At 43.4% G+C, this 72,089-nt stretch overlaps 1 protein-coding gene across 2 annotated transcripts; it reads left to right on the plus strand.

The window, feature by feature from the left end:
• The first annotated feature begins 4,978 nt into the window (after positions 1-4,978).
• Positions 4,979-26,183, plus strand: LETM2 (leucine zipper and EF-hand containing transmembrane protein 2). 2 transcript variants are annotated; one of them, XM_075207037.1, is made up of 11 exons: positions 4,979-5,188; positions 6,751-6,819; positions 9,421-9,790; positions 10,841-10,984; positions 11,201-11,341; positions 11,425-11,628; positions 14,085-14,204; positions 14,283-14,399; positions 23,205-23,291; positions 23,806-23,865; positions 25,301-26,183. In XM_075207037.1, the coding sequence occupies exons 2-11, from the start codon at positions 6,773-6,775 to the stop codon at positions 25,325-25,327; spliced, it is 1,317 nt and encodes a 438-aa protein (XP_075063138.1). In that variant the 5' UTR covers positions 4,979-5,188; positions 6,751-6,772; the 3' UTR covers positions 25,328-26,183. The 2 variants fall into 2 exon arrangements, with proteins under 2 accessions (XP_075063138.1, XP_075063139.1); XM_075207038.1 differs by having other exon boundaries at positions 4,979-5,132.
• The last annotated feature ends 45,906 nt before the right edge of the window (positions 26,184-72,089 follow it).

The raw sequence follows: 72,089 nt of genomic DNA on the forward strand, positions 1-72,089 counted from the left end.
ACCAGCCTCACATTGGAATCACAAGAAAATAAACTGATGTCCAGAAGTCTACTCTAAAGAAATCAGGTGTCTGAAATGAAAGGGGACAACGGGTCTCCCTGACTGATCACTGTTTGTAGCTATTTAATCACTTAATGGTTGTTTGTTTTTATTGTTAATAAGTTTCTGATAGCCACTTAATAAATCACTGGTATTATTTGAACATACGTTCCATTGGGAACAACTGCTCCTAGCCCACATCTCGAGGCATAGGTCTGCACTATGGACCTTCATTGAAAATCAGGGGGGGCAATACTGGGGTTTGCACTAAGGCAAGCTTCAGCCAGTAGAAGGATTGCTTGCATTGAGGAGACCAAGTCATCTATGAAGTGTGGAAATAATAATTCACAATAATCCATATTATCACAATATGTATTCATTATATATATTAACATATTAACAGGCACAGAAATTATGTTTTAATACTTGCACTTTAAGAAATAATTTACTTATCTTAGCAAGGTCTACGTGACCTGGTCTGATAGAAAACAAAACAATAAATTATGTGGTTAATGTCATAAAATGAATAGCAGGATGAGGGCCAAAGTTCAGGAATAAGGAGTATAGACAGGATAGGGAGGGGGGGTAGGAATAGAAAAATGTCAGCTTAATAAGTCTGATAAAGCCAGATAAAGAAATAGCGTGACACCTGGTCAATGTCTAAATAAAACGTGGAATTTTACCACAAATGCTGAAATAAACATTATACATAATTAAGAAGGATCTTGATTGGTTTAAAGAGATCATTATATCATTTTGGGTATAAAAGATATGTATACTAAAAATAGACCCTGTACCTTATAAAATGCCAGCTGATTCTGACAGCTTTATGACATTTATGCTGTAACCTGTACCGAATAAACATCTATATCGCAATGAAGACTGTTCATCGCCTTTAATCAATATCGTTCAAATACAACAGACGTCGACTCTTGGTTTGTGATAGTCTGTACTGGGGCATGAACTTCAGATAATAGCTAACTGTCACACGGAAAGATTACACCTGTTTTTGTTGGAAGGCTGAGGCCAAATTAGGATGACCTTGACTTTAACTGGCTCAGGACTACAAGTACAACACCTCCCTATCACCAAAAATGGCTATATCATTATAGATACTTCTGGGCAAAGTCCTGGCACTCATCCATAAGGCAATTGACCATCTGCTACAAGGGCTTGACAGTAAATTCAAATAGCCCAAATATAATGTTCAAGATAAATCACTTCTGACCTCCATGGTAAGAAGTATCTGCCATTGCCCAGGCTCAGGGTGGTACATAGGGAATCCCCCCCAGCAATAACTTATCTTTGGGATCTTTGGGGCACGGGATAAGTGTGGGTTACAATTAGCTTGATCAGTACCAGAAATATTATTTTGGTCCTTCTTGTGAACTAACATGTCAGATGCTGTGGGGAGGAACAATCACCCCCTAATACTAGCAGTGCATCAACCTCTCTTTTTTTTATCATGCTGTGAACCAGGGGCTCACGCCATTTGTAGGATACCCAATGGGCCAGGCATTCTTAGTGCCAACATGATGGGCCACTAGATGAGTCTGTCCCGATCTGCTGGTAAATTGGATTTCTCCAGCAGCTTTTGTGAACCAGTCAGCTTGGTACAATTTGAATTGCTTCTAACTGTAGATCATGCTTGGCTTCCGTAAGCAAATCTTGGAGAGGAACAAGTCCTCATTCATCCATGAGCAGGTAGAAGAACCCCATTACTCCTCACTCCTGCTCCAGGTACTCTCTTTCACAGGTAATGTGGTATTTCCTGAGCTACTTCTAACGCTACCATGTAATCTGCTGCCCCATACCTTGTGCCACCGTGTATGGGCTGGCCCATACAATGGCTTGCAACTTTTTTTCATGCTGGGACTAGTAACAGCACTGATGAACCTGAAATTCTCTATTCCGTGTCAGTCGTACTCCCACTTCTACCAAAACAGTGCAATCTGAAGTTTGGAGCAGGTGAGTGCCATCAAGTTCTGCAACTGTTCCTGTGGGTGCTTGATGTTCTCAAGGATGGGCACAGAGTTTGGCTGGGTAGCTTTACTCCTGTTTGTGGGATACAGTGGTGCAAATTACACATGGCAACAATTAAGAATAGCAGATGCGGTACAGTTAAATATGGTACCGCTTAGTTGCACCATGCCGGGGCTGCTCTGGGAGCCCCGGCGAAGTGACCCCTATACTGCAAACTTTTTTCCTGCTTACTGGCAACTTAGCACTGCTATGATAAAAGGTAGCCTGGTAAGCGTTTTCTTGGTGCAGGAGCCATTGTTCGATTATGCAGGTACATTCTCCACTGGTTGTTTTGGCAAATAGCTGCTAGGTGCCCTGGTATAATGACAGCAATATTTATAGGTAACATTAGTCAGTTGTGTATTACAGTGATATTTTCCTCATCACTGTTATCTGTTATTTATTTATATATTTAAATATTAATATATTTTAAATCATATACAATTAATAAATTCCTGTTTTCAAGTACATGCAGGGAGGTCTATAATTACATTATAAATATTTTATTTTCTACATTATTCAAAGTAAATTTGTTATTACCTACTGGATATTGTAAAACTCGCCGTCTGTTTTCAACCTTGCCAGCACTCTTTACCATATTTATACTATCCGTGCTACAGCTGTGTTGTTATTAAATGGGCAGAGGAATGATATGGCAGACACTGGTGGATCAATAAGCAGGTAGTGAGCTCTGGATCAATGAGGAGACACCTAGATGACCATGTGACCCCAAGCAGGGCGCCCAGCGCCATCTGCTGTCTACAGACTGTCTGCCACTGCAAAGAGGGACATGTTAATTTTCATTTAAAAAAATAAATAAAAAAATAGGATGTTAGTCAAAGTGCATGCCTCTCACTGGTCATGGTGAAACACCTCCAAAAACGAAAAGTGCACCTTTGTATGTGAAGAGGTGAACAAAAATCTGAAGAGGCACACAAAGTAAAATTGTCAAAGTCACACTTATGTCCGACCTCTTACCACTTTACAGTCAAGTAAAAAAACAAACAAAAACTTTTCTGTTTTTCTTCAAAAATACCATGTGGTACAGTCTCATTTATGGCTTAAATTAATCAAGAAGGATCATGGGGCTTTTATTACATGTGGAATTTGTATGTGTTTGAGTGTGTTTGTTAGAATTCTCAGTGCGCCTACAAATATACTTCCATACCTTCCAATATTAGAGTAGGCAGCATCGGGATTGGACGTGGCCACACCCCAATGGTGTGTTTAGTGCTTTTGAAGCGATAAGCTGCACTGTTCTCTTCTACCCTCCCAAGCCCTTAATAGCCATGCACGCACCCGTTCATGCCATCAGGGCCGGTGCTAGGGTCCATTGCGCCCTAGGCATTTTTACAAAATCGGCGCCGCCCCCCCCCCCCCCCCCCCCCTGCAAAAATCGTCGCCCTCCTCCCTCCTCCCCCCGTCTTTCCTTACCTTGTCTCACCACCTCCGCCTCTCTGCTCCGTCTCCTCCCCTCCACTCACTGACACTAGTGAGTGGAGGGGAGGAGACGGAGCAGAGAGGCGGCGGTGGTGATCAATAGTCTCTTCCCCCCTCCCCGTGCATCTGAATGCTGTGCGGCGGCCGTGACAGGTATGGTCAGCGGTCGCCGTACAGTTTTTAAGTAATTTACCATTCTGTGGCGCCCTCCAGAGCCCGGCGCCCTAGGCAAGTGCCTAACCTTGCCTAATGGGAGCGCCGGGCCTGCATGCCATGCAGAGCAGCAGTGAACAGTAATACCTCACAACTTTCCCACTGACTGGGACAAAGCTGTGCTGGTCAGGATGTAGGGACAGAGCGCTCAAATCAGGATGGTTGGGTGGTATGAACTTCTCAGCCAAAGTGCAATCGGGAGACGCAAAATGACAGCAAGGAACTTACCTAAAAATGCGGCCTCCGCAATCCTATGTCTCAATTCAATGATCTGTACTCGTTAAAAGCTTCTGTCTGCACAGCTCTATAAAACAAAGTGAGGCAGTGCACCTAGGCTGTAATTAGCTTAGAATGCCTTCACTTCACTCAACACCTCCCCTTCGCCTGTGCAAATTTCACATCTTGTTCCATAAACACTTCACCTCAGTGGAAACCTAGGGGCACTTGCTCAAGCAAAACGAGGCACAACACTGCAGGTCTAACGGTGGTTTTGCACTGCGCAGTAGATGCATTGTGCTTCGTGAATTACACTACTTTTTTTTTTTTATGCATTCAGAAATGTGCATGTACCTCGTCAAGCTTTTAGATACATATTATCAAAAAACAAGACGAATCAGGCAATTATTATTTCCTGGGCTTCATAACTTCAATGAAAACGTTGGTAAGTATTGTATTAATAATAAATATTTAGAAAAAGTACTGATATTCACAATGATACCTAGAACGGGGGAGCACAGCAGAAATTGCATTGTGCAGCTAGAAAATATTAAAACAAACGAAAAATCCTACAAACAAGAGAATACTACTTATAAAATGTCTATGAAAATTAGGGACATTTGACAACCATGAATTCTGTTGCAAGTAAGCCAACAATTATGCGACAACAAAAATAGTCATTAATTATTCTAAAATAAATTTCAGTTAAGGCTTTAATAACATAAAACATGAGATTGAGTCAGATATCAATACAATCAATTAAGGTAAATACCCAGTTGTTAATAATATTAATTTGAGCACACTAATAATTTATTAACCATATTGCCACATAATAAAACGAACAGATACGATATAGAAGTAAGAATACAAAAAAACACCCTCAATATATAAAGCCCAGAGTGGTCGGAGCATGCGCAGATAAAGCACTGAAGCACCAGCAATTGAGGGCAAGCCAAGTACTGACGTCATTGGAGAACGTCCCCGAATTACTCAATCTATAGCGTTCTACCCATGCCAGCGAGTGATTGGTCTACGAGGAGGTTGTGGAGCTTATGCGTCCCTTGTGATTGGCTGAGCCGTGTCTGCCGGTGGCCCGGTTGTTGATGCTTTTGGCCCAGTGGAAAAGGAGGCGATAGTCAGAGGTGAAGTAAGGAAGTAGATGTGACACCGAGGGCTCTAAGGAAAGTTGTAGCTGGGTAAAGGTGCGTCAGACGAACTAACCAAGACTAACACCGAAATGGACTTCAGATCTAGTGAGGTATATACAATCCTGCAGATCATATGGGCACAGTTCATTAGTAGGTTCCACACCAATATAAAGTCCACTGTCTATCAAACACTGTTACCTGCAGTCACTGATATCCAGACCCAGGGTGTGTGGATACTTGTGTCACTCACAATGTTCCTGGTGTATCATAATGCCAGCTGCACAATGGTTTTGGTCGTTGAGAGCAGTAGAAGTTGATACATTTTTTTAATAAAATGTAATATTTCATATGTAAACGTACAATATTATTGTATTTTAATCATGTACAGTGGTTAGGTTATGTTGGGTAGGTGTATTGTCCAGTGTCTGTGTTGAGTATATTAGAATAGCTTTATGATCATGTCCAGTGGCTTCTTCTGTGTAAAAGAGATTCACAACCATTGTGTCAGAACACATTAACCTGTCACCATAATAGTCTACGTGTCTAACAAGAATATAGTATTGCAAGAGCTATGTCCCAGAATTATGCGTACTATATTTTCATAGCAAATAATTAAGCAAATAAATATTTGTCTTTTTGTCTTAACTTTTTGAATTTGCACATCTGCCCATGATTATATTTGGTCTATTACAATATAATATAACAGAAATGCTAAGGTAATATTTGTACAAATGTTGTTGTGTTATGTCTACTGTAGATTGTGATCTTGGATTTCCATTGTCTGCATGTATGGTTGGTAGATCTCCTTCATGACATTTGTCATATATTTTAATAATCACGTGTTCCAAAAATATTGTCACATGGAAGACTTGTCACAAGGTGTCACTCTTAAAAATGCTGGGTATAGAATTGAATAGCTGTATATTATGTTTATGTCCAGTGGGCAGGTCATGTTTGGTACGTGTATTGTTCAATGTTTGTAAAGAGTGAAATATAATTGTATTTTGGTCAGGTCATATTAGGGGGATGTAGTGCCCTATGTTTGTATAGAGTATTAAAGAATTGTAATATGATCATGGCGGGTGTTCAGGTCATGTTGGGAGGTATCATATCCAATGTTTGTATAGAGTAAAAAAAAGAATTGTAAAATGACTATATCTAGTAGTGTAGAGTATCTGTGTAGACTGTAATAGAATTGTAATATGATCAGGCATACCGCTCAGGTCATGTGGGGGGGAGGGAGCTGTAGTGTCTTCTTTATGTATAGGGTGCAATAGAATTGTAATATGATAATGTCCCGTGGTCAGGTTGCAGTGGGACATGTAATGAACCTATGTCTGATCAGATCTAACGTTCAGGTTATCAGGTAGGTGTGGTGTCCTATGTCTGTATAGAGTGTTTCTGTTACACAAATGCACATGACCATCAGCAAAGTGTCCCAGGAAAATAATTTTCAATTATTGGCTAGTACAGATTGTTCATTACCAGTATAATACTGCTGCCTTGAATGGAAAAAAAAATATGAAGTTATATATGTATTGCACATCCAGTGCTTTGACAGTGTCACAGTTTTAATTGCCTGCCTGGCAATACTCTGCAAACCAATGTTGTTTATTAAAGTGGCATTGCTGAAATTCACATTAAGATGGTCTTCTCTGTGTCTCCTTGGCAGGCTTGAAGAATTTTAAGAAGAAATGGCAGCTTACACCTTCAATGTTGTACTGGCTTCTCTTCGATCCCGGTAAGATTTGTGACATTCTTTTTCGAACATAACAAAGTAGTTGTGTGGATAATGTCGGTGATGTCTCCTTCTCCCTGTATAATGGGTGGAGCTTCAGATTCACAAATCAAACGGATGCCTTAAAGGAGAATACCCTTAACAAAGTATTCCGCTCGAAGGCAGGATCCCTCACTAGTGTACAGTCTAGGAAGATGAGGGCTTCCGTAGGGACAAAACTTTTTCTTGCGTGGCGTTTTTCCTTAATTAAAAATGTTATAATGTCAAGCTGATGTTCACTGACCCCCGTGTTTTGGGTTTGGATCTGGATTAACTTTGCGTTTTGGTAAAACCACCCTTGCGTGTTTTGGTTTTGGATTTTTTTTTTTTTTTTTTTTCTAAAAACCCTATTTTTTTTATTTGCTGAAATCACATAATGTGGCTCTTTTTTATCCCTACATTATTATTAACCTCAATAACATTAATTTCCAATCATTCCCAACACTGCTACCCCTCCTGTTTCTGTATGAGCAATGGCAATGAGCAATATCACTGGAGCCAGATCTCCTGTGCAGGGAGGTAGTTATGGAATCCAAAATCCCTGAGATTCGACAACACAATAATGACGTTTTGCCTCGATTCAGATCCGAGGACGCGCGAAAGTTACGAGTCGGCTCATGAGCCTCCTTGGATCCGATGGGCTCGGTTTTCAGAAAACCGTGCCTGAGCATCTCTACTTACAACCGATTACCAAAAATGATAGGCTACCAATATTTTAAGACCTAAAGTCAGGAGATCATTCAAAGTGTGATATTAAATTCTACTAGGAGACTTGATTGAATGAAATATAAATTCATTATTCCTTCGTAGTTCATTGTTTAAAGGCTTAAAAACATATGCAATTGTAGTAGCTCAATTCATTCATCAGATCACATATCATTTGCAGAACAAAATGCTGACAGTGTCCATTGATTCTATATATGATGTTTACATGCCTGGTTATCTTAAATTTATTTAACTGTCCACTTTTAGCATGCACAATAAATATAAACTATTAAATTATTATATATATTTACTTGTGAGGCACTACAAAACTCCACAGCGCAGGGCAGCCAGAGTTACAAATCCTACAAAATACAGTCACATATAAGAAGAGAACAAGTACAGAACAGATTGATGAAGGAGGTGTAGATGTGAGACAAAGGGTAGAGCAGGCCCTGTTAGTGAGAGCTTACAGTCTATAGGGAGAGGGCCCTGCTCGGGAGAGCTTCCAGTCTATAGGGAGAGAGCCCTGCTCACGAGAGCTTACAGTCTATAGGGAGAGGGCCCTGCTCGTGAGAGCTTACAGTCTATAAGGAGAGGGCCCTGTTAGTGAGAGCTTACAGTCTATAGGGAGAGGGCCCTGCTGGTGGGAGCTTACAGTCTATAGTGAGAGGGCCCTGCTGGTGAGAGCTTACAGTCTATAGTGAGAGGGCCCTGCTGGTGGGAGCTTACAGTCTATAGGGAGAGGGCCCTGCTCACGAGAGCTTACAGTCTATAGGGAGAGGGCCCTGCTCACGAGAGCTTACAGTCTATAGGGAGAGGGCCCTGCTCACGAGAGCTTACAGTCTATAGGGAGAGGGCCCTGCTGGTGAGAGCTTACAGTCTATAGGGAGAGGGCCCTGCTGGTGGGAGCTTACAGTCTATAGGGAGAGGGCCCTGCTGGTGGGAGCTTACAGTCTATAGGGAGAGGGCCCTGTTAGTGAGAGCTTACAGTCTATAGCAGGGGTAGGCAACCTGTGGCTCTCCAGGTGTTGTGAAACTACAAGTCCCAGCATGCTTTGCCAGTAGATAACCAGCAGATAGGTGGCAAGGCACGCTGGTATTTGTAGTTTCACAACACCTGGAGAGCCGCAGGTTGCCTACCCCTGGTCTATAGTGAGAGGGCCCTGCTGGTGGGAGCTTACAGTCTATAGGGAGAGGGCCCTGCTGGTGAGAGCTTACAGTCAATAGGGAGAGGGCCCTGCTCGGGAGAGCTTACAGTCTATAGGGAGAGGGCCCTGCTCGAGAGAGCTTACAGTCTATAGTGAGAGAGCCCTGCTCGTGAGAGCTTACAGTCTATAGGGAGAGGGCCATGCTGAGACAATAGGAGTTGGTTGGACCCAGAGTGGGCATGGGACTGGAGCTGGTATAACATGCAGAGGGAGTAGTATCAGCTTCTGCTGAGACCAAAGCTGTATCCTTTGTCACCTTTTTCCTAATATTCTAGTACTTGTCCCCGTGGCCTCTGAATGCAGCAATAGGTGTTGGAAACTGAAGATATTGGGCAGAAAATTCATTATACTTGTTAAATTCTCTGGAATCTGTACTGAAGGCATAATGGTTAATTTATGCATTTTGCATTTCCTAACATCTATTCACGTTCCAATTTTATAGATATTTTACCTTCAAAAACTGTTGGACAGGTCCAGGTGTTGTTTAACCCATTTTCTTTAGTAAACATGTCTGAATTAAATATACTACATAGGACTGGCTTTTGTTACTATGGTTACAGTATAAGCCAAACAAAACAAATTTTACAAAAGTGCAATCTGATTCTGCAGTGTTGAAAGGAGCAATCTAATTGGTATATTTATACATTTACAGGAGTTGTCGTCTTGTCCTACAGAAGAATGGTTGCCCTTTCTACACCTCCACATCCTATACCCAAAACAGATGGCTATCTCCCAAATCAAGCTGCTGGGCCTCCACAACCTTCCTCTACCCTCCCATCAGGACATGTAACTACCACACCTCTGTTTTACGGCTTCAGGACTTGCCCCCACCAACTCCTCCTACACAAGAACCAGAGGTGTCGCCACAAGTTGTGCGCAAGACACTGCGGCAAAAAGTGGTGGACGAGATTAAACACTTTTACCATGGTTTCCGACTGCTCTGGATCGACACCACAGTGGCGGCTCGGATGGTTTGGAGGCTGTTACATGGTCAGGTGCTGAGTAGGAGAGAGAGGAGGAGGGTACGTCAAATTTGCTTCAGTGTAACTATATATTGTTCTGGTTCCTTATGCCAGATTTGCAGTAATAACTTTTTTATTAGAGGCTTTGAACCTTAGAAGAACTAAGCCCGCCCTCAGTTAACTCAATGTTATACATGGTAGCAGCTGTACAAGAATATAATTGCTCTATATGTATACAAAACTAAACGCAACAACAGTTGTTGTCAGCGCTTATCCTTAACACTAAATATCTGTGTGTGTCTGGCAAAATAAAACAGGAAGTATTGGTCCATGATTTGATGAAAACATTTAAGCCTGCGTCCCAACGTAAGGGTGCCTCATTGTATACAGGTCCTACACTGAGCTATATGCTTTAAACACCATTAAAAAGCAGTTAAAATCAGATGCACTCACCTCCCAGGTATAGGGGTTTACATCTAGAAAGGGCTGACTTGTACGCCACACCCAAATGTGCCTTAAATAGGCTTTATGGAGAGCTGCTAAGGCAACATAAAGCAATATTTTGAAATATTTAGACAGCAACATGCAAAATGATTTCCAATCAGAGATGGCATATCGGCTTACATGTGTCCTTCAGCAATTTTGTTTTTACTAAATGCATTGCTTTATGTCTCTGGCTTACTCATCCACTTTGCAACTATGTCTGAATATAATCAGGCATGATGGCTTATATATAGACATATGGATCAAATTGCACAGGAGAAAGCAATGGTATTTCATAGAAGTTGCAGGAGCATGAACAAGACAATTAATGTAACACATCTGAAGGTGGATAGACTCTTCTTAACTTACTAGTGCATAATTATTTTTTAAGAACTACTTTGATAATAATTACCCATAAAGCAAACGAGAAAAACAAAACGCCCAGTTGATAAGATGTGTTTAAAAAACAACAAAGAAAGAGCATATTTAGCCAGGAAAGGCATGCAAACACTTTATTTTAATTTATTCTCTTAAATCCCTAAACTGTCACTTTTCTAAATTCTTAATTTAACCATTTATCTGAATATCTATGTTATAATGGTGACGGGTGTTTCTTGTTGGCTTTAGTTGATGAGGACGTGTGCGGATCTGTTCCGGCTGCTTCCATTTATGGTTTTCGTCATTGTCCCCTTCATGGAGTTTCTGCTGCCCGTCTTTCTGAAACTTTTCCCTGAAATGTTACCTTCCACCTTTGAGACAGAATCCAAAAAGGTTGGTTATATAAAGAATGGATAAGAATGAATTGCAAATAACCCTCACAGAAAACCTAAGTACTGAAAAAACTGTGTGTGTATGTTTTTATAAATACCCCATGGTCTATATTGGTGGTCTGCTTAGATCAAGGCTGTTTTCTGCACAGGTGTATTTGAAGTGGCTGAATTATGATTTTATTGTGACGTTTCTGGGTGTTTGTACAATACTTTGTAGGAGGAAAAGATGAAGAAGAAACTGGGTGCCAAACTGGAGATGGCAAAGTTTCTCCAGGAGACTATCTCCGAAATGGCTCGAAGGAACAAGGCAGAGACCGGAGGAGACAGACAGCAGCAGTTTTCATCCTATGTCCAGCAGGTTTGTCTATAACTGAGATTACGTAATAGCTCATACACATTTATAGCTCTTATAAATATAAACACTATATCATATTGTCCCAGGTGCGGGTCACAGGGGAACAGCCAACCACACAGGAGATTGTGCGCTTTTCTAAGCTGTTTGAAGATGAGCTGACTCTGGAGCATCTAGAAAGGTCCCAGCTTGGGGCTCTCTGCCGGCTGCTAGAGCTGCCACCAATTGGCACTAATAACCTCTTGCGGTTCCAGCTACTTATGAAACTCCGTTCTATACGGGCTGATGATGAGGTGAGAGATTGAGCAATGAAGCTTACCATCAATACTGTCACTTAACCATATAAACTGCTTCCTGTCTCCATAGCACTTATATTGCATATAAGTAGCACAGATGAGTGTGAGTAATGCTATGGGGACTCACACAGAGTGCAGCAAAAGACATGACAGGACGAACGAGGGAGTCAGACAGTAGACAGACGTGGGACAATAGGTAGAGAGGACCCTGCCTGCAAGAGCTTACGTTCTAGAGGGAGGAAAGGTGAGAGACAGTAGGACGAACTGGGAAGAGATGGCAGGCGAGGAAGAGGAGGTGATGGATAGAATGGTTAGGAGGTGGCAGGATAGGCGAGCTTGAAAAGGTGAGTTTTGAGTGTGCGTTTGAAGGACTTAAGGTTGGTGGAGAGTCAAGTGAGGCGGGATAGGGAGTTTCAAAGATTAGGGGCAGCACGGCAGAAGTCTTGGAGGCGAGCATGGGAAAGTTAGGGAAAGGAGCCTGAACTGAATTCTGAAACAGATAGGAAGCCAATGAAGTGATTTACTCTGAGAAGCGGAAGTGGTGCGATGAGAGATGAAGATGAGCCTAGATGCATTTCAGTATGGTTTGAAGATCAAAAATGTGAGCGTCAGGAAGACTAGTGAGAAAGAGGTTGCAATAGTCAAGACGAGAAATGATGAATGAATGGACCAGGATTTTGGTTGCTTCGTTAGAGAGCAAAGGACATATTTTCGTGATGTTACGGAGGAGGAAGTGGCAGGATTTGATGAGGCACTGGACATGAGGGTTAAAGCTGAGGGCTGAGTCAAGGGCAACTCCAAAAAGCAACAGGCTTGGGTGACAGAGTGATGTTGTCAACCAGGAGGTAGATATTGGGAGGGATAGCAACACTGGCAGAAGGAAAGATCTCAAAATTGGGGATGTTGAGTTTCAGGAAGCACTGTGACATCCAGGTAGTTACAGCAGAGGGACGGCTAGATACCTGGGTTAGGAGGAAAGATGGATTTGCGTGTCATCAGCATAGAGGTGGTATTGGAGGCCAAATGATTAATTGAGTTCACCGAGAGAGGTGGTGTAGAGAGAGAAGAACAGAGGGCCAAGGACAGAGCCTTGTGGGACTCCAATAGAAAGGAGAAGATGGGGGGAGGAAGAGTCAGAAGCACACACGCTAAAAGAGCGGCCAGAGAGGTAGGAGGCAAACCAGGAAAGAGCTGATTCGCAAAGTCCTAGGGAGTGAAGGGTGGTGAGGAGAATAGATGGTGTCAAAAGCAGCAAAGAGGTCGAGAAGTATGAGAAGGGTGAAGTGACGTTTTGGACTTAGCTGAGAGTAAGTCATTTGTTACTTTAGTGAAGGCGGTTTGAGTTGAGTGAAGGGAATGGAAGCCAGACTGGAGAGGGTCAAAAGAGATTGGGAAGCGAGAAAATAGGTCAGACGATTATTGACAAATCATTTGAGAATTTTGGGAGCAAAGGGATGCAGAGATATGGGGCGATAGTTGGAGAGAGAGGATGGGTTGAGAGAAGGTTTCTTAAGAATAGGGGAGATGAGTGCATGCTTTAAGGCCGAAGGGAAGATACCAGTGGAGAAAGAGGTTAAAGAGGCGAGCAAGGTGACAAAAGGCATTGGACGAGAGGGAGCGGAGGAACTTGGAGGGGACAGGATCGAGAGGAAAGGTTGTAGAAAAAGAAGAGGAGGAAAGAAGAGCGAGGATCTCGGGGACAGTTACAGGAGGGTAGGAGCCAAGAGTGGCAGAGTGAGTGATAGAGAGGACAGGTGGGGGCAGAACAGATATTGTCGATAGAGTCAATTTTGTTTTTGATCTCATTGTATAACCTGATACCTGTCACATGGGCACTACATAATATTGACACTTCACTGTAGACAAATGTGCATCGTATACATGCTTTTCTAAAACATTTACTTAATATATTGTTTTATAATTATGGTTTCTTTATGTTTATAGTATTGGACAAGGTGGGTGTTCTAGGTAGTTTGGTAATATGACACATGGCTGCTTTCTCAGTACAGTTCTGTGTATTGCAAAGGGCAGAGTCAATGTGTGTCACATTTAAGGACATCAAGAGTAAACCGCTCTGCCCAATTTTCTAAAACAAAAGTACCAAAGGAAGCCAGAATGATAAGTGTCCTTTATGCTACACTGTACAGTAAGGAAGAGTAAATTATTTGTGTTTTCATTTTACGCTGCTTCTAATTAGTAACATTGTGTTAATTATCCTCAGTCTCCTATCAAGTGGTTAGAGTGGGAAAAAGCCAAATCCAGTGTAGCAACGTTATCATTAGCAATGGGTTGTTTTTTTAAACCTGTTTTTGATTTTGTGTTCCAGGGACCTGCACATTCCCTGATATACTGATGTTTCATGAATTCAGTTCAGAATGATAAATACTGACATAGATTTCATTAGATGATATAAATGGCTGCCGCTTCACATTCTCCTTTATCTTGGTCTACAGATGATCTCAAAGGAAGGGGTGGACAACCTCACTGTTGCAGAGCTGCAGGCTGCCAGCAGGACTCGAGGTATGAGATCCCTGGGTCTCACTGAGGAACAGCTTAAAGATCAAATCAGACAGGTATAATGCTATTCACTATGTTTATGATTATAGTACAATCCAGCAGTACCATTCATATTCCATCTTCTCTTTTCTCAGTGGCTGGATTTACACCTGAAGGAGAATGTCCCTCCATCTCTCCTGCTACTCTCCCGAGCCCTGTTTCTGACTGATGTCAAACCCAAGCCCAGCCTAGCCGTGATACAAACTGTGGAGGTAAGAGAAGCACCTGTATGCTGTGAGCCTCCAGCGTTGGCCTGTGTGAGCTTTAGCTGGAGATCGTCCTTTACAGTGACCGGCTGTGACAGGATGGGCCGCCTATACCACCCTGTCTGTTGTTGCTGGGAACCGGCTGGGCTTACTTTGCCATCGTTCCCTTTCGTTATCCCAAAAGTGCACTCTTGCCGCAGGAGGGGCTTACACGAGCTGCCACCACTGGGCTCCTATACCGGCATCCAGAACCGGGTTTCTTCTGGGTAACTGGAAAGCTTGGGTCCAAACCTCAGAACAGCCGGAGAACGGATTAGTTTTAAGTTCTAATCTGCAGGTCACAGGAATACAGCAATATTGAAGATGTTTCCAGGCAGGTTTTTGAAGCAAGATGTTTATTATATGGAAGGTACCAGTGATCAGGTCAAATGTTGAAATCAGAAGAACATACTTCAAATACAAGCTAGTGCCTTTTATACCTTTCAGACACAGGCTATTTTTAAAATCAGGATGTACCCTATTTACACAAACATGGATTTACATGCATCGCAAAGCTAACAAATTTTGCGCTTATCTATGAAATTCACTCTGGACAAAAGGCCACACAGTAATGACCCCCTGCTGGACCTTTGGCCAGAGCAGGCATCCTGACACTTCATCACAAAACTTTGTTAGCACTTTCTGCTATCAGACTCCCTTCCACATATGTCTAATTGGAGGTTTCCACTAGCAACCTTACAAATCCCAAACAATGACATTTCCATACAAAACACATCCCAATACACACCAGAACTCCATCCACAAAGGCCTATTGTATCAGATATATGCATCAGAAATAAGGCATATCCTTTAGTAAGGTGAAAACAGGAAAAACGACACTGCTTACCATGGGGTTGTGGAGGGGAGCTTGGGAGTTGGCACCTAACTTTAGTACTGCTGGCAGACCCCTCCCCTCTACAATCCCCCTGCCTCTTCCTGTCCAGTTTTTTTTAGGTGCCCTGGAGTTGGGGCAGGTTTTAGTACTTAGTGTAAATTTTAATGAATTTACTTTATTTTATTTTGTGTTTTAATTTTTTTCTTTCAGCAGTGGCAACGCTGGAGTGTGTTCTACTATAGAGAACACACTCACAGCAGGACAGCGCAGGCATTCCCGTGCCAGATGAGTGCCAGCGGCGCTCACTGGCAGAGACTGAACAGACGGAAAATGTGTGCCTGATTGAAGAGTGACAAGCGGTCTCACGGACCGCTGTCACTCCTCCAGCCTCCCCGATAACCGGCACTTCCATTACAGGCAGAGAGTGCTGGTTATCGGCAACTGACAGACGCCGGCGGCCATTTTATTTTTTTACAGCCAGCGCTAAACGGAGAAGGAGGAAAGGGGGCTATACCACGATTCCCCCCCACATACATAGGAGGGGGGTGTCGGGTATCTTTCGCTGCGGAGACCTCTGTCCTAGAGGTCTCCACTACTCTGCCACGCTTTAAGCCTTTAAAGGCAGGACATGTTCTTTTTATTTTTGGTAATAGCTGCAGAGACAGCAGTTACTGAAGGGGGGGGGGGAGCTACAGCATAGAGTTCCCCCCTCCTTCCAGAGAGAGATGGTCTTTCCCAGCCTTCTGGCGCCAAGAGAAGCCCGGGAAGAGTGAACAGAACTGAGGGAGCTCCCCTTTTGTGGCCTATGGGCTAAGTATCACCTTTATGACAGGTATAAGAATGACAGATAAGGGAAAGGGCCCCATGGCAAAATACTTCACATGCTCAAAGTGTCATGTAAAATTACCTTGTGGCCAGAAGGACTCTTTGGCGCTCTGCTCTGCATGCGAAGCAGGGGTTCCCACTGCGCATACCCAGCAGTTTCAGCCCCACCGACGGAGGAACCGGCCTGGGTGGCCTCCCTGACACAGTCGGTTTCCTCCTTAGCTCAGATGGTTTTTCAGTCAAATCAGTTGCTAACTACTGTAGCAACTTCGGTGGCTAATAATGCTAACCCACAATCAGACCTCCCAGCTTCCTCAGGTTCGAGTGGATCGGGTTTGCCGGGACCTTCCTCATTACAGCCTGACCCAGCCCCTGTTCTTACAGAACCGGCATGGTCTACAGCTTTTTTAAAGGGTTTGAACAAGCTTAACCAGTTGCTTGATTCCTCTAATACCCCACCTGCTAAAAGAAAGAGACCTAGATCAGTAAATCCCCTTATGGTCCTATCAGACTCTGAAGAAGGCTCTGAGGAAGAGGGGGAAATTTATTCGGATCTTGACCAATTACTCCTATTGGAACAGGAAGACAATCCCAAAAGCCAATTTGTTAATGATTTGGTTTTAGCGGTTAGACAGGCGTTGGACCTCCCAGAGCCGGAGGATCTTACCCCCAGAGACAGAAGTCTCTTTAAGAAGGATAAAAGAAAGGCCAGCCATTTTCCCCCTTCTGCTAAAGCTTAGGGTTATTGCTGAAGGGGCATGGAAGCAGCCTGAAAGAAGGTTTTCTATTCCTAGGAGATTCTCCTCCCTGTATCCATTACAGGAGGAAGAGGTGGTTCGCTGGGTGACTATTCCCAAGGTAGATATCCCTATTGCCCGCTTGGCAAAGCATACCTTACTCCCAGCTCCTGGTTCAGCGTCCCTTCCGGACGCCAATGACCGCAAGGTTGAATCCCAGCTTAAATCCATATTTGCGGCTGTGGGTTTTTCTTTCAGACCTACATTTGCCTCAGCTTGGGTGGCTAGAGCCATGGAAGCATGGGCAGACCAGCTGGCAGAGGCCTTACAGGACTCCGAACTTCTTCCCCTAGCCCTGCATTTGAAGGAGGCTTCGGGGTACCTTTATGAGGCAGCCCAGAACTCAGCGGCGGTTTCCTCTTCCATTCAGGCGGCCTCTATTTCAACAAGAAGGACGCTATGGCTGAAATCCTGGGAAGGTGATGCGGAATCAAAAAGGTCCGTTGAAACTATTCCGTTTTCTGCAGCAGGTTTGTTTGGCCCGGAATTAGATACCCTTATTTCACAGGCAACGGGGGGCAAAAGCACTTCCTTGCCAGTATATTCTTACAGGAGCCGCAACCCACGGGGCAGCTCTTTCCGTCAGCCCTTTCGGGGGACCTCCTCTCATAGGGGACAGTCCTTTAGAGGCAGACAATCTAATTCTTGTGGCTCTTCCACTAGGGGGAGATCCTCGTTTGCATGTAAGCGCCAGGCCTCCAAGACCCAGGAGAAACCTGCGTCCTGACGACCACCCTGTACCACAGGGGGCCCCAGTGGGGGGACGTCTGTCTCTGTTTTGGGAACAGTGGGCAGCGTCTTCCCAAGATCCTTGGATCCGGGGAATTATTTCAGAAGGGTACAGGATAGACCTGTTGGGCCCGGCTCTGCAGCGTTACTTCCAGACCCCGCTACCCCGGGATCCATTAAGAAGACAGGCTATACAGGATTGTGTCGCTTCTCTTCTGCTTCAGAAGGTCATCTGCAGAGTTCCAGATTACCAGAAAGGTCGGGGTTTCTATTCCAACCTGTTCCTAGTCAAGAAGCCGGACAGCTCCTTTCGTCCCATCCTAAACTTAAAGGGCCTCAATGTTCACTTAAGGGTGGACGGATTTCGGATGGAATCTCTGAGGTCAGTGATAAACGGCCTAGAAAAGGACCAGTATATGGCGTCCATAGATATAAAGGACGCATACCTCCACTTTCCCATTTGGATCCACCATCAGTCTCTTCTCAGATTCTCAGTGGGATCATTCCACTACCAGTTTCGGGCCCTCCCCTTCGGCCTCTCAACTGCGCCAAGGGTCTTCACGAAAATTATGTCAATAATGGCAGCATGTCTTCACCTGCAGGGAGTTCAGGTTCAGGGAGTTCAGGTCGTTCCTTATTTGGACGACCTACTCATCAAGGCTTCCTCAGAGAATTGCCTACTTCATCATTTATCCCTCACCCGAGCGGTTCTCGAGAGCCACGGCTGGCTGATAAATTCAAAGAAATCCCAGATGGTTCCGTGTCAGCGCATGGTTTTCCTGGGACTCATCATGGACACCAGCAAACAAAGAGTGTTTCTCCCAGTAGAGAAGATCAGCTCTATTCAGACTGTAACTACACAGGTTTTGTCTTCCCCAAGCCCCTCAATGCATTTATGCATGAGGCTACTCGGAAAAATGGTGGCCTCCTTCGGTCAAGCCCATTCTTGATGTTTCCAGTGGGATCTGTTGTCGAAGTGGTCAGGATCACACCTACACCTTGAACTTCAGAAGATCTCCCTATCTCCGAGGGCGACAGAATCTCTTCAGTGGTGGCTGGTTCAGTATCACCTGAAAGTGGGCAAATCCTTCGGTACATGGTCGTGGATCATAGCCACGACGGATGCCAGCCTGACAGGTTGGGGGCGGTAATATTGCACCTCCGACTCCAGGGTCGTTGGTCGGTTCAGGAATCAGCTCTGTCAATAAATGTTTTAGAATTGAAGGCCATTCTCTTGGCCCTCAGGGGAGCACAGTCCCTTCTTCTGGGCCACCCGGTCAGAATTCAGTCCGACAATGCCACGGCCGTGGCATATGTCAACAGGCAGGGAGGAACCAGGAGTGCAGCTGCCATGGATATTGCAGCTCAAATATTGGTTTGGGCAGAGCTATATGTTCCGGCAATATCAGCAGTTTTCATTCCAGGAATAGAAAACTGGGAGGCGAACTATCTAAGTCGAATCCAAATGACACCGGGGGAGTGGTCACTCCACCCAGAGGTCTTCCAGTCTCTGGTTCGGAAGTGGGGTCTTCCGGACATAGATCTCATGGCCTCCAGACACAACAGGAAAGTTCCAAGGTTTTGCGCAAGGGCAAGAGATCCCCTAGCGGTGGCAGTGGATGTCATGACTATGTCATGGGAGTTCAGGATGGGATACCTGTTTCCTCCAATTCCCATGCTTCCTCGCGTCTTTAAATGAGTAAGGCAGGGCGGTCTGCCAGTAATACTAGTAGCTCCCTCTTGGCCGCGCCGAGTGTGGTACGCAGACATATTGTCTATGGCGGACGGACCAGGGGTCCACCTTCCGCATCGAGACGACCTTCTTCTGCAGGGTCCATTCCAGCACCAGAGTTTACCTCAGCTCAGTTTAACGGCATGGCTGTTGAAGCCAGCCTCTGGAGGTCTAGAGGTTTTTCTTCCAGTGTAGTTAACACTTAGATGTGAGATGAAACAGGTTTCCTAGCTAACATCAATCACAGGATTTGGAAGGCCTACATTAGGTGGTGCGAAAACAGGACATGCAATTTGTCCACTTTTCGTATTCTTCGCTTGTTAGCTTTTCTTCAGGAGGGCCTGGAAGCAGGTCTCAGATTAGGTTCCCTAAAGGTACAGGTATCGGTACTTTCAGTATTTTTTCATATGAAATTAGCTGATTTGCCAGATATTAGAACTTTTCTTCAGGGAGTCTTGCACATACAGCCTCCTTATGTACCTCCTACAGCTCCATGGGATCTCAACATGGTACTGGATATGCTCAAGGGGCCTCCATTTGAGCCTTTGAGCGAGGCAGATTTAAAGTGGTTGACCTGGAAGGTCCTCTTTCTTTTGGCTATCGCATCAGCTCGTAGGGTTTCTGAATTAGGAGCCTTGTCCTGTCGAGAACCTTATTTGGTTTTCCACGAGGACAGAGCGGTGTTAAGGACCCTTCCTTCTTTTGTCCTGAAAGTAGTGTCAGCTTTCCATCTTAACCAGGAAATTGTAGTTCCGGTTTTCACATCTTCTTCTCATTCAGATAAACAATCTATGGATAAGTTAGATGTTGTTAGGACTCTCCGCATATATGTCAAAAGAACTTCCCAGATTAGACGTACTGACTCTCTGTTTGTCCTTTATGACGCTAATAAGAGAGGCTGGCCAGCCTCAAAACAATCCATCGCTAGATGGATTACGTCTACCATCAGACAAGCATATATAAAGGCTAACCGTTCTGTGCCGGAGAGACTTACAGCCCATTCCACCAGATCGGTAGGGGCTTCGTGGGCAGCAAGGAATGGAGCTTCTGCAGACCAGCTTTGCAGGGCAGCCACCTCTGTCCACACCTTTACAAAATTTTATCAGTTTAATGTTTTTGCATCAGCTGATGCAGATTTCGCTCGTAGTGCTTTACGAGCGGGATTTTCGGAGTAGTCCCACCCTTTAGAGGCTGCTTTAGAACGTCCCCATGGTAAGCAGTGTCCCCCAGACCGGATGAAAGAGAAAAGAGGATTTATGTACTTACGTTAAATCCTTTTCTCTGATTCCGTCTGGGGGACACTGCGATCCCTCCCTTCTGTTTTTCTTCTGTGTGCTCTTGTTTGACTGCCCTTTTTATCCTTGGGCTTTTTAAAACTAACTGGACAGGAAGAGGCAGGGGGATTGTAGAGGGGAGGGGTCTGCCAGCAGTACTAAAGTTTAACTAGTTAGGTGCCAACTCCCAAGATCCCCTCCACAACCCCATGGTAAGCAGTGTCCCCCAGACGAAATCAGAGAAACAGATTTAACGTAAGTACATAAATCCTCTTTTCCTATCTCAGAATATATACAATATAAAAATTAAGTGCCCTGTGCTAAATCCTTTTAATTAAATTAATTCCAGAAGTTATTTATTAGTGATCAAGTCACACCGGCATTGCAATAATATTGTCAAGTAACAGGTGCTGGCTGCTGAGGATAAGAGGGGGACGGTCAGCGGTAGTCATAGTGTGGAATATGTATTTGTTTGTGAACACAATGGATTTGTTTGCCTATGGCAGTATCACTTACGCCACTCCCTGCAATCTGCTGATTTATATGGCCTTTAAGCCTTTGAAGACCCCACTCTGTAATTTCATAGGATTTAGGACAAATTTGCTCCCCCCCCCCCTCCCCTAGTTAAGCAGCCGTGCTGACTGACCTGTTAGGTATTTTAATCTGTGTGAATAGGGTGTTTTGTACCTCTTCGTTATAAGCCTACCTTTGAAAAGGAGGAAACAGTCCTACCTTCCTGTGCATCCACTGTACAAAAGTTGGTCATCCACTTTAAGGACATGCGGGGGGGGCACTTGGTCACAAAGAGGTTGTTACACTTCTCTTGTGTTATTCCCTTTACGTACTTGTTCCCAATTATTCTAGATGTTACAGGAATTACTGTGTCCCTTACCACAAGGATACTACAGTGCTGCCAAAATGCTATAGGAGAAAAAAGAGATATCCCATAAATAACACCTTTTGTTTAAGCACAACAGAGGCTGCCATATTGTGGGCTGAACCAGTATACAGGAGAATGTAACCTATAAATTCATGAGGAACCAGCGACATTATTATTAGTATTATTAATATTTTATTTATACAGTGCCACAAAAGTTCTGCAGCTGTGTACATGAAGTTTACAGAAATATATAATACAGAGACAGCAACGATAATATATTACATTAATGAACTAAATATAATTATGAAAAGACCAGACCTCTATTAATTAACTGATTACGCACAGATAGCTTGGTAATGCAGATCAATTTATTTACTGGACAGTGAGTGAGAATGATGGTAATTTCCAACCTGAAGGAGACCTGGGCTCAAAAAAACTATAGTAGCAGGCCTAGAGGTACAGAGGGTGAGGGAATAGTAGAAGGGGAGCAAGAGGAAAGCAGACCCTGCTCGTCAGATCTTGCATGCTAAAGGGATTGGACCACACAAATACCGGCTGGGAGTGTGGAGGTGATAGTCGTGTCGAAGGAGTTAGAAAGGACTGATGGGCTTAAATAAAGAATTGAGTTTTAATTATGTAGACCATGGGCAGGCAGCGGAATTGAGGATAGACTGAAGAGGAGCAAGGCAGGACTTGGGTAGCCCACAGAAAAGGAGGTTAGAGCAATCAAGTCAAGAGATTACAGGGAGAGAATAAGAGTTTTGGTAGCTTCTACGGTGAAAAAGGGCAGGATCTTTCATACATTCCAGAGGTGAAAGTGGCAGGATTTGGAGAGGGACCGAATGTGAGGTTTGAAGGAGAGGGAGAGGAGTCAAGGATGGCCCCTAAGCAGCGGACTTGAGGGACAGAGAAAAGGATAGTGTTCTCAACAGAGAGGGGATGGTACAAATGTTTTGAGAGCTTATAAAACAAGCACTCCTCAAGCAATTGAATAGAATAATTTATTGAACACAAGGGTTCTGACTAACTGACTATAAACTGGCCTTACCGTGCTTTGTTGCCTGTCTATGGTAGGCAACTCAGATTGCAAGCTCCACTGGGGCAGAGACTGCATAATATGTTGGTGATATATAATAATAACAATACTGATGCTAGAATACACTTTGCGTTCTGCAATGTTATATTTTCTGTTCTGATGGACAGATCGCCAATCATACTTCTCTCATCATCATCATCATCATCATTTATAGGGTGCCACAGAAGCCGTACAGAATACATGAATATTGTACACATAAACATCCTCATGTATATATGAATACAATAAGCAGAAACCGTATTATAAGTACAATTAAGCATAATAGCAAATTCATGAACAAAATTACACTTGATTGCCATGTGAGATACAAATAGTGTATGAGTGATGTGCGAACTACAACAGATTCAGTATGTATGAATGACCTAACAGCATAGCACTTGCAGAACATTCAGTATGACAAGGGACATACGAGGTAGATGGTCAGTGACTTTAGATAACTTGTATGTAGGACCCTGTCCATGAGAGCTTACACTTTATACAGTAGTGTGTCCGAGAGTCCTTATACTTTTATGGAAAACATATCCTTCTATTAGGTAGGATTTAGAGGGCTAATGACATTTTCACAATACCAATTACTAAATATTACTTTCTTTTAATTTCACAGGTACCAAAGCCCAGTTCTCCTCCAGCCCAGCTCACAGACTCTAAAGAGACTCTAACAGACTCTGCCCCTGTCTTACAAGGTGTACAGGTAATCATCTGACATACAGGATCTAAATCTGTAACTAGTGACACAGTATCTCATGAGTATGAAAGTGTGCTGTATATTCAAGTCGGGTTAATTGTATCATGACTGATTTGTTTTGGAACTTTATCCAACCAACTATCCTGACAGCCTGAGGATACAGTAGACATGCTATAACAGACCCGAACAACTTATGGCTCGCCAGGTGTTGTGAAACTACAAGCCCCAGCATGCTTTGCCAGCCGATAGCTGACGGGGTATGCTGGAACTTGTAGTTTCACAACACCCAGAGAGCCACAAGTTGTCCAGGGCTATACTACAGACTCCTCTGACTTTCTGTAGCCAACCCTGTATCACTTGTTTGAGAAGTCGCTGTTGATGAAAAAAACCTGTGTATAATACAAAGGAATAGGCAGTAATATATTTGTGCTGCTAACTGCACATTTCAATAAGATATATTTATTCAGGCTGTACTATTAATGTAATAAGGACATGTATATTGTTTTTAATGTTGTCACAGGAGGAAGATATTACCACAAACAGTCAGATTAAAGATTCTACGGTGCAGGAAAAAGGAAATGTGAGTTGTGAAAGAAAAGCCTTATATGTGTTTATTGGCAGCCTCGTATGGCATAACGGTAGCATTGTGTTTAATGCTGGCAATATAACTAAGCCATATTAAAAGGGAACTCCGTCATACAACAGCTAAGCTCTGTGTGCTAGAAACAACTGCATTTATACAGCAGATCTATAGGTGCCCACACACACTGCTATTTTTATTTTACAGACTATACCTGGCCTTTAGCCAGAGATTGCAGCAAGTATGGACTGAAAATGACGGTAATCCCTGACAATTATCCTCTCGAGATCCAGAGGATCGTTATTGGGCATGGTGGAAAATACGTTCGGGAATTGGCTGCTGACGGCCTATGTTTGCGGTCACTCTGCAGCCACACTTGCAAGCAAGCTATGGTTGAGCCATATACAATGCCCAAAATAGGTTGAATGGCTGGGTAAGGGCTACAAAAATAAATAAATGTTCCTGGAAGAGAAACTTCTCAAGATGGAGTTTCCCTTTAATTGTATCCTGTGCAGAAACGCTAGCACTTTTTCTCATTGGTCGCTAGATGTCACTGTCTCTGACTGATGATTTCATTGCTTTTAGAGGAGTCAGACAAATAGCCACGGACATTCTTTCACAAGCCTGCTTCCTTCTAACTCTCTGACTTTTATAAATGATCATAATCATGCCCTCGTGGCTGCTGACAGCCTAGGACCCAAATTTATGGCCACAAACCTATTTTATTTGGCTCATGGTACCTGATTTTTATTATATTCAAACTGGGATATCTGTTAATGAAGGGTGGTCTGGGAATGGGGATCTTACCAGGTTTCCCCTGCACATCTGCCCTGTCAGATGTATCGTATGTTGGCTTTTAGATCCAGCAATAGAGGAGACACATTACAGTCTTGGGCAGATTCAGTTAGCCGAGAGGTGCCCTCCGGACATTGCCTCGACATCTGACTGCACACTGTGTACAGTACAGAAATCTCTGATCATTTTCCCCTCTCAACTCTACAGGATGCGAGGGGAAAGTGAGTGAGATTCCAGTAAAGACTCTGATGAGTTATGTTTTCACGGTCTGTTCTGGAGACATATATCATCCCCTCCTGCCAAATTGGATCTGCACCTTATTGCTGCCGGTGCCTTTGCTTCAGGAGACCTCGGCTGTTTATTTGTACCAGTGTGTTTTGCTTTTGCCATGTTCTCCATCCTGGTAAGCAGCCATGATTTACAGCATCTGTACAGGCTTGCACAAAGAAAGTCATCGGGTGCCCAACAAACTGTATTGTTTTCCAGTTTAGCATGAAACACAGTGCCTAAGTGATGTCACTGGTCCTTGCCGCTTATGAATATTAGTCTAGCTGCCTCCACTGTTTGTCAGTGACCAATGCATTTTTCATTTTTACAGCAATGAAATGACAACTCTACTTTTACCTGGTTGTTCCCACAGGCAAAAGCAAGTGCCAACGGAGTGTAAGACCAGGAGACCGCTTTCCATTCACATGTTTCACCGTGCAGAACGAGCACTCAAGTCAGAACGTGGACATATTTATGCTTCCTTCCTCTCTTACTGAGAACACTGCCCTAGGACATGGAGTCACTTCTGACCAATCAGCTCTCAGTCAGGTGACCTGATGTTATAACTGTGCAATCAGTCCAATACAGACACACTTGCTGCACTGTAAAACCACACGCAGTACGCCTGGGACATTTTAAGCTACTAATAATGAACTTTCAATTTATAATTATACAACGGAGACATGTTGCTTGTGAACTCATACCATTTATCGAAAGCACAGGGGATTCACCTATCACGTTTCCACCTAGTGCATTTATTTTTTATTGTATATTATTAAATTCAAGGCAGCTAATTTGTGGTCTGGAGCAGTATTACTGAGAATGCAGCCTATTGATCTTTCTTTGTGCCTCCGGTCTTGGTGATGTTGCGTACATTTTAGGTAAAGAGCCCTACACGTTACAAAGGAAATGATTTAATCACAACTGCTCCTACTTTATATGTATGTGAACTCCATATATTTAATTTATACGGCATGTAAATATGTACATATGTTTTTGAATACTGAATTTTAGAACATTGTACAGTTTGTTTGGATTTGTTACATATTCTTGTACATACAGTGACTATTTTCCTGCAGTCTATAATGTAAAACAAACATGTCAGTATAAATCTTTATTGCTTTCATTGTTTTAGTGTGTGTTTTCCACATACCGGTTTTTTTCAGGGAAACTCATGGGAAAAAAAAAAAAAAAAAGTTTTTATGTTCTCTGCTATTAAATTTATTGGTTATATAAAAATAAAATGTCGAGTTTTATGTTACTCTCTCTGGTCTGATTTGGAACACGGTGGATGCTGCTCTATAAGAATAATGCACTGCAGCCAGGCCTCCCTTTTTGATACCTCTTGCTCCTTTCACCCGGGGTTGTGCTCTGGTTACCATTAGTGATAACTTCTTCTGTTTGCAACATAGCTATAAGTGACAAGCCATTGAGAGCGTGGTAGAAAAATAATTAAAAAAAAAAAAAAACAGCTGCAGTTCCAACAATAAAGCAGAAACAGCTATTTCTGCTACATTTTGCTCACCGGAATGATCAGCTTCATATAAAATTTGATGATGGTGTCCCTATCTCCAAAATAATAATTGTAAATCAAATTCTTTGTTTATCCGTACAAACACCATTGAGAAAGTTCATTTACAAGGGGCATCTGCATTAAGTCAAGTAACGATAGGTTTATATGTATGTAAAACAATAATCCACTCTGAGTCCACTTATAAAGTCACAATATATCACAATCAGAAGTTTGTGTTGTGTATATACGAGAGTTCACTTGTCCACAAGGTCCTCCGTAGCCCCTACAGCTCCTATGAATGTCTGTATTGTGACACCGAGCACTTCCACTCCACAAGGGGCTGCTATGTAGTCATCTGATGCCCGGAGCGCTATTGGCAAATTAGGATTTCTCTTTCATCCATCTGGGGGACACTCCTTAACCATGGGGTTGAGTCGGGGGGGGGGGGGGGGAGGAGTCTGGCACCCAAAGAGTTAACTTTTTTCAGCTGACAGCATATCACCCCCAGCAATTCCCACATACCTCGGTTTGAATTGGGTGCCCTTGGAAGAAGGTTGCACCTGAAGAGCTCCAAGAGAGACAGTGAACAGGGTTCACTGGTTATAGGTTTTTTCCTTTTCTTTGCAGTTTTTTTCTTTTGACAGTGGCGAGAGGCTCCGTGCAAACGGAGCTGACTCGTGGGAGAAGCGCCTGTCGGGGGGGGTGGGGGGTGGGAGCGGCCCCGCTGACAGAGAGGTAAGAAGCGCTTCTCACAGCGGGAAGCAGTCGGCAAGAGACTCTCCCCGCTGATGCAGGACGGGCGCTGCCATTAGGCAGAGCGCGCCTTTACTGCTGAGGTTCCCCGAGAGCCAGCTGGAGTATACCAAGTTCCTCCTCCCATGGGGATGGCAGTGAATTCTTGAGGATGGCGCGCTTTGAGTAGCGCTAGCGGGGAACACATTCTAACAGGTTTTCCCCTAATATAAGAGAAAGGGCAAAACGCTGTTAAGGCAAACAACACAGGAGAGCCAGTGGAAGGGGAATGTGTTTGAGGAACACCCCCCCCGCTGAGTGAGCACGTGGAAGATCCCTTTTTTGGCGCCAAGCTTCAAAAGGAGGACAGTTGTAACAGTCATTTGAAGAGAAGTGCACTGTTAACACATATCTTCCACGCTAAGTATCACCTTGTTTCTTCTGTATATGCATGTGTATTATAAGACTATGAGGTGTTGAGAGAACTGTGTTTATGGAAAACTATAAAGTTCTCCAAACCTGTCTTATTTAATCAGAAAAACTATGATATGTTAAATAACCTAGTCTGTATTTTCGGATAAAGGTTGTGGAAGTGTTTGGGCGTGCCAAACATATTGTCTGTTCCAAATGTAATGCTAAATGGGCCCAGGTGTTCTGTGCTAATTGCAGTCATTACTGAAATACCTGCTGCAGCCTTTCAGCTTGACTAAAAAAATTATACCTTATACTCTCTATATAGAGGAAAAGGAACAGAAATACTATCTTTTGACTGGTTCATAGATAAATATGTACCTGTATTTTGCGGCGTGGTAGCAAAATGTGAGCAAGATAAAGCAACAGGATTTCACCTAAGTAGATTGGGGAAATCACTGTTAGCAGAGACACAGAAGGAGATACCAGTGGTAGGGGAATGTGTTGAGAAACACCTCTTCCCCTCCCCCGCTGAGTGAGCACGTGGAAGATCCCTTTTTGGCACCAAGCTTCAAAAGGAGGACAGTTGCAGCCGTCATTTGAAGAGAAGTGCACTGTTGACACATATCTTCCCCGCTGAGTATCACTTTTATTTTCTTCTGTGTGTATGTGTGTGCATGTGTAGACATGTATATTATAAGACAATGATGTGTTGAGAGAACTGTTGTTTATGAGAAAACTTTAAGTTCTCCAAGCCTGTCTTATTTAAATCAGAAATACTATGATATGTTAATATAACCTAATCTGTATTTTCTGATAAATTGGAGAAGTTTTTGTGAATTTTGAAACGTGATTTAGTTTTTCTTATCTTGTGATGGCAGATAAAAGCAAAACAACACGTACCAAACATAATGTCTGTTCAAAATGTAATGTTAAACTAACAAGTGAACGGCTGGATCAGGGGGGGCTCTGTGCAGCCTGCACTGTGGCTCCTGTGAAACAGCCCATAGACACCTCCACCATAACGGTAGATCCTCCTGAGTGGGCAGCTGCCTTAACACAGGGAGTTAATACCCTTGTAAATCTGTTATCTAAACCAGTTGAGATCCCAGCTACATCTGTGGTTTCTCAGGGTATAACAGTAGGAATGACAGATGAGTCATTTTCTCCAGGGTTCTGTGTATTTCCCTCCCCAGCCCTCCCGGGGGTTTCCCAGATGGGAGAGGTGGGTTGGTCAGTGGTGGCTAAAAGCCTGGACCGGCTTACCCATCTACTGGAGAACCCCAGACACAAGCGTAATGTTAAAAGACGTAGACAAACAGCTAAAGCGCTGTGGTCAGTGTCAGACTCTGAGAGTTCCTCAGAGGAGGAGGGGGAATTGTTGGACGATTCACATGTGTCCATTATAGAGTCAGAAGGAAACTCTAGGCACCAGGGTATGGACGATCTGGTAAGAGCAGTTCGTCAGACCCTGGGGTTTGCTGAAGTAGAGGAGACAAAGTCTTTGGACCGCTCCCTCTTTAAGAAGGCTTCTAAGCAGGTGGTCAGGTTCCCTCCCTCAGTTGAGTTGAGGGATATTGTAGAGGCCTCTTGGAAAAATCCAGATAAAAGTTTCTCTATGCCAAGGAAGTTTGGCGTATTGTATCCCCTTCAGGAGGAGGTTATGACCCGTTGGGAACAGGTGGCAAAGGTAGATACACCTGTGGCGAGATTGGTTCATCAGACTACACTACCTGTACCCGGGTCAGCGACCTTACAGGACGCGACTGACAAGAAATTAGAATCCCTGCTGAAGTCGATCTTCTCGGCCGCCGGTATTAGCCTCAGGCCAGCATTGTCCTCTACCTGGGTAGCTAGGGCCATGGAAGTCTGGGCAGGCCAGTTAGAGTCTGCCTTGCAGGATTCAGATTTACTGCCTCTGGCCATGCAGCTAAGGGAGGCAGCAGGCTATGTATATGAAGCGGCCCATAATTCGGTTTCCATAGCTTCGTCTATTTCAGCTACAGCTGTAGTAGCTAGAAGGGCGTTATGGTTAAGGGCTTGGAATGTGGATGCAGAGTCTAAACGATCATTAGAATCCATCCCATATACGGGTGGGATGTTGTTTGGTCCAGAATTAGACTCTTGGATTTTACAGGCTTCAGGGGGCAAGAAGACGTCCTTGCCTGTAAATACTCCAAGACCTAGGGCTAGGCCTAGGTTTAGTTCTTTCAGACAGCCTCCTTACGGGGGCGGGTCTGGCACAGGCCAGACTACCGATCCAGGGGCCGTGGAATCCAGGAGACAGTCCCGTAGGGGAAGGTCATCCTTTGCCCCTGTGGCGCGGAGAGCTTCTTCCGCCAAGCTGCTGGATAGACCAGCGGCATGACTACCACCCACCTCTGGTTCCAGAGGGTGGGGTGGGAGATCGGCTGCTTGGGTTTGCCCGGCAGCAGACAGGGTCCTCGGTAGACGAGAAGGTCCAGAATATCGTGATAGAATTCATGGGACCAGCTCACCTCAGGTTTTGGAAAAAAATTACTTTGCTGGCTTCTGTCAAATCAGAAAGAGCTCAGGGCTGTCGATTTGCTTCGTTCAGACGAAGCTATACAGGCTTAGAATTTCCAGTAAGGGAAAAGGTTTTAGTCACACCCATTCAGGGTGCTAAGGCTAGACGAGTTGTTCAGTCTATGACCGAACTTCTAGAGTCTGAAAGGGTCACAGAGAATCCCTTGTCTAAGAATGAGTTTCTTGAGACTAGTGAGGGACTTGGTACGCAGCAGAAGGTTGTCTCCACAGGACAAGTTGAGGTCCTAGATGGAGTGGACAGGCAGGATCCTGTCAGACAAGAGGCTGTCAGTAGCCAGGTCTTTGAAGCTGCTGGGAAAGATGGTGACATCTTTCACGACCTTACCCTGGGCAGGGTCCCATCCCAGAGGAGCATTCCCGTGCTCGAGGTACCAGTAGAGGAGGTAGGTCCTCAGCTGGTGGTTGCTGGACAAGAACCAAGACAAAAAAATATTTGGACGTAGTGAGGGCATTACGTATATATGTTAAGAGATCTGCAAAGATACGTAAGACAGAGTCTCTATTTGTGTTGTTTGACTTTTCCAAACGGGGATGGCCAGCATCTAAGCAAACTATTGCCAGATGGCTTATCCTGATTATCAGGGAGGCTTATGTCCAAAGTATTAATCTCCCTGTGCCGAAACGTATTGTTGCCCATTCTACCCGGTCGGTTGGGGTGTCTTGGGCGGCTCGTAATGGAGCCACGGCGGACCAGCTGTGCAGAGCAGCCACCTGGTCCTCGGTCCATACCTTTACGAAATTCTACCAATTTAATATATTTGCGTCTGGGGACGCCTCCTTTGGTCGTAGTGTTCTGCGTGCAAGGAGATCAGAGCGGTCCCACCCTTCAGAGGAATTGCTTTTGTAAGTCCCCATGGTAAGGAGTGTCCCCCAGATGGATGAAAGAGAAAACGGGATTTATACTTATGATAAATCTTTTTCTCTGAGTCCATCTGGGGGACACTCCGATCCCCCCCGTCTTTTCGTTGTTTTGTCTCCACTCCCCTCTGTTGAGTGGTGTGTCTTGGTTGATTGGCCTATCTTCCTAATGGCTTTTGTAATCAAACTGAGGTATGTGGGAATTGGCGGGGGTGATATGCTGTCAGCTGAAAAAAGTTAACTCTTTGGGTGCCAGACTCCTCCCCCCCGACTCAACCCCATGGTTAAGGAGTGTCCCCCAGATGGACTCAGAGAAAAAGATTTATCGTAAGTATAAATCCCGTTTTTGTGCTGTTCCCACAACACCCAGAGTATAAGCAGCTGGCCAGATATCTAGCACCATTTATGCTACACATTTCAGGGAGAATATAAACCTCCTCATACTATACGTACACATTTATACAGACAGTAACTGCAAGACTACAATAGTACAGGTAGAGCTGCAGTAGACAGAATAAATGAAAATACATATGGGTTCAGGTAAAAGACAGTCAGTATAATATACATATTAATAGGTAGCAAGTCCCTAGAAATGTATAACAAATACAACATACTGTACATGGTTTAGTATTCCTCTAAGGTAAAGGACATCTAGTCCAATGAGCAGATTAGTTAAAGTGGACTCTACAAATGAAGTGATGTGCATAGTCTCTTTAAAAGTACCCAGGCATATCATAGGAGAGGTGTGTATGTGCAGCACAGTGGCTTAGTGGTTAGCACTTCTGCCTCACAGCACTGGGGTCATGAGTTTGATTCCCAAGCATGACCTTGTCTGTGTGGTGTTAGTATGTTCTCCCTGTGTTTGCCTTTGTTTCCTCTAGGTTCTCCGTTTTCCTCCCACTACTTACTGGTAGGTTAATTGACTGCTCTTAAATTGACCTTAGTCTCTCTCTATCTATCTGTCTGTCTGTGTGTGAGCGCGTGTGTGTGTTAGGGAATTTAGACTAAGCTCCAATAGGGCAGGGACTGATGTGAGTGAGTTCTCTGTACAGCGCTGCGGAATTAGTGGCGCTATAGAAATAGCTGCTGATGATGATGTGACGGGAGAACTGGGAAAAAGTTGGGAGGAGGTGGGCCTGGGACTGGGATTATTTAACCTTGTTGTGTGAATGGCCATTGTCGAAGTCAAATAATTGGATGTGATAATTTCAAAATAATATCTGTCAATCTGATTGTCTATGTCTGAAATTATGCGTATAGCACGCTACGGCGTGGAGGAGCGTAATTAACCACAACACGTGCGATCACTTATACACACATTTACACAAACACATACACTTGTAATTAGTTCATATAAAAATAGTTGCAACACATAGTTATTTGTAATGAAATGTAGCAGCGTTTATAGTTAAATATTATAATGTTATATACACTTTAGTGAGATCTAAGGTTCAGGACACAGGAAACATCATGTTTGGAAACATGCCAAATCATCTGTATTGTTTTCACTGTATCACTGACTGTATATAAGCAGGGGTTCTGGGACCAGCAGACAGTCTTCTTTGACCACAGACTTCAGGACTGTATGATGGATCCAGGGCGCCTGCGAACGTAACGGCTGTACTTATTTTATTTGATTTGTTACTTTGCTGCTTTATGCTATTAAATTGCATTGTGCTTTGGAACCACATTACTGGAGGTTTACAATTGTTATTGGATAGCGACTAGACGTACATAACACCATGCTCATCCCTTCTGACCTCACATCATGCAGTTTGCTTTCCCTGCAGGCTTCTGTCCTCATTCCCCTACTCATCTCTGCTCAGTTCATTTTACAATGAGTATTTCTGTTTTCCTATTCATTTTGCACCACAAAATTTATTTCCTCACATCTCTCACATAGTTGTCTATTATACACTGGAAACTATTCTATAATAGTTTCCAGGGTGTCACGACAACACCCATCTGAGCATTTGGGCATGCAAATTAACACAGCCACCTGGTCTGTGACTATAATCCCCCAAAAGTCCTGCCACCACTAAGATATGGTTGAAGAGCTGACATTCTGAGGAAGTCTTCAGTTACTCACTGACTTGTCCCAATATGCAATCACAACCCAATTTAATCACAGTTACAGTATATCAAACAATTGCCTACATCAATCTAACGTTCTGTTAACCAACCCTACCTGACATTTGCGTTCTTTGAGAACACAAAGTCAGAACATTATTAAATTACATTTAATATAGCAAAAGGTCACAATGCTTATTGAGTAAAAATGGTGATAAACTGACATAAAGAAATATAAATGCAAAACAGTTTTCTTACAGAAAAGATACAGAAACCATCATAGCACTCTCTTTTGCATAATCTGCCTGGGGTAGGCTATACTGTATGAACTATTCATCAGTAGAAGAGCTAATAATAATTATAAAATTGTTCATTAGTTTTTCATTTTTCTTCCTTGTTCAAACACCCCTCTATGATGACACCACTGAAAGAATTGTGCTGGCATGCTAATATATTTTACAGACTTTGTCAAAAACAGTAAAATAGTGGGTTCTATAAATGTTATAACTCTCTTTTCTGGAACAATGAAACAGTGATATGAAATTAAGTCACTAAATATAATTTTCTGCATGTATGCATCTAGACATAATTATCCATATGAGGTATGTATATATCATTGATAAATATAGAATGTGGCAAATTTACCAATTTATGCAGAGGTTCTCAACTATGGATTATGGCTTTGATGTATTCTATTTCCCTTAAAGAATGTATAGAGAACTTGAAGAGAACCCAAATATTCTATCCAAAGGATTTTCTCAATTTTTTTTTTTGGGGAACATGCCTCTGAAGCATACAATTAACTCCTTGTTTGCTGTTTTTTTTAGGCGTGAACATGATCACATTAATATATTATTTTCCTAATTGTCCAGATTAGGCTATAATCATAGCAAAATAACACTGCTCTGCCTGCACATCGAAGTATGTCACAAAAATTACTGTCTCGGCTTAATGTCATGTTTCCTGAGTTAATAATAAACCAATCAGCCACAACATTAAAACCACTGGCAAGTGAAGTTATTAACATTGATTTTGTCATTACAATGGCACCTGTCAAGGGGTCGGATCTATTAGGCAGCAAGTAAACAGTCAGTTCTTGAAGCAAAAGGATCTGAGTGACTTTGACAAGGGCCAAATTGTGATGGCTAGACGATCAGAGCTGGCTCAGAGGGTCTCTGAAAGGACAGGTCTTATGGGTGGTTCCTGGTATTCAGTGGTTAGTAACTACCAAAATTGGTCCAAGGAAGGACAACCGATGAATTGGCAACAGGGTCATGGGCACCCAAGGCTCACTGATACACGAGGGGAGTGAAGGCTAGCCTGTGTAGATCAATCCCACAGAAGAGCTACTTTAGCACCAATTGATGAAAATGTTTATGCTGGGTATGCTTGAAAGGTGTCAGAACACACAGTGCATCGTATATTGCCGTGTAGCCGCAGACCAGTCAGAGCGTCCATACTGATCCCTGTCAACTGCTTAAAGTGCCTACAATGGGCATGTGAATATCAGAACTGCACTATTGAGCAATGGAAAAGGTGGCCTGGTCTAATAAATCATGTTTTCTTTTACAGCTTGTGGACGGCAGGGTGAGTGTGTGTCATTTACCTGGGTAAGAGATGGCACCAGGATGCACTATGGGAAGACGGCAAGCTGGTGGAGACAGTGTGATGCTCTGGGCATTATTCTGTTGGTAAACCTTGGGTCCTGGCATTCATGTGGATGTAAGTGACACGTGCCACTTACCTAAACATTGTTGCAGACCAAGTCCATTCATGGCAACGGTATACTCTGATGACAGTGGACTCTTTCAGCAGGATAATGTGCCCTTCCATACTGCAAAAATTGTTCAGCAATGGTTTGAGGAACATGACAAAGTGCTCAAGGTGTTGAATTGGCTTCCAAATTCCCCAGATCTCAATCTGATCGGGCATCTGTGGGATGTGCTGGAAAGCCATGGAACCGCCACCTCACAACTTACAGGGTCTGCTGCCAACGTCTTGGTGCCAGATACCACAGGACACCTTCAGAGGTCTTGTGGAGTCCATACCTGGACAGGTCAGGGCTGTTTAGGGGGCACCAGGGGACCTACACAATATTAGGCAGGTGGTTTTTATATTGTGTCTATGCGCTGTAAGTTTTGTATTTGAAATACGCTTACTAAATGACTATCTTCTTGATTTATAAATCCCAGAGAATAACAATGTGATAACTATACAGGTGCTACCTGAAATTTTGTATAATGTAACATAACCAGATTTTCCAGGATGAGCGTTGTAATTTCAACTTGTTCGCAATGTTCAAACCTTGGGTGTCACAGGAATAGTCATACTGCGGACAACCTCATAATTGCCTAGGTTGTGACATGGCCTTTGTGACCAGTGGCAAGTTGCACAGACTTCTCCGTTACAAACGTACACATGAGAAAACTTATAACTCTTCAATATGTGATTTTGCCAGTGTTGATGTAAGCAACCTGAAGATGTGGCCATATTTCACTTTCCCTAATGTGATACGGTTTATTTGAGAAACAGTGATTTTGGAGTTTGTCTGAGGAACAAACGTATCTACATTGAACAAGGCAAGATGTGCCGCTATTTTGGGACTGTCTTTCATGAGTTCTATACCCTGTCAGGAAAAGTCATGGAAAGAAAACATTGCAAACAGGTCAAGCAAAGCCCATTCATCTAGGGGAGGTGCCAAACTCAGGGATGGGGGGGGTAAACTTGGGATTGACACCTGTCGATCAGGCTAGAGTTGGGGAGGAGCTTAGGGTTTAAGATTGGTGATTTCTGTGGAAGGGGGGATTGATGCAGAACAAGATGGCCAATCTAATAGAGATGTTAAATTAATGCTAGGGACCGCTATGGGAAAATCGTTTGCTTATGTGAAGTTGTCTGTCATCCTGACAAAGCTGACAGCTATTTTATCACTATTATATTGTCAGCATCATCTTGAAGGTGTCACAGTATGAATCATTTTTTATGTAATTTATTTTACATAAATCCTTTTGGAGATTAGTAATATTCTTTATGCATTCCTGTTAATTAATGATAATTAGATTCCACGCTGCATCTCTGTCCTACCCATTGGAAGCAATTTCATTAGTTTGTATTACTGTTGAACACTTGCTGCTTTTCTTGTACTGATCTCTCTTACAATCAATAGGTCTCTCCTATGTTAAGAGAAAAAAGTCTTGAGCTGTCCTTCAAATTATCTTGTCGGTGAGGAGGGGTGGTTCTTCTCTAAATGAGCAGAATGATCGCCAGGTTAATGTATATCCAGGCTCTAACCAGGATTATCTGTAGTATGTAGACAAATGCCACCGAGAGAGGGGTAAGTTCCTTGCTGCACAAATAAACTATCAGCAGGTACATGAGGTAACCTTTTTGTTGTAGATGATATTCAAAATATAATGAAAATATGCATTAAGAACCTCATCTTCATTCCAGATATTTAATGTTTCAATGTATCTGCTATTGTGGTTAGCATGCCCAAAAGTGTGTATATGCATATATGAGATAAAGAGGAACTTCACAGAGTTTTGAACCTTGTATGGCAGTAGCACAGCCTTCACTTGCAGCACCCTTTTGGCTACTCCCAATTGGACTTATTTTCTGCTTTGTGAGGTTTGGGGGGCTTGTGCGGAAGGTCTGGGGTGCATGTGGTGAGGTCTGGGGTGCATGTGGTGAGGTCTGGGGTGCATGTGGGGAGGTCTGGGGGTCATGTGGGGAGGTCTGATAGGCATGTGGTGAGGTCTGGGGTGCATGTGGGGAGGTCTGTGGGGCATGTCGGAAGGTCTCATTGGCATGTGGTGAGATCTGGGGGGCATGTGGGGAGGTCTAAAGGGTATGTGGTGAGGCCTGGAGGACATGTGGGGACATGTAAAGAGGTCTGTGTAGCATATCAGAGAGTTTTGGATCACGTGAGATTCTAGGGCTTGTGGGTGCATTTTATGGCAAGTAATGGTCATTTGTGGCTATTTTGGAGCAAGAGAGAGGTGTGAATGACATGTGAATGTGGTATTTTGGAATACTTGAAGGGTATGTGGGGCAATTTTCGGGATGAGCGATGTTGGCATGCAAAGGTCTTCTTTTTTTCATTCATGAAATTAAAGGTAATGTGTGGCCCTTTTGAGGGTTGGCCTTGAATTACATCACACTGAACATCACTGCTGTAGGCTATACTTGAGACATTCACAATATAAAAATTTATTTCATGGATTCATTTTCCAGCGTATTTATTTCATTGTACATTTAAATTCTTGACTCCTTCCAATTGTATCAGAGATTATATTTACTGTATATGAACCACTACTTTTAATGATTGTATTTTACATACTATCTATAAAGATTTACAGTGTAGCATCTTATTAAATCTATTTATTAATAGCATAAGTATGACTTTATTGAGTGACTTATTTCTATGATGCCGTTGTCTGAGCAGTATACCAAATTACAGGTCTGGTCTCCTGATGTGCAGAAAAATATTGGTGTTGTATCATTTCGGAATTATTCATTACCATTGTCCTCTGGAAAATTTGACAGTTGGCTATACACCTGTGCACCTGCCGGTTCCCCTGGAAACTGTGACAATTAGTGAATTCTTCCTGTGGACCTGCAGGGTGACCTAGGACATGTGATCTGCTGGGTGGTCTGGAAACTGGGACAGTTAGTGAATTCTTCCTGTGGATCTGCTGGGTGGTCTGGAAGCTGGGACAGTTATTTGCAGCCACATATATTAGCGTGTATTGTGGGGACCTCAATCACAGACTTTTGTGTTATTTCATTATTCACTTATTCTTCGCTTTGTTTACAACAAACATGCCGAGATCCACAAGAGTTTTTTTTAATTGAGTATTTAGCCCTGGCCCCTACACTCTGCCAACAGCACATGTAAGGGCAGCACGGTGGCTAAGTGATTAGCACATTTGCATCACAGCGTTCGTGTCATGAGTTCAATTCCCAACCATGGCCTTATCTGTGTGGAGTTTGTATGTTCTCCCCGTGTTTGTGTGGGTTTCCTCCGGGTGCTCCGCTTTCCTCCCACACTCCAAAAACATACTAGTAGGTTAATTGGCTGCTAACAAAATTGATCGATCTCTCTCGATCTCTCTCTCGATCTCGATCTCTCTCTCGATCTCGATCTCTCTCTCGATCTCTCTCGATCTCTCTCTCTCTCGATCTCGATTCTCGATCTCGATCTCTCTCGATCTCGATCTCTCTCGATCTCTCTCGATCTCTCTCTCTCTCTCGATCTCTCTCTCTCTCGATCTCTCTCTCGATCTCTCGATCTCTCGATGTCTCTCTCTCGATCTCTCTCTCTCGATCTCTCTCTCTCGATGTCTCTCTCTCGATGTCTCTCTCTCGATGTCTCTCTCTCGATGTCTCTCTCTCTCGATGTCTCTCTCTCGATGTCTCTCTCTCGATGTCTCTCTCTCGATCTCCCTCTATCTCCCTCTATCTCTCTCTCTCTCTCTCCTATGGGGCAGGGACTGATGTGAATGGCTTCTCTGTACAGCGCTGCGGAATCAGTGGCGCTATATAAATAAATGATGATGTATCACATGTCTCCTATCTGTAGCTCAGGTGTATTCATTACTGACGGATTCATTTTCAATTGCACCACAAATTCTTCAGCGCTGTACAGAGTATATTTGTTATTCACATCAGTCCCTGCCCAATTGGAGCTTACAGTCTAAATTCCCTAACATACACACACACACTGACTAGTTTTAATCTTGTCAGCAGTCAATTATCTACCATTATGTATTCGAGGGTAGCTGGTATAGCTGCCGCAATGCTTCTTTGCTGTGGGCAGAGAGTTGACACAGAGACTCTGGGTTCAACACAGGACAGTCGGGGAACGGATTAGAGCGTAAGCTCTTATCTGTTGGTCACAGGATAAAGCAGGTAATAGTCCCTTAAAAAAATCTTCAAGCAGGGATGGTTTATTGCTCAAAAGTCAGTACAGATGGAATGATACATTACATGGTCACATAGAGCTCTTTTAATACAGATTCTGACACAAATACAGGCAGGGGGTAACCAGCCCCCTTTTCCGACCAGGGACCGAAACGTCTGATATATTACATGGGATATTTACCATCCAGATGTCATATATCATCTAAATTTGGAGTTAACGCGATTTTAAACTTTAACAAAATTGACAACAATTTCCTAAACGAATTGCTGGTTGCATTATTTATGTAGTTCGTCTATCTTTTTAACAAGACAGGATGATAGGTGTTTGTCACTTCTGAGATGAAAAGACTTACTTAAAATATCCTGTCTTTAGCAAAACAGACTTCCTCTAACCTGGCATAATACATTAGAAATATATTTCCTATACAGAAATACAACACAATATAAAAAAATCAGTACTTTTGCAATGATATAGAGCAGTGCACTGCACTCCTAATTAAAATAAATATCTACAATATGTTATTTCTACGTGATCCAGCCACAGTAAGTTTTAGGAGTTTTGTAATAGTCAAGTCACAGAAAACACTGCATCACACAGAAATTAAGTTAGTCATAAGTCTATGCTATCTGCATTTCTGACATCAGTCATGAAATATTTTTACATTTGCCAATGTTAACTACTTACACATAAAGGAGTCATTAAGGAAAATAAGGCATAAAAGGAGAAAATCTTCTCTGGAGCAAACCATGTTATGCAAGAGGTGTAAATTAGTTTATTATTTTGCACATAAGCTAAATACTGGCTGTTTTTTCATCTATACACAAATACTTGATAGCTTTATTTTTACACTGAAATGTAAAGTTAATCTAGGACATGCCCTACCCAAACTATAAATCTGTCCCCACACTTTAAATTTACCATCCCTTCCAATGCAACATGGTTTTGCATAGGGGAAAGTTGCCCCTTTTTTATGCTTACCTTAATGAGGGGCCCAAAATGTTTCTTCCTTGGATGTTTTACCTTTAATCAGCTGCCAGATGGCGCTGTTGTATTTCAAAACACTTGTATGTTTAAGGTTGGAAGAATGTTTACTTCTGAGTGCCAAGATTAAAGCTAGAACCTGAGAAGGGTATAATTTATGAGTAGACAGCAGACACGTTACCTGCCTGCAATACCAAAACAAGAATGCCTTTGTCCTGCTAAATCACATTCCCCTATTCCATCGCAGAGCAGATTTCACTGGCAATCATTAGAGTGCTTTTCAAACCCCCAGTTACATCTGTCTCAAATCAGGTTTCTTGCGTAATTCCCAGATATGATCACTGTCATGAATCCATTAAAAATCACCAGATGACTCAATCCAATGACTGGATTTCTATGTCATCGTTTTCCTTTACACTTCATCCTTCCTCAAAGCAGTTTGCATGAAACTACTACATTTTCTCTGCTTGTCTATTTGTTCAACATTTGTATACTAAAAATACAATAAATAATTGATGGTTAGTAAATAATAAGTGAAATGCATTGTTTTGTGATCTCTGCTGGCATAGGCCACCGTGTCCTCCTTAAGCATCTTAGAGTTTTCTCCATCTGATTATTATGACATGTCCTTTTGATTCACACTATGGTGCCTATTTATTAAACCTCAGTTTCATGTTAATTTCCAGAAAACGGCTGTTTTAGGGGAATAGACGCCAATTAAAGTACTGTAATCTATAAACAGTGCATCGCAGGCTTTGCACTTTTCTTCGTAATACATAGCAGTCCCCATAGATGTCTATGGGGACTGCTATGTATCGCAATTTAAGTATAAATTATTATTATTATTAATTTTTATTTATAGGGCGCCACTAGGTATCCGTAGCGCTGTACAGGGACAGACAGAAACACGATACAGGGTGAGACAGCACGGTACATTTAACAAAGAGCACAGTAACTCAGAAGCTCAATGTACAGCTAGATGAGAGGTGAGAGTCCCCAGCAGGGTAGAGAGGGGTAGGAGGGCAGGAGGACCTCACCGAAGAGACAAGGAGCTGGAGAGCAGAGTTAAGGTGGTGGAGAACAGAAGGAGAGGAGGCCCTGCTCGAAGGAGCGTACAATCTAAGGGGAGGGTAGGATGGACAGAGACGCAATGGTAGGAGGAGAGAATGGGGAGAACGGAAGCAGAGACGAAGAGGGGGGGAGAGGAGAATGAAAAGGAGGGAGGTAAGAGGGGGACAGGAGAGAGGGCAAGAGTGGGAGGGGGTAGGGGGAGACTGGGAGGAGGTCAATTAGGTGGGGGACTGGAGGGCTTTAAGAAAATGAAAATGAAAATCCTTTTACACATACGGTAATATACACCAGCTCAGGCTGATGTCCATTACAGTTTCTGCTATTTTTCAGCACTGTTCAGCTCTGCTCTGAAGAGCAGAGCTTTACAGCGCATGTGTGAAGGGATCACATGATCCTTCCCTGTCACACTCCGCTCTCTGCATCACTGAAGTGCAGAGAAGTTTTCAGAGGGAGCATGTGCACAAGGCTTCTTCGGATCGCACAGCAGCTTCGGGAACGAAGAGGCAGTGAAATGGTAAGATTTTAACTTCACAGGAACAGCAGTTTTTCGTGACTGCTGCTACTGTGGAGATCTTTTAAGAATTTTGAGAAATAGTTCAATCCTTATCCATGCGATAAGGATTGATAGCTATTATTCATTTTTGAAGAATATTGATAAATGTGCCCCTTAAGGAGAAGAGTGTCCAATTCCTGAATGTTGCTGAGATCATATTGCACATCCATGTGAGCATTCCACCAGAGTTCTGTCTTCACATCTGTGTGTCCTTGCATGTGTTCTACTTAGGATAAACCTCCTGCAGTACATCTAGTTACGTGATTATAAGGTTGGACAATAAAAGAGTAGACAGTTGTAAGAAGTGCATCGGTTTTCAGTTGCCCGGAGATGTTGTAGTCAACTGAGATCCAAAACAGACAGAGTCAGCCGAGATCACCTGTAACATTCTTGAAGGCTCAGAGTATATACTGCCAGTAGTGGTATAAGGCAAACAGCAGTGGAACCACCCACTGGAGGAAGGGTTGCCATCAAAAATTGTGGTGCCCAGTATAAATGAAAGAGGTACCCCCCCCCCATGTGCGCCTTCCCGTTGTATAGTGTGAGACATGCTACAGCGACCCCATGTTATGCCACATAGTAGTGTCCCCAATTCATATTATGCCACACATAGTGCCCCAGTTCATATTGTGCCAAATAGAGGTACCCCATTTCATATTAAGCCACACAATGGTGCCCCCCAATTCATATTATCCCACACAGCATTGCCCCCAATTCATATTAAGCCACAAATAGTACCCCCAGTTCATATTACGCTGCACAATAATGCCCCAATCTGATATTATGCCACACAGTACTGCATCTAGTTCATATTATACCACACATAGTACCCCTAGTTAATTTTTTGCCACATAGTTGTGCCCCCAAATTCATATTGTTCCCCCAATTAATATAATGCCATACGGTAGTCAAAATATATATATATATATATATATATATATATATATATATATATATAATTTTTTTTTTTTTACATATATACATCGTGTAGGAATCCATAATAAAAATGACACCCCCCTTTGACAACACCAAAGGTGTTGTGAAAGGTGTCAGAGGTGTTAGGTAGAAAACCAATAAGAAAATACAACAAAAATACATAGGTACGTGCAGATAAGAGCAATGGGTACAGATAAGCAGAATAATAAATTCATAGATGCATTAAACAAAGCATACGGCATGGCATGCCAAAAGATTGTAGTATAAGTCAAAACAGGGACAGAGAGGACGTGTCCCTATTTACCTTTTACCGAGTCACCTTTGTCCTGACTGTTGAGACGTTGGGAGGTATATCCTGTTCACTGGTGTGTTCAGTAATTTAGTGGCCCTTTTAGGGGAGGAAGTTGGAGTCCCCCTAGCTCTTTGAAAGCACGTGGTATTTCCTCAACCTCATGTTGTTTTGCATGCGTGGCGCCGTGAAGCGCACTATGTTCCACCTACACATATTGTGTATACCTACAGATGCGACATGGTAGGGATAAATTTAGCTGAATACAGTATCATCATCATCATTTATTTATATAGGGCCACTAATTCCACAGCGCTGTACAGAGAACTCACTCACATCAGTCCCTGCCCCATTGGAGCTTACAGTCTAAATTCCCTAACATATACACACACACACAGACAGACAGAGAGAGGCACACACAGACTAGGGTCAATTTGTTAGCAGCCAATTAACCTACCAGTATGTTTTTTGGAGTGTGGGAGGAAACCGGAGCACCCGGAGCAAACCCATGCAGAACATACAAACTCCACACAGATAAGGCCATGGTCAGGAATTGAACTCATGACCCCAGTGCTGTGAGTCAGAAGTGCTAACCACTACGCCACCGTGCTGCCCCACAGTAGAAATCTGGCCATGTTTTTACTTTGTTTTCTTCCTTTAAATATGGTAAATATTTGCGCCATGTTCAATTTCATAAACTACAAATATCTGTCTCTTTATAACATGGATCAGACAGCGGGACATTTCTTACAAGCCTGCACTGAAAAAACATCCCTTGATTTGCATTGTATAAGTGATGGCTGACAGCAATGGACTCGTATGAATCGATTTCTAAATCTTGTAACAGCTTCATCTGTCTAAAGGGTTCAAGGGAACAATATAACAGACTTATGAATAATTCAGCCATTTGTGTGTGAAACACATGGGGTTGGCCTCTCTGGGAATGGAAGAAAGGTCCCTTTAAACTGAATTAAAGTGATGAATTGGACGTGTTCCTTCCTATAGTACAAGTTTAAGCCAGATGCTGTGAACAATTAATTGCAGTAAAGGCAAAATGCTGATACATCTGTGTTCTACTCACCATATTTGCAATCAGTCATTAATATTTACAGCTGCATAGACTCAGTGATGAGGATATATTTAAAAAGAAAGTGACCACAACACACTTTTAATACAGGGGTAATATACATACTTCATGTTTTTCAGAGCAGACCAGAGTAGACATGTTCGGGTGGAATCAGAAGTATGAAATGCTAATTTTACAACAGACAACCGTAATTTATTTGCTTTGTAAATACCCACTTGCCAGGTTTACCAAGCACATTGTTTGACCTTTTGCCTTTCTTCGGTGTTTTTATCACTGCTCTACAATATCCAAGCAGAATTATTTTCTTTGTCACTGATTATGACACAACAGCACTCTGGAGATCCACTATGTAGAGCTGATCTGTGTCATATCCAAGGCCAATCAAAAAAGAGAGAAAAATAATTCTGCCAGGATAATAGAAAATACTTGGGTGAGAAGCAAGCAATGAAGTCAGAAATATAAAGCAGTATACTTAGTAAAATAGCAACAGGGCAAAGCAATAAAGTAAATTCGTCCAAATGCGGAGAACCCTTTGAGAGCCACAGTTTAAGTTTTGTGTTGTACAGCATAGCTGACTGTGTTGGCACTTTAAAAATAAAAGGAAATAAATAGTCTCTCACACTGAAAGAAAATTTTAAAACAGCTTTATAAATAACCTTTTAAACTAAAGTTAGTTCCTCCCCCTTGTGTCAGCCCCTCCCCCTAGATTGGAAGATCTCACAAGCAGGGCCCTCCTTCCACTTGTCTTCTTGCTTGTTCCCATCTTGTCCACTTGTTTGTCCCTGTTCCCTGTCCTCCTGTATGTTCACTAAGTCACCTACACGTAACCCTCTACATCTGAAGCACTGTATTTTGCCTGTATGTTTCCACCTTAGTTGCATTTTTAAGGCTTAAATGTGCAAAATATAACAGAATAGCGCATATGCCCAGTCCCCCCTGAGCTGTAGACACTACAGAACAGGTAACTGCCAGGTACATAAAGTGGTTTTATTTGCAAAATAGATCAAAGTGGACTTTATCTTTAACTTCTCCTTTTTTGCAATATTTATGTAAGTAGTTGGTTTCATATTAACATGTGAGCTGTGCGGGTGCCAGAGAGATTATGTGCAATAAAGGAATCATGAGATATGTAAGAGCTTGTACACAGGACACTATCCCAGTCATTTCACTTTGATTGGGTTCAGTGAACCCTATTTGCAATGATGTTGGAGTTGTGTAAACCAAGCGGTGAATACAGCTGAAAGTAGATTACCATAGGTACCAGAAAAAGGGCCTATGTGTATCAACTGCAATCATTGGTTACCGCAATTCAGCCAGCTCCGCAAATAGGGTTCACTGAACCCACGGGAGAAAGTGCCAGCAGTATACACACAGAATGCACACTGGACAGAAGACAACAAGACAAGCTGCATCTATCGTCATTCAGCATTCACCCCGAACACTCCCGTTTGCTATCAGCAATTTCTGCATATGGTTAAAAATCAACATTTTGAGGTGAGAGCCATGTTCACCAAGCACTGTCTGCAGCTTAGACTGAGTATATCACAGACACAGGGAAACCTCCAATGTGTACATGCCCTAGCATCTTTGTCGACTAGTGGCTGCCATGATTATCGCTCTCAAATTCAGTAGTACTGTTATATTGGGGCACATTTATCAAAACTCGCAAAATATGAAAAATAGTTTTCAATCATTATCGCATTGATAAAGCTTGAACTAATTCTCATATTTATTAAAAAAGCAACACAGGAACAGCAGTTCCAAAAAACTGCTGTTGCTGTGAAATGGAAAACATACTTACCACTGCCTTTTCGTTCCCGAAGCAGCATGCGATGAACGGGGCTCCTCTTCTAAATCCAGTGCGCATGCGCCGAGTGAAACCCTCGGACATGCGCACAGACATCTCTGCTCTCGCTCTGCAGAGACCGAGCGGTGAGTGACAGGGAGGGATCATGGGATCCCTCCACACATGCGCTGTCCAGCTCTGCTCTTCGGAGCAGAGCTGACAGCACTGAAACTTTTCATTAATGATAGTGTACGCCAGCTTCAGCTGGCGTACATTAACATGTTTGAAAAGTTGATTACATTTATTGTTAAATAGCGTTACTGAGCACTCCCCATACACTGTTATGGGGAGTGCTCAGTAAAACGATAGGAGATGCAAAGCAGCATCTGCTGCGTTGCTACTATCATAAAGAGCAAATTAGTGATCAATCCTGAAAACTGTTGTTTTCGGGGATTTTACATGGGGGAAACCTTTGATAAATAAGCCCAATAAGTTGAAAATAAGCAATATTCCATGAAAACCATAGCATTGTACTTTATACTACAAACACCATAATGACAGAAACATAATCTGTGCACTATCTGTAAAAAGTAAGTTATTTTTGAAGCACACATTGCTGCTAATAGCGGAATTATAGGACCCACATCAAGGACATGTGATGCGCGATGGACTCAGATATATGGCAGTTTGCAGCTTCTAAATGATTCTTTGTGTAAACAGAGCTTCAATGATTTCCATGAAAAGTTAAGACAGAACACAAATTATGGAAATAATATTTGTCAGGGTTATTCTGGGGACCTATTGAATATGTATGATGCTTAATTGTAGCCTGAACAGATTAAGTTTATGCCACTATGGTGACTACGCTTAAGGGTGCCGATTTCTTGCCAAGAGGCTCTACATCTCGGTGGGTACTCACTAATACGATGCTGGATATCCCGTTCTTTACTAAGCCATGTACATTGTACAGGCAGCGCCTCCTTAAATTACAACCTTAAGAGCTCGGATGACAGTGTGTCTCTTCATTCTTACGTCATCGACGCTGCCGGCCTCTTCAGCTGCCGTAATTTAGTGAACTCTGCCTTTCACGCTGCCTGTGTTTCCAATGAGCCGGGGATGCTGTCTTCGCTGTAATCCTGCAGTGTAAGTAGTGTCGGGATATCCAACATCGTAAAATAGTGCCCAACCCCTAGATCTATTATACTCTGAAAGTATTGAGAGACCTTCTGCGAGGATACTCTTTTCTGAGTATTTACTCTTACAGCGACTTTGTTACTTTCTGGCCTGGCTTCAGAATCAGATCTGCATGTTGCTACAGGGGAGGAGGAGGCTTTAGCCACTATAAAGATATACTGCACCTGAAAAGCCTATTTATTAACATTAAAACAATGTTTAAAACGCACATACAGTCGACTGTTACCGGTTTGAAAGGTGAAATTCCTTCACTAGGGGTTTTGATAAGCTTTCAGATTTTCAGGGAACGTCTGAGTAAGAGCTCACTTTCCTCCACAATGAAGCACTCACCTTAGCAGATTAGCACGAGGACCCTGACTAACCTGGTCCATTGATTTTTCACAGCCACTTGGCTCAAACAAATTGAAGCAGGGTCGTTGGGAAACCCACCGTGAGCCAATATCTTCTCACCTCCTAATAAATCTGCAATTTAAGACTTCTCTTTTTGGGAACAGAAACATACTCTGTTTCTTCTTAATAATATACCTGCCTATTCCTTAAAACACCTTGTTTATACCCTTGTTTTTTCCTGAAAGATTAATGCAGGTTCTGTTGGTCCAATTCTCTGCTTTCCCCAGGTTGGTTATGTACACCAGACATGTTTCCTAAGTGACTGATCACTAGAGATGGTCACTGACCCCCGTGTTTTGGTTTTGGTTTTGCAAAACCGCCATTGCGTGTTTTGGTTTTGGTTTTGTTTTGCAATTTGTTATAAAAATTACATTTATTGGTGCTAAAATAAAATAATTTAGGTATTATTTTGTAGCTACATTATTATTAACCTCAGTAACACTAATTTCCAGTCATTTTTTTATTCAATTTTGAACACCTCCTATGTCACAATATGATTTTCATTTTCATTTGCAGTTCTTGCCAGTGATAACAAAAAGGCCATTGTCATGCCTGGGCATAAGACCAAAAATCCACCTCTTAAGTGTGGAATTATTTTTACACGAATCCTGGCAAGAGTTGTCTATCCATTTGTAGCATTTTTAAAGCCACACTCAGTAGAGGTAGGGACCTTAACCATCTGGGATCCTCATCCATGTTTCGTCATTTTTCAGCGAGTTATTGGAAAACTGTTGGGAAAATCAGAAACTTCGGTTAAAAAAAAAATAACAACAAGCATTCCAGCATAATCTACCTCCCTTCTCTCATCTACATTCCAGCACCTGCAATCTTCCCCCCCAACAATTGGCAGTTAAACAATCCTCTGCAAGAGGAAGCAAGAATGAAACCTGTCACCCAGTCGCAAAGCGGATCACAGACGCCCTGGGTACTATGCTAGTGTTAGATCTGCGTCCAATGTCCACTATTAATACAGTTGGTTTAAGACATTTAATTGAGGTGTTATGTCCCTGTTAGCAAATGTCATCACTATACCATTTTACTAGAAAAGCTAATTCTCTCCTGTACCGGAAAGTTCCTAAAAATGTCATTATTGGGTGACAAAATGGTATTCTACCCACTGTACACTTAACCACAGATATGTGTACAAGCGTAACTGGGCAAACAAAAGATTATATTACTGTGAAAGCCCACTGGGTTGGTCATTCGCCTTCCCCAGCATGGACAGCAGCAGCATTTTTTCCCCGGTACATCACATTTTTGAGAAGTAGGCTACTCTGTGTATAAGCAGCTTTACTAAGAGGCATACAGCTGACAAACTGTTCCAAAAACTAAGGGATGTCATTGAAAGATGGCTAATCCTGCTTGGAGTCTCCTGAAGATATGTCATTTCTGATTACGACCCCAATATTGGTCCAGCATTACAGCGGGGTTGAATTCCATCACATTTCCTGTTTTGCACACACTATCAACTTGGTGTTACAGAACTTTTGAAAAATGACATGCAGGAGATGCTGTTTGTGTCCATAAACATTTAGGGTCAATTTCTGGTTTCTGCAACAGCATGTAGGAGAATGCAGCAGCTGCAAAAAGACTAGCATTTGAGGGGAATATACTTTAGTCCAGCGAAGTAGTTACCTGTGAAGAAAGTGCAGACACGGTTAGCTTGAGTCAAGTGATTGCCTTAATAATAGATTTTGAAAAGGTGCTACATAAAATTATAGTGTGCAATAAAACAAAGTAAATGTGCTAACTATATTTTAATTGTAGATGAAATACTTAATTTTCTTTGCAAGGATCCCAGACTTATCAACATCTTGTTGGGACGTCTTCTCCTTCAGTTTCTATGGCAACTGCTTGTTGTAAAAGAAATTGCTTTCCCAAGACACCCAGTGGTGATGCAGATGAGTCCGCTAAACATTTTGATATTTGCTGTGCTGTAAAAGAATTGCCCAAAAATCGTGACAGCTCTGCCCTAAAAACAACTAGTCATTCCCTTTGGAAGGCCATTATCAGCAATTACATCATACTACACAGACTTCTATGATATTGGGATGAATTAGTATTGTTGGAGGAAGATTATCACTAAACCCTGCCACCTCTCCAGTTTCGCAGTGAGCTATGGTACAATAAAATGTAACTACAGATTTAGACCAAGACTGTCAGCCCTATTATTTCTATTTCAGCAATTACAATTAGCAATGGAGCAATGGAGCTCTTCTCTTTGGGTGTTACCTATATAACGCAGCACAATTTGCCTGCAAATTCTACAGACAAGCCTGCTTGTCTTCCTCTCCATCAATGACTCTTAGCAATTGAGCACTCGTCTTTGGGTGTATATTACACCCAAACATTATTAGTGAAAATTATGAAAAATACAGTTTAATCCCTGATTGGCCCTCCACCATCCTTTGCATGTTAATAGTAGGATTGGTTGGAATTATGGTCAAGGTCACATATTTTTTTGACAAATTCTTCAAACCAGCCCAGATGTTAATCTGTTGTGCTCTGCCACCTGCGTCATCCCTGCTTGTGTTTGGAAAGTGCATATTGGTGCCAGAACCTCACATGCCAGAACTGCTCCCACTGGTGCCACACTGCTGCAGGACTTACACAATCAACCACATCCTCATCATCGGATACCCAAATCTCCCCCACATCCTCTTCTAAAGACAAAGTGTCATCCTCACTTGGTGTATCACCGGCTACACTCGGGCTGTTCAGGCACACATCAGCAGAACTGCTGAAAGGGCCCTTCTTTATGGGTACACTAACAGAATGGTCACGATTAGACATCCCACTGTTGGATGGACTCTCCACAGGGATTGGTGTCATTTGTGAATCAGAGCAAATATTCTCCTGTAATGCCTCACTGTTATCTTGCAGCTTGGCTTTGACGCGTAACAGTAGTTGTGCACCAATTGTAGGCTGGGTAAATTTTTGGGACCTGCCACTAATAGCCAAATGTGAAGGCCTCATTCTCTCTTTGCCACTGCGTGTGTAGAATGTCATGCTTGCAATTTTTTTTTTATCGTCACTTAACTTTTGCTCAGTTACACTTCTTTTTCGCTTCAATACAGTAATTTCTTTTTTGTTTTTTGCTTTTTTCACTAATTTGAAAACACTCTGTTGTTTGACATCGCCTTGGCCAGATGACGTATTGGGAACACTAACATCAGGACTGGTGACAGAACCTGGTTGCTCATTCAGATCATATGTGGACTGCTTTGAATCCATTCTGAGCGCAAACCACTGGGGAGTGCTAAAAATTATTTGGTAGATACTGCTGACAGATATGACATTTGACAGCCAGAAATATTAATGCACAATTAGGGAGGACACCCCCAAAGCACTGAGGAGTGCTAAAAATTATTTAGTAGATACTGCTGACAGATATGACTTTTGACAGCCAGAAATATTAATGCACAATTAGGGAGGACACCCCAAAAGCACTGAGGAGTGCTAAAAATTATTTAGTAGATACTGCTGACAGATATGACTTTTGACAGCCAGAAATATTAATGCACAATTAGGGAGGACACCCCAAAAGCACTGAGGAGTGCTAAAAATTATTTAGTAGATACTGCTGACAGATATGACTTTTGACAGCCAGAAATATTAAAGCACAATTAGGGAGGACACAATTAGGGAGGACACCCCCAAAGCTGCTCAGCTCGGTACTCGGATACCCAAAGTTCGGGTGGGTTCGGTTCTCGGGGAACCGGACCCGCCCATCTCTACTGATCACGGTGCCTTGCATATGTTTACCTACCTATAATCTGGACAGGAGCAATCTGGGTAATGAATTCTTACCTCTTCCTTTATTTCCTATTTCTCTGATACCCACCTGCCCCCCTTGTACTTCTATACCTCTCCCCAAGAACATATTCACTTTTTCCCCCTTCATCTTTTCATCTTGAGATGTATTGTGTATTTGTATATGGAGACTTACTGTTCACATTACCTAAGCACACCACCGGCTGGTCAGATTTTCATTAGACTGTTTTGTACTTTATTGACACATCAGAACCAATGCTCTATCACTACCCACATGATGACCCATATATGGCTATGCTGGTCTCCTAGGCCACATTTTTATGTATATGTACTGCTGACCCATCATAATGTATCTTGAATTAATTTCCTTAAATGCTTTGGGATTAAAGTCAAATATAAGGTCACTACAAAATAATGAGATTAAAATACTGACGGGCAAGCTAATATTGCTTTAACAAACCCATCTGTGACTGGATCACTTATAAATAATTTATTTGATCATGTAGAAATAATTTACTGTAGAAATATATTTCAATCAGAGGTGCAGGCACCAATGTATAATTTGAAATGCACTTATCGTGTTACATTGGGATGTGTTTTGTATGGAAGTGTCATTGTATGGGTTTATAACTTTGCTAGAGGAAGTCTGTTTGCTGAAAGCAGGAAATGCTAAGTAAGTCTTTATGTGAAGTGACAAACACCTGTTTAGTCTGTATACCCAGCAGGGGGCTGCTGCCTGGCTGTCTGGCGTGGCTGCATTTCAGATAATGCAAGCATCAAGTTTTAGCACATACAGAGTAGTGTAAATATTGTTAACTTTGCATTGCATGTAAATCAATGTTTCGGAAACATATATCGGCTTACCCGATGAGGCTGTGTCCAAACTGTATAAAAAGAGAGACCTTGTACACTGAAATATATCATCATTCTTGTTCCATCTGACCTAATCGCTGGTACCTTCAATCAGTGTTACTGCAAATAAACATCACGTGCTTGAAAGACCTGCTTGAAAACATGTTCCATGCTGAAAATCCTGTGACCTACAGATTAGACTCAAAATCGAATCCGCTTCTCAGCACCTCCGCTGCTACCCAGCAGCTCTGGCCAGTGTGATAGGCCAGGGGGGATTCATTCACAGCAACACTGATCCATAGTAAGTGGTCAGGGGTACCAGCCTAGGTGTACCAGCGAGGGGGTACCCTAGCAGGGACAGTTACCAAGAAGGAACCCGGTACTGGATGCCGGTAAGGAGTCCAGTGGTGGCAGCATTTGTAAGCCCCTCCTACTGCGGTTTAAGGACTCATTTGGGATAAGGAAAGGGAACGGTGGCAAAGTAAGTCCAGAGGGTTTCCAGCAACAACAGACAGGGTGGCATTGGCGGTCCATCCTGTCACACCAACTTTCCAAGAAAAGTAATCATTTATTTTGCTTTGCCTATATCCCCCAGATTTATCAAGCTGATGATGATGACAAGACCATGGGCTGGGTATAACTTTTGGAAGATGTTTTCTTTTCAAGCTTGAACACTTACTGACTGACATATGAGACAGATGTTTTATAGGTAACATTGAAAAGACCCTAACGCAAGTCAAGTTAACTTTCTGGACCAGCTGTCTTCCACGATTGTGGGCAAGGGTGGGACACTACATTACTTGGCCTCATATTGAAATTGGGGTAAGGGGGCTGCAGTCTGACCTCCAGCGGCACCCACTCTCTTCCAAACAAGTGGAACACAGTTTACTCATTTTAAAAAACAGATGTTCTGGATTAAGCCAAAATATTATTCAAAAGCCAATGAAGAAGGTTCTAAATAATGAATAAGTGCAAACTGGCTTCCCTTCCATCCCAAGGTACTACCTCAACAAATATACAAGACAGTAAATGTTAGCAGAGGATTTATGGCAGGGATGTCACTGTGACCTTTGGCTAGTGGTGCAGTGTGAAATACAAGAGATCAGCATACATGTGTCTTAACCATGAGGTTGATTTATTACACAGAGGAAGAACTTCACACATGCTCAAAAGATATCAGTAGTCAGACAGTAATAAACGCCATAGGAACCAGACCTACACACACGGAGATAACAGAGCACACTGATTCCTAACAATAAAGACCAATACATGTTCTCTCTCCATAAAATAAAGAGGATTGGGAAAGATGCAGCTTATTGCTCAGTATATGTCATCACAAAGGAAAACTTCTACAAAATGATGTATTCTTGGTACTTCACTCTCACTAGGTTCCATAAAATATTCCCAATGATGTTGAAGGGAAGCTGGAGAAATTGTGAAGAGGAAGGTACTTTAATTTACAGTTTGTGGTCTTGGTAAGTTATTGAAACTTTTTTGTATGGTAGAGACGATGTGGGATCACCACTCTGACTATTGAGGCTGCACTTGGCATCTTGACCACAATGACTTGTGCACAGACCTAGGGGTATATTATTTACTAAACTGCGGATTTGAAACAGTGGAGATGTTGCTATAGCAACCAATCAGATTCTAGCTGTCATTTTGTAGAATGTACTAAATAAATGATAATTAGAGTCTGATTCTCTGTATTGACCCTTAATGTTCTGTATACAAACTTTGGGGTAAAAAGTTCCCATGAAAATTCTCTGTATTGACCCTTAATGTATTTGTACATGAGTAATCATATCCTCTCTTAGATGCCTTTTTTCTAAAGTAAACATGCCTAAATTGGCTAACCTTTAATCATAACTTAATGACTCTATACCCTTCATCAATTTTGTCGCCCTTCTCTGAACTCTTTCTAGTTCCAAAATGTCTTTTTTATAGTGTGGTGCCCAGAACTGTACTCCGTATTCAAGATGAGGTTTTACTAACGAATTATACAGTCGCGAACTTATATTGTCTTCCCTTGCATCTATGCCCCTTTTTATGCATGCCGATACTTTATTGGCCCTTACAGTTGCTGCTTGACATTGAGCACTGGCTTTACGTTTCGTTTAGAGGGTAGTCAACGGGAAAGCTATTGATATGGCAAGGTCACTTGGATATATCCAAGTTATTGCACCATGCGTTCTACAGTGGGCAGTCCCTTTCTGTTTTTGAATGACTGTCCTTCTAAATAACTCACTTTAGTCTCTCACACTGTTATGAGTCCATAATCACCAGGCTGTTAAAATAAAGAGTTAAAGTACTGTGTATCCATGGCACCACTGAAGAATATGCCAGTCACTGTGAAAGAACAGATGACTACTGTGGTAGTCACTATTGCACCAAAGTTCCCTTACCCGCTCATTTTAGGCAGAGACATTCCATTGTTTAAAGAAGTCCTCCAACAACACTTCCCGTCGCATATATCAGGATTTTCCCCAATGAAATACATTTATTAGGATGTTATTAATGTCTACTCTACATAAAATGCATTTTTACAGTTGCTCTTGATTGCAAACACATGCTATAGCATGCATGCATGACTGTCATCAACTTGCAACTTGGATACACAACAGAGATAGGAAGTCTCACTACATTAGAAAACTATGGCCAAAACGTGATTCTCTTATTGCTAGGCGCAAAAATGTATTAAATACCCCTTTAGTCAGTGGTGGGATTTAGCCGGTTCGCACCAGTTCGCCAGAACCGATACCTAATGTTAAGGTGAGTTCGGCAAACCGGTTGCTCCAGAGTCTACCGTCTTCGTTGGTGGGGGCAGCAGAGTACTTTAAAAAAAAGAAAAAAATACTCACCTGTTCATGACGTCGGCACTCTGCCTCCCTGCTCCGTCTGCACTGAATGTCGGGCGTGACGTCATCACGCCCGACATTCAGTGAGCGGCGGTGCAGAAAGGAGCCAGCAAGCAAGAAGACAGAAGAGAAAAAAAGAGAAGAAAGAAGCCGATAGAAAGGTAAGTGAAGCAATGGAAGCAAGGCGGAGCAAAAGCAGCATGGCACAGTGTGAATGGGGAGCAAAAGCAGCATGGCAGAGTGTGAAGGGGGAGCAAAAGCAGCATGGTACAGTGTGAATGGGGAGCAAAAGCAGCATGGCAGAGTGTGAAGGGGGAGCAAAAGCAGCATGGTACAGTGTGAATGGGGAGCAAAAGCATCATGGCACAGTGTGAAGGAGGAGCAAAAGCAGCATGGCAGAGTGTGAAGGGGGAGCAAAAGCAGCATGGCAGAGTGTGAAGGGGGAGCAAAAGCAGCATGGCACAGTGTGAATGGGGAGCAAAAGCAGCATGGCACAGTGTGAATGGGGAGCAAAAGCAGCATGGTACAGTGTGAAGAGGGAGCAAAAGCAGCATGGCAGAGTGTGAAGGGGGAGCAAAAGCAGCATGGCACAGTGTGAAGGGGAGCAAAAGCAGCATGGCAGAGTGTGAAGGGGGAGCAAAACCAACATGGCACAGTGTGAAGGAGGAGCAAAAGCAGCATGGCACAGTGTGAAGGGGGAGCAAAAGCAGCATGGCACAGTGTGAATGGGGAGCAAAAGCAGCATGGCACAGTGTGAAGGGGGAGCAAAAGCAGCATGGCACAGTGTGAAGGGGGAGCAAAAGCAACATGGCACAGTGTGAAGGAGGAGCAAAAGCAGCATGGCACAGTGTGAAGGGGGAGCAAAAGCAGCATGGCACAGTGTGAATGGGGAGCAAAAGCAGCATGGCACAGTGTGAAGGAGGAGCAAAAGCAGCATGGCACAGTGTGAAGGGGGAGCAAAAGCAGCATGGCACAGTGTGAATGGGGAGCAAAAGCAGCATGGCACAGTGTGAATGGGGAGTAAAAGCAGCATGGTACAGTGTGAAGAGGGAGCAAAAGCAGCATGGCAGAGTGTGAAGGGGGAGCAAAAGCAGCATGGCACAGTGTGAATGGGGAGCAAAAGCAGCATGGCAGAGTGTGAAGGGGGAGCAAAAGCAGCATGGCACAGTGTGAATGGGGAGCAAAAGCAGCATGGCAGAGTGTGTAGGGGGAGCAAAAGCAATATGGCAGAGTGTGAAGGGTGAGCAAAAGCAGCATGGCAGAGTGTGAAGGGGGAGCAAAACCAACATGGCACAGTGTGAAGGAGGAGCAAAAGCAGCATGGCACAGTGTGAAGGGGGAGCAAAAGCAGCATGGCACAGTGTGAAGGGGGAGCAAAAGCAGCATGGCACAGTGTGAAGGGGGAGCAAAAGCAACATGGCACAGTGTGAAGGAGGAGCAAAAGCAGCATGGCACAGTGTGAAGGGGGAGCAAAAGCAGCATGGCACAGTGTGAATGGGGAGCAAAAGCAGCATGGCACAGTGTGAAGGGGGAGCAAAAGCAGCATGGCACAGTGTGAAGGGGGAGCAAAAGCAGCATGGCACAGTGTGAATGGGGAGCAAAAGCAGCATGGCACAGTGTGAATGGGGAGCAAAAGCAGCATGGCACAGTGTGAAGAGGGAGCAAAAGCAGCATGGCACAGTGTGAAGGGGGAGCAAAAGCAACATGGCACAGTGTGAAGGAGGAGCAAAAGCAGCATGGCACAGTGTGAAGGGGGAGCAAAAGCAGCATGGCACAGTGTGAATGGGGAGCAAAAGCAGCATGGCACAGTGTGAAGGGGGAGCAAAAGCAGCATGGCACAGTGTGAAGGGGGAGCAAAAGCAGCATGGCACAGTGTGAATGGGGAGCAAAAGCAGCATGGCACAGTGTGAATGGGGAGTAAAAGCAGCATGGTACAGTGTGAAGAGGGAGCAAAAGCAGCATGGCAGAGTGTGAAGGGGGAGCAAAAGCAGCATGGCACAGTGTGAATGGGGAGCAAAAGCAGCATGGCAGAGTGTGAAGGGGGAGCAAAAGCAGCATGGCACAGTGTGAATGGGGAGCAAAAGCAGCATGACAGAGTGTGAAGGGGGAGCAAAAGCAGCATGGTACAGTGTGAAGGGGGAGCAAAAGCAGCATGGCAGAGTGTGTAGGGGGAGCAAAAGCAATATGGCAGAGTGTGAAGGGGGAGCAAAAGCAGCATGGCAGAGTGTGAAGGGGGAGCAAAACCAACATGGCACAGTGTGAAGGAGGAGCAAAAGCAGCATGGCACAGTGTGAAGGGGGAGCAAAAGCAGCATGGCACAGTGTGAAGGGGGAGCAAAAGCAGCATGGCACAGTGTGAAGGGGGAGCAAAAGCAACATGGCACAGTGTGAAGGAGGAGCAAAAGCAGCATGGCACAGTGTGAAGGGGGAGCAAAAGCAGCATGGCACAGTGTGAATGGGGAGCAAAAGCAGCATGGCACAGTGTGAAGGGGGAGCAAAAGCAGCATGGCACAGTGTGAAGGGGGAGCAAAAGCAGCATGGCACAGTGTGAATGGGGAGCAAAAGCAGCATGGCACAGTGTGAATGGGGAGCAAAAGCAGCATGGTACAGTGTGAAGAGGGAGCAAAAGCAGCATGGCACAGTGTGAAGGGGGAGCAAAAGCAGCATGGCACAGTGTGAATGGGGAGCAAAAGCAGCATGGCACAGTGTGAAGGGGGAGCAAAAGCAGCATGGCACAGTGTGAAGGGGGAGCAAAAGCAGCATGGCACAGTGTGAAGGGGGAGCAAAAGCAGCATGGCACAGTGTGAAGGGGGAGCAAAAGCAGCATGGCACAGTGTGTAGGGGGAGCAAAAGCAATATGGCAGAGTGTGAAGGGGGAGCAAAAGCAGCATGGCAGAGTGTGAAGGGGGAGCAAAACTTTTTTATAACTAGAGATGCTCACTGACCCCCGTGTTTTGGTTTTGGATCTGGATTACCATCGTGTTTTGGTTTTGGTTTTGCCAAACTGCCCTTGCATGTTTTATTTTTGGTTTTGGTTTTGTTTTGTTTTGCAATTTTCTTTAAAAATCAATGTTTTCGGGCATAAAATAACCTAATTTAGTGCTCCACCTGCTTCTTGGATAAGTAAGGTAATTCTAAAGCTAATAAATTAGGAAGAAAACAGTTTAATCCCTGGTAGGCCGTCTTTAATTCTGCACACAAACCTGATTGCCTTCCTCTCCATCTTAGCCTATTGGCAATGCAGCCATTGTCTTTGGGTGTATATTACACCCTACACAGACTGAACAATATAAAAAATAAATGGACCAAATTAGTTTGGTGGCTGTCTATGCCCCCTCCCCCCCCCCGCCCTCCACTTGTAGTTGAATAGAAAAAAAGCAGCCTGCGTAGACTGTAGAATTAGAATATTAAAATAAATGGACAAAGGCAGTTTGGTATCTGTCTGCATCAGACCCCCTCTACACTAGGAGTAAAATAGAAAACTATTCAATTGTTACAAATAGAATTTGATTTAATAAAAGAATTGAATAGATTCGAAATGAAAAAATAAAGAAAGAATAAGGTGTACAATTATAGCTTTGTCCCTGCTCTAATACAGTCTCTGACCTAACCCTGCTCTCTCCCTCTGTCAAATGGCGATGGATTGCTGTGGAGGTATTTATGCTCTTCAAATCTCGCGAGAACCGAGCTCAGAAATACGAATACGTCACAATGACGTTTTCCCTTGATTTCGATTCCGAATGGGCGGGAGAGCAGGCTCTGTACTCGGATAGGCGAAATTCGGATAGATTCGGATCTCGGGGAACCGAGCCCGCCCATCTCTACTTATAAAAAATCTAGTTTTGTGTACCTCTTTTATTGTTCTTATCTGAGTATTAAATGCATTAAATATTAAACTACCTTTTGCTATATCTTTTTGTATACTTAAAATGGTCATTAGGGCAGAGAACCGGTTAATTTATTTGAATCCCACCACTGCCTTTAGTGGATCCTGAAAAAGTGTATTTACCTCCACTGCATATTAAACTAAGACTAATAAAACAATTTGCAAAAGCGATTGATAAAAACTCTAAAAGTAAGTGCAATTTTAAAAGTAAGTGATGATCTAGTGCAGAGGTCGGCAACACCCGGCACGAGTGCCTGACGTGGCCACAGAGCCATTTTCACTGGCACGCCAGCCCCCAGGCCATGGCCAGATATCAAGGGGGAACACTGTTTACTGGAGATCCGAGCTTCTGCCGCCTGCCTCTCAGGGGGAACAGGTACTTTCCACTTGGGCTGTAGCACGCATGCTTTCATTTATACTAGAACCGCAGCACAACATCTAGTGTCCGGCTGTGTCCCTGCCTCTACCTCTTCTTCCCTCTTCTCCTGCCTTCATACTCATTATTGGTTGTTCCTGATAGAAAGTGAGTGCCTCTCTCGCGGTGCACAGTAAAAGATGTGCCTGATCCAAGTAAGTTAGCACTTCCGTCTGCATTCTAACCCTTCCTTTTCCTGTCTCCATTTTTCCCTCCCCATGGATGCCTCTGCCCCCTTCCCTGCCCCATGTGTTGCTCTACCCCCCCTGCCCCATGTGTGCCCCTGCCCCCCCTCTCCCATGTGTATGTATTGGTCTTACATTATCGCTGCCTGTCCCTTTCCCTCTCCCTCTTGTGTGCATGTCTCCCTTATCCACCATCCTATTTGTTCCCCTTTCTCTTTTCCTATGTGCCCCCACAATTCACAGTCGTTTGCACCACACCTTCTACCTCCTTGTCTTCCACTTCTCCTCTTTTCACACCTTTCCTTCTCCTCTCCTGAATGTGGTATTCAGCATTGTTAGCAGCCGATCAGAAGCAACGTAAACGGACAAAGTTAAAACTGCGTCCAAAGCCACATAACTGAACCTGAGAATGGTAATGAACCTGCGGTATGCTGGGTAAGCACAATTTATCTTTAATAAATTGTATGGGTTTCTTCTTCAGAGGGTTACCCCCGGGTATAATACTGCTATCGTTGGAGGTAGCCCCTACAGGAGGTAAGATTGCCGTTGCACATGGAAGCCAATTTAGCACAAAATAACTGTTCTTTATTTGCCATCTCCGGATGGCAATAGCAGATGAAATACTTCTTTTTTTAAATACCCAATCCTTGGGTCTGTCAAAGATGAGCAGGGCGAGTGGTAAAAATCAGCAGTTTTCTGCAATGAAAAAGAGGTACCAAGACAAATGGTGTTCCAGTATGTTGGCTGACTGTTGTTGTACCATGAAGAGAGACATCCCAAAGACAAAACATACCAGAAAACCCTCATCTACAACTTTTTACGTCAGCTGGAAAGTGGTGTATATTTATCATTTAGACCTGCGTAAATTCTAATTTTATAAAATGTAAAACGTATGTCACAAAAAACCCTTTTGATGGAAAAAAATCTGAATCCATACTCGAATTCAGCACGAAAAATACATTTAGATTGAGTTTATTTAGTTCTTGTGAAAGAAAAAAAGATTGAACTATGCTTTGAATCTAATATTCTGGAGTACCGTCTAGAATAAGGGCCAGAGGAGAGGAGTTAGGACTAGACCGATTTTGCAGACTTGCATGAAAAGACAGACATTAGAGGAGTTATGGAAAAAGATTCCTGCTCCTGTCTGCTGCAGCATCCTGGTTACATTTGTCTGCGGCAAGTCTGTCATTGCTGACAGAATGTGGTTACTATATAGTTGTGCCTGTACAGTAACCAGACGGAAAAAAACCCCTAAAAACTTGTCTTGGTCACCTGGAAAACGTATTATGAAGCCTCCCATGCTACTTAATTAAATTGATGTTTTGACACCTGAAACCCACTACCACTTAGACCACACTCCCCCCCCCCCCTTGTCATCTTTTAAAATTGGATAGCAGTGTGTTTCACTGACTTCCCCCACTGTTATCTTTCTTCCCCTTCTCCTCTTCTAGAATAAACATCAGAGCAATACCATTAAATGCATTTCTATGCACTATTGCAGATATTTGTTTAATACATACAACTGTATGCAGTTATGTATCATATTGCTTGTATTGTCTTTCTAAATAAAGACAAAAACTAAGAACCAAACCCACCAGCAGCAGATTGCGGTCATCTGTTTACAGCGGCTACGCAGCCTGAAGCAATCAAAAATAAAATGCCTGGACGTGCCACAAATCAGTTGTCTGGTAACTATAAGATTAATCTCTCAAAATTGGCTTAACCGCTGCTAAAGCAAATTCAATCTCAATATTCATGATCTGAGCCACCTTTATATCAGCCATGCTAAGATCTCTCTAGCAATCAGTGTGCTGTAAAAACATATACCGGTTAATAATTACAATTTTTTTTGGGGATATTTGTACTAATGGTGCTTATGACAAGTTAACATTTTATTTTTAAATTTTTTTAAATGAGATTCGGATTTATGATAGTACAGAATATGTGAGAAATAAAACAAATACCTACACAATCGATATATTAGTGTGACAATAATTAAATAGTTAAATCGGTGGGGGTGTAAGACCAGACAGCTATGTACTAAATGCTGTGGGCACAGAAATGTAGACTGGTCTGGGTCACAGCTCACGTCACAAGTCATAGATTAACCAAACATGTTTTTCAGCTCTAAGCTGCTTTCATTAGACTATAGACATGTAACATTTGTTTGCTGATTAGCTTGAATATCAAATTGGCATTATATATTTTGCCAATATTTAGAAATTTGAATTGATTTTCAAATTAACTTGCTGTCGCAGTAGCGGGTTCGCTGCCCTTTTTCCCCGTGCAAACCAGAAAAGAGTGCCCTATAACGGCTCCAGCAACCGATCAAAGCCTCCAGAATTCTCTAGCCTCTTTTACCCTTACCATACAAGGTAATATCACCTAGGCAAGTATGTTTGAAAACATACAAGGTTTATCAACCAAGTCACAGAATGGCTATACCTTTATAAACATTTACTACAAGCACAAGGCAAAAACCACTACAGCACGGTATACTTAACAGCTTCCCTTCCCTGGGGATGCTGCCTGTTCACAGTGAAGATCTGGATATCTGATAGTCTCTGTTTGCGGCCATGGCAGGGATAAGTCCAATGTTACCCTGATTTTGGCAAGTCAACACCAACTCAAGGCTGGGTAAAGTCTCTGACAAGACAAAGTCCACAATACTCTCAATGTTACTCCTGATCTGCTCAATGGGAGCCATAAGTTTCCTTCTGCTCTCGTGAATCGCCTCAGTAGAGCTTGCTGGGTACAGGAAGTGTGTGTAACAGATTCTGGATACTATATTACTAATCTTGATTAGCACTGGCTTACCTGAGGTGCGGAGTCTATCGATCTCCCCGGTGTTCACCAAGAACCGCCGCAGGGCGGGGTGGGCTTCGCTGCCAGGAGTCGCAGGTCGCGGTCCCCAGGTTCGCCTCAAGATGTAGTACAGCGGAGTGAAGCGGTGGTAGCGGAGTCAAACAAGCCGGTTCGGTACACAGGAATGGAGTCAGGCAGAATCAGAAGGCAACTCGGAGTCAACAAGCCAGGTTCGGTACACGGGTCACAAGAATAGGAGAATGGTCAGCAAGCCGGGTCGGTACACAGGGAACGGAGAGCCAGGGAAGTCAAACAGGCAGAGATCAGCACACAGGAAGACACTGGAAACTGGAAGACACTGCAATCCACGAAGAGCAGGAGCCAGGAACAGGTAAGTGTTGCTCTGACACTCAGCGAGTGTCAGAGTGAGGTTTTTATACTGAAGGGGATTCAAAATCCCCACCTCTAGGGTTGTGGTCATGTGACCGCCTCCAGGTGCAGTCACATGGTCCTGAATGCGGAAGTGCGGCTGGACGGAGCGGCAGGGATCAGGTAAGTCCGTGACAGTACCCCCTGCCATAAAGGTGGACTCCGAACACCTAATAGGGTTTCAAAGGAAATTTTTTATGGAAGGATTTAAGTAGACGGGGAGCATGTAGATCAATGGCTCTTACCCATGAGCGCTCCTCAGGGCAGTAACCCTTCCAATCTACCAAGAACTGTATGGCACCTTGAACTTTACGAGAATCTAGGATAGTTTTAATCTCGTATTCGACTTGATCCAGATCCACAGCAGGAGGAGGAGTTCTGGATGAGGTGGAGAATCTGTTGGTTACCATCGGTTTTAACAAGGAGACATGGAAGACATTGGGTATACGTAAAGAGGGAGGCAGACTCAATCTAAAGGCTACGGGATTAATAATCTCAGATATAGCGAATGGGCCAATAAACTTGGGAGCAAATTTTTTACTGGGAACCTTTAAACGAATGTTCTGGGTGGATAGCCATACCCTGTCACCAACTGCAAAACTTGGAGTCATTCTTCTCCTTTTATCGTAGAATTTTTTGGAACGAGTAGTTGCTTTCTTTAAATTTATCTTGTTCCCAAATATCAGAGAAGTTACGAAACAGAGAGTCCACTGCTGGAACTTCAGAAGATGAGACTTGAGAGAAGGTGGGTAGTCTAGGATGGCAGCCATACAGAACAAAAAAGGGGGAGTTAGAGAGGGCCTCATGGAAATGGTTGTTATGGGCGAACTCGGCCCAAGGGAGAAGGTCCACCCAGTTGTCTTGGTTACTAGAGATAAATATTCTTAGAAACTTCTCTAATTCTTGGTTGGTTCTCTCAGTAGCCCCATTGGACTGGGGATGATATGCGGAAGAAAAGTCAAGCTTAATCCCGGATTTATTGCAAAAAGACCGCCAAAATTTTGATATAAATTGTGATCCCCTATCGGAGACAATATGTTGAGGACAGCCGTGGAGGCGAAATATTTCTTTAATAAAAATATCGGCTAAGGAGGAGGAAGAAGGAAGGCCTTTGAGAGCAATAAAGTGAGCTGTTTTAGAGAAGCAATCCGTGACCACAAGCACTACAGTACAGGATTTGGAAGGAGGAAGGTAAGATAAAATCCATGGAGATCTGTGACCATGGGTAATCAGGAATGGGTAATGGGAGCAAGCATCCATAAGGCTTCTTCCTAGAGGTCTTGTGTTGAGCACATTTGGAACAAGCAGCAACAAATCTCTTCACATCCTCCAGCAAGGAAGGCCACCAGTAGCTTCGGGACAATAAGTCCCAGGTCTTGCGAATGCCGGCATGCCCAGAGAAGAGTGAGTGATGAGCCCAGTGAAGGAGCCAGGTGCGTAGATGTGGCAAGATGAATGTTTTGCCCGGAGGACAACCCTTTTTCAGGTGTGTAGCTGCCAATACTTGACATGGATTTACAATGAATTTATTATCTTCCGAGGATTCCATGTCAGCTGGATCAGAAGAGCGAGATAAGTCGTCTGCCTTCGTATTCTTAGATCCCGAGTGAAAAGTGATGTTGAAATCAAAGCGTGAGAAGAATAAGGACCACCTTGCTTGTCGAGGGTTCAGACATCGAGCAGTGCGTAAGTAAAGCAAATTCTTATGGTCGGTATATATGGTGATAGGAAATTGCGCTCCTTCTAGTAAATGTCTCCATTCGGAGAGAGCCAACTTGATGGCCAGGAGTTCTTTGTCGCCAATCCCATAATTCCTCTCAGCAGGTAAAAAGCGATGGGAAAAGAATCCGCAGGGATGAAGTTTTCCAGAAGGACCTCGCTGTGATAGTACGGCTCGTGTGCCAACAGAAGAGGCATCTACCTCCAGGACAAAAGGACGAGAACAATCTGGCTGTTGAAGAATGGGTGCAGATGAAAAAAGTGACTTTAATAATATAAAGGCTTGGATAGCCTCAGTGGGCCAAATACCAGCATCAGCAGATTTGCGGGTCAATGATGTGATGGGAGCCACGAGAGAAGAGTACCCCTTGATAAATTGACGATAATAGTTGGAGAATCCTAGGAAGCGTTGAGTGGCCTTAAGGCCCGAAGGTTGGGGCCAGTCAAGTATGGCTTTCAATTTTGTGGGATCCATCTGTAGACCGGTGCCCGAAATAATATATCCCAGGAAGGGAATTTGTTTCTGCTCGAAGGTGCATTTCTCCAATTTGCAAAATAGCTGATTTTTTCGGATACGAGAGAGGACCTCCAGTACATGAGTACGATGAGATGCTAGATCTTGAGAAAAGATGAGAATGTCGTCCAAGTAGATGACTACGGATTGGTACAAGAGGTCTTGAAACAGCTCATTCATAAAGCTCTGAAATATGGCTGGGGCATTGCATAGCCCGAAAGGCATGACCAGATATTCAAAGTGGCCGTCTCGGGTGTTGAACGCCGTCTTCCATTCATCCCCCTCCTTAATGCGTATAAGGTTATACGCTCCTCTGAGATCAAGTTTAGAAAAGATGGTGGCACCCTTAATTCGGTCAAATAATTCAGAAATCAGTGGCAGTGGATACCGATTTTTAACGGTAATGGCATTCAGGCCTCTGTAATCAATGCAAGGGCGGAGGCCCCCATCTTTCTTTTTTACGAAGAAGAAGCCAGCCCCAGCTGGGGAGGCAGACTTGCGGATGAAGCCCCTGTTTAGATTTTCTTGGATATACTCCTCCATAGCCTTAGACTCCGGGAGGGAAAGGGGGTAAACACGGCCCCTGGGAATGGGTTTACCAGGTATCAGATCAATGCCACAGTCCCAGATTCTGTGAGGAGGAAGTCTAGTGGCCTCTTGTTGACAAAAAACATCAGAGAAAGTTTGGTATGGTTCAGGTAGGAGAGTCACAGGAAATTCTTGGGAACGTCTAGGACTATTCGGAGAAACCACTCTCTGTAGACAGCGAGAGAAGCAGGACTGTCCCCATGACAATATATGACCAGATTTCCAGTCCAAGGTGGGAGAGTGGACCCGAAGCCATGGAAGTCCTAGGATGACTGGGTTGGTAGACCTCTGTATTACTAGAAAATAAATCTTCTCTCGATGAAGTGCTCCTATCTGAAGCAGAAGGGGAATAGTGCGTACCAGAATGGACCCCTCAGGAATTCTTCCCCCATCAATGGCCATCAGAGAGATGGGTTGTTCCAACGCTTGTGTGGGAATAGCGAATTGTTTAACTACAGTGGCAGAAATGAAATTTCCTGCGGCTCCGGAATCTAGAAGAGCCGACTGCGGGAAGGTCTTTTGTCCTAACTGGAGGGAAATGGGAATAGACAGGCAATCATTACTATTGGGAACTGACTGACACTGAGAAAAGAGGCCCAACGATACAGCTCCAGAACTCGTTAGGCCCTGTCGTTTCCCGAGCTTTTGGGACAAGAACTCAGAAGATGGCCGCTCTCTCCACAATATAAACACAACTTGTTCCGAAACCTCCTCTCCCTTTCTTCGGCTGATAGGCGGGTCCTCCCAAGTTGCATGGGCTCTTCAGGAGGGAGAACAGGGGTTTGGAAGTTGGGGGCCAAGCGAATCATACTACGCCGCGACTGTTCCTTCTCGGAATTACGTTCCTTGAAACGCAAATCAAGTTTGACACAGTGGGAGATAATGTCGTCCAAAGACGTAGGGAGTTCCTGGGATACCAACTCGTCTTTGATTCGGTCTGAAAGGCCCTGCCAGAATGTAGCTACTAGGGCCTCATCGTTCCAGCGAAGTTCAGAGGCCATAGTTCTGAAGTGGACCACATACTGCCCCACAGACTGGTTTCCCTGGTGGAGACGTAGTAAGCCGGAAGCGGCATTGGACACCCTTCCTGGCTCATCAAATATTTTCTTGAAGGTGGACAAGAAGAGGTTGAAGTTATGTAGAATGGGGTCGTCCCTCTCCCATAAGGGGGAAGCCCATGCTAAGGCTTGACCGGACAATAACGAAATCACATAGGCCACTTTCGTTTTTTCGGAAGGGAAGTTCCCAGGTAGAAGCTTGAATTGTATGGAGCATTGATTTAAGAATCCTCTGCAATATTTAGGGTCTCCATCGAACTTGGGTGGGTTAGGTAACCGTAACTGCGAGGAAGAAGCTGCTGCTGCGGACTGAGGTACAGGAGCCACTGCCGGCCCAGGTGATCCACCAGCCACAAGGGTGTTCTGGACAACATCCAACCGAATGGATAGACTATTGAGGAATTTTAAAAGTTGCTCTTGGTTAGCTTCTTGCTTATCCATCCTTCCTACTAAATGCTCCAACAGATCTTTAGCTGTGGTATCCATGGTCAGAGCAAACTGTAACAGATTCTGGATACTATATTACTAATCTTGATTAGCACTGGCTTACCTGAGGTGCGGAGTCTAACGATCTCCCCGGTGTTCACCAAGAACCGCCGCAAGGCGGGGTGGGCTTCGCTGCCAGGAGTCACAGGTCGCGGTCCCCAGGTTCGCCTCAAGATGTAGTACAGCGGAGTGAAGCGGTGGTAGCGGAGTCAAACAAGCCGGTTCGGTACACAGGAATGGAGTCAGGCAGAATCAGAAGGCAACTCGGAGTCAACAAGCCTGGTTCAGTACACGGGTCACAAGAATAGGAGAATGGTCAGCAAGCCGGGTCGGTACACAGGGAACGGAGAGCCAGGGAAGTCAAACAGGCAGAGATCAGCACACAGGAAGACACTGGAAACTGGAAGACACTGCAATCCACGAAGAGCAGGAGCCAGGAACAGGTAAGTGTTGCTCTGACACTCAGCGAGTGTCAGAGTGAGGTTTTTATACTGAAGGGCATTCAAAATCCCCGCCTCTAGGGTTGTGGTCATGTGACCGCCTCCGGGTGCGGTCACATGGTCCTGAATGCGGAAGTGCGGCTGGACGGAGCGGCTGGGATCAGGTAAGTCCGTGACAGTGTGTTTGGATTAATGTCCCGCTTGGTGCTCCTTATCTCCTGAGCTGGACCAGGGGGGAAATCATTCCACACAACCTATGGCACCCCCTGCTGTGACTGAATTTTTACAGCTCAATACCATAGACACAAATAAGGCATACAAAGCGACATAATCAGTTGGTTAAGGTGATACCATAGCTCGCCTACAGTTTAATGCTGGGCTATACTTCTAGGCACCTTCAAGACTCCAAACTGCCCGGTACTTATGCTTAGAGGTTGCCAACTGCTAAGAGACGCAGCCCCAATATTTTGGAGTAGTAGTGGTCAGTGCTTATTGTCCGTTGGATGAGAGGTGCTCAGTGTCGTACTAGACAATAGTAGCTCTCAGGTAGCTGGTACTTTTTTAGGGATGTAGGCATTTGTTGAAGTGGAACTTTAAAAGTTGCTGTATGGTAAGTGAATGAAATTTGATAGTTTAACTATCGATGGCATACCACTGTATAGCAGCCCACTTTGACCACTGGATATAGGTTAATGCAACATAAATTCATAAAGCAATGCAACATGGCACATTTAAGAACGCACACGGAAATGCCATGTTTCCACCAACAAGAGGCGGACCAAGGTGGGCTTAAAAGTGATTGAATAGCCTAGTGCCCTACTTTCATCACAATTGCTTATCGCAAATCCACTTTCCACTTAATTTAAAGGTATCTCCATCCCAAATAGTATATAAGTGTCACAATCTGACGTCGTCGGGGCTCGGTTCTAGCGATACTTCAAGATTATAAATACACGCCTCCACAGCAATGCATCGTCTTTTGACAGAGGGAGAGAGCAGGGTGTAGTCACAGGCTGATTAGAGCAGGGACAGAGAATCCAATATTCTTACTCCAATTGCTGTAACTAAAAATCGCTAGAGAAGAGAGGAGGATAGAGGTTTATTTTATTTTTTTTATATTTGGCACTCCCCAGTGCTTTTGGGGTGTCCCCCCTAATTGTGCATAAATATTTCTGGCTGTCAAAAGTACTATCTGTCAGCAGTATCTACCAACTAATTTTTAGCACTCCCCAGTGCTTTTGGGCTGTCCCCCCTAATTGTGCATAAATATTTCTGGCTGTCAAAATTACTATCTGTCAGCAGTATCTACCAACTAATTTTTAGCAGTACAAGTGCTTTGCGCTATGAATGGATTCAAAGCAGTCCACATATGATCAGAATGAGCAACCAGGTTCTGTCACCAGTCCTGATGTTAGTGTTCCCAGTACGTCATCTGGTCAAGGCGATGTCAAACTACAGAGTGTTTTGAAATCATTCCAAAAAACAAAAACAATTTTTTTTTTTACTGTGTTGAAGCGAAAAAGAAGTGTTACTGAGCAAAAGTTAAGTGCCGATAAAAAAAAAATTGCCAACATGCCATTCTACACACGCAGTGGCAAAGAGAGAATTAGGCCTTCACCTTTGGCTATTAGTGGCAGATCCCAAAAAGTTACCGAGCCTACAATTGGTGCACAACTACTGTTACGCGTCAAAACCGAGCTGCAAGATAACAGTAAGGCATTAGAGGATTGGAATTAGAAGAGGATGAGGGGGAGATTTGTGTAGACGACGAGAGCGCTAATGAGGATGTTGATGAGGTTGAGGTTGTTTGTGTAAGTCCTGCACCAGTGGCAGCAGTTCTGGCATGTGACAAGAAAAAGGCCATTGTCATGCCTGGGCATAAAACAAAAAATCCACTTCTTATGTGTGGAATTATTTCTACCCAAATCCAGACAAAAATTGTATAGCCATTTCTAGTGTATGTCAAGCCACAGTCAGTCGAGGGAGGGATCTTAACCATCTTGGAACCTCGTCTATGTTACGCCATTTAACGAGAGATCATGGCAAAGTGTTGGGAAAAGCTGAAAGTTCTTCCCAAAAAAATACAAGCACTCCATCATCAGCTAAGACCCTCCGCTCACCGACATCACGACGGCTACAAAATGCACCCACCACACCATCCTCATCAATATCCTCAGTAGCGCTTGGAGTTAGCCCGGCATCCCACTTAAGGCTGGATGACTCCTGAACTATTATTGATTCCTCTGAAGAAAGCGTTAGTCCCACTGCTGCTGCTGTTGCTGCTGCTGGGGGTGAATCGTCATCCCAGAGGCAGGTCAAGAAAATGAGCAGTCCTACATTTCAGCAATTAACTGTGAAACAATCATTTGCGAGGGTAAGCAAATATGACAGCAGTCACCTAGTCGCCAAGTGAGTCACAGGCGCCATGGCTGCAATGTTAGTTTTAGATCTGCGTCCAATCTCCACAATAAACGCAGCTGTTTTTTCACAGTTAATTGAGGTTTTGTGTCCGTGTTACAGAATTCCATCGCGACACCATTTCTCCCGCAAAGCAATTCCACAACTATACCGAAAAGTGTGTAAAAATTTAGAGATTGCGCTGAAAAATGCCATTCTGCCCACTGTCTACTTTACCACAGATATGTGGACAAGTGGAAGGGGCCAAACCAAAGATTATATGACTGTGACAGCCCACTGGGTTGGTCATTCACCAGCAGGAACAGCAGCAGCATGTACACCACTACGTAACATTTGTCACAGGCAGGCCACTCTTTGTATCATCAGCTTCACTAACAGGCATACAGCTGACAATTTGTTACGCAAACTGAGAGATGTGATTGATGCATGGCTTATACCACTTGGACTCTCCCCAGGGTATGTAATTTCTGATAACGCCAACAATATAGTGCGAGCATTACAGCTGGGTGATTTCCAACATATTCCCTGTTTTGCTCACACCATCAACTTGGTGGTGCAGAGCTTCCTACAAAATAACTGTGAGGTGCAGGAGATGCTTTCGGTGGCACATAAAATTTCAGGCCATTTCAGGCATTCAGCCACAGCATGTAGGAGATTACAGCAGCTCCAAGAGCAGTTTAACTTGCCCTGCCACCAACTTAAGCAAGAGGTGGTAACTAGGTGGAATTCCACCCTGTACATGCTTCAGAGGATGGAGGAACAGCGCAAAGCCATCCAAGCATATTGCACAAGCCATGACATTGGGAAAGGAGGGGGATGTATTTCACTCTTGCACAGTGGTGAATCCTTTCAGTCCTCTGCAAGGTGCTGAAACCATTTGAAGTTGTGACGTGTGAGGTGAGTGCAGACTCTGTTAGTTTGAGTCAAGTCATTCTTTTAATTAGACTATTGGAAAAGCAGCTTGAGAAAATGGAGGAGGAGCTGAAAGCAAGCAATTCAGCAAAGTATTTTGGCCTTGTCGATCAAGTACTTAATTCGCTTCACAATGATCCTCGAGTTATTAAGATCTTGAACTCGGATCAGTATGTTTTGGCCACTGTGCTTGAGCCAAGGTTTAAAACCTACATTGAGTCTTTACTTGTAAATGAGCGAGATGTGAACTTTTGCAAGGAGCTATTGCTCAGCAAGTTGGCCGCTGAACTGGGCCTCGGCTTGACAACATGTCCTCCTTCACTTTCTCAAACTGCTGCTGCTCGTAAAAAATTAAATTTTCCAAAAAGAAGCAGGGAAGACACAGAGGGCAGACCAGAACAATTTAACATCTGGGCTGGTTTGAAGAATTTTTTAAAAAAAATTGTCACTTTGCCCATAACTCCATCCAATACGAGTATAAACATGCAAAGGATGGTGGAGAATTACTTTCAAGAGGTAGTTGATATGGAAATGTCAGACAGTCCCTTTCCTTACTGGGAAGAAAAGCAGGCCATTTGGAAACCCATGTACAAACTTGCTTTGCAATACCTAAGCTGCCCACCCTCCAGTGTGTACTCAAAACGAGTGTTCAGCACAGCAGGGAACTTAGTCAGTGATCGCCGTAAAAAGGTTACTTCCCAAAAATGTGGAGAAAATGATGTTTATAAAAATGAACTACATCTTTCACGAGGAAGGCCTTCACCATCCAAGCACTGACTGTTCTCTAATGGCGGATTCAAGTAGCGATGAATTGATAGTCTGTGATGATGACGTACACACTGACGAGGGTGAGGATGAAGCTGAAGATGATGACGATAACATCTTTTTAAAACTTTCTATGTAAGTGTAGGGTGCAATCTACCCCCAAAGAGGAAAGGGACTTATGGCATTTCCATATCACGTACCGTCTTGAAAGGCTGCTGTTTGGGCAATTTCTCCTTAAGGGTAGGGTGTCATAGACAGAGTGACCCCAAACTGGCTTTGTCCATTTCTCTTATTATTGTACAGTCTATAACGGCTGAATTTTTTTGTATTTTCGACAAGTGGAGGGGGGCCTAGAGAGCCAGAAACCAAACTGGCTTTGTCCATTTCAATTAATATTGTACAGTCTATAACGGCTGAATTTTTTTGTATTTTTGACAAGTGGAGGGGGGCCTAGAGAGCCAGAAACCAAACTGGCTTTGTCCATTTCAATTAATATTTTACAGTCTATAACGGCTGAATTTTTTGGTTTTTTAAACTAGTGGAGGGAGGCCTATAGAGACAAAAAGCAAACTGCCTTTTTCGATTTCTTTACATATTTAACTATAAGTGTAGGGTGTACTATACATCCAAAGACGATGGCTGCATTGCCAATATGCATAGATGGAGAGGAAGACAATCTGTTTTGTGTGTAGAATAAA

Source organism: Mixophyes fleayi, chromosome 4, assembly GCF_038048845.1.
Source record: "Mixophyes fleayi isolate aMixFle1 chromosome 4, aMixFle1.hap1, whole genome shotgun sequence".
Classification (NCBI taxonomy): Eukaryota; Metazoa; Chordata; class Amphibia; order Anura; family Limnodynastidae; genus Mixophyes; species Mixophyes fleayi.

What these genes read in the sequence shown, in the direction of transcription:
- LETM2 (XM_075207037.1), top strand. Translation starts at nt 6,773, where the DNA reads ATGGCAGCTTACACCTTCAATGTTGTACTGGCTTCTCTTCGATCCCG. An exon ending in CTGGCTTCTCTTCGATCCCG is followed by an intron (nt 6,820 to 9,420) that starts GTAAGATTTGTG and finishes ATACATTTACAG; the next exon opens with GAGTTGTCGTCTTGTCCTAC. An exon ending in CTATACGGGCTGATGATGAG is followed by an intron (nt 11,629 to 14,084) that starts GTGAGAGATTGA and finishes CTTGGTCTACAG; the next exon opens with ATGATCTCAAAGGAAGGGGT.